General features: G+C 40.5%; 2 long non-coding RNA genes across 2 annotated transcripts; both read right to left on the bottom strand.

The window, feature by feature from the left end:
- Positions 1 to 38,479: 38,479 nt before the first annotated feature.
- Positions 38,480 to 39,281, bottom strand: LOC116723590 (uncharacterized). Its single transcript, XR_004340010.1, has 3 exons — positions 38,839 to 39,281; positions 38,714 to 38,771; positions 38,480 to 38,623 (listed from the first exon to the last, which is right to left on the bottom strand). It is a non-coding gene; the product is annotated as an uncharacterized LOC116723590 (long non-coding RNA).
- Positions 39,282 to 44,451: 5,170 nt separating this feature from the next.
- On the bottom strand, positions 44,452 to 64,870 carry LOC116722571 (uncharacterized). The gene is made up of 3 exons (XR_004339785.1): positions 64,859 to 64,870; positions 52,594 to 52,597; positions 44,452 to 44,800 (listed from the first exon to the last, which is right to left on the bottom strand). It is a non-coding gene; the product is annotated as an uncharacterized LOC116722571 (long non-coding RNA).
- Between the last annotated feature and the right edge of the window lie 7,219 nt (positions 64,871 to 72,089).

Here is a 72,089-nt window from a genome sequence, read left to right as displayed (position 1 = left end):
AAAGACACAAAATAAAAATAAATTATTATATACTGAGTTAAAAAAAAAACATCATACAAGAAGATTTGAACTTTGTCTATGCGTATTATCATTATCACTTCCAGAAACAATTGACATGATGCCGGCTCTGTCCCCAAGCAGATGTGGAGCAATCCTCCCCCAATCATTCCAGGGCATTTGTCAGCACACTGACCAATCGGTGGTCATAATTTGTCAGAAAGTCCATATCGCTTATCTAGATTTTCCAAAGATAGTTGCCTGCCTTCAGATACAACAGACTGAACTCAGTACAACTGGACTCCATTGAAGATGTAGCATTAGCTCAAAAGATGATCAGAGGAACCAGATCAATTTTGAGTTACATGGCAAAAGCTATAAATAATTTCTTGGTTTACCATTTTTAATAAATTTGCAAACATTTAAAAAATGTTCACATTTTCAAAATGGGGTATTTAAGTGAAGAAGTTTGAGGAGAGGTTAATTTAATACTATTTAAAATCTGTCAGTAGCATACCAAAATTTGAAAACTGAAGTGTTGTGAATATTTTCCAGACAAATGTCGATTGAACTTTCAGATTCAATTGACATTTGATCAATTTTCAAGATTTTTTTTTTCATATGATTTATTACAAGACTTTTGTGTAACATTCATACAAAGTAGCAGCACATTTCATTTGTGGTACTTAAAAAAAAAACAGAAAAAATTTATTGTACTATATTCAGAGAAAAATTTTGTAATTGAGAAAATTAAGAATTAAAAGCTTATCTCTTCATCTTCCTATGAATATTAAATAGTGCAAAATGGAATGAGGCTACAATTAGCTGTGGCAAGAAGTGTGAGCCGTACCAGTTATGCTCTGCAAGTGACTGTACATCTGAATGACCTCATTATGTTCTTGCCATTACCATCCTTAGAATATACCGTAGGTTACTTTTTTAGCTTTTAACTGCAATTAGACCACACTATATAGATCACTTGCACATAATGGACTTTTTTGTATGTTGCTTTGCTAAACAAAATAGTTTACAACTGACACACATTAATGACCCTCAGTGAAGAAGAGTTCAATAGTTTGGATTATAAAATATAAATTCAATATTGGTTTTTTTGCTCAGCATAATCACTCAAAGGTGTGTTCTCTCTGTCCCACAGCTTGTAAATTCTGTATCTACTTTATAGTTCCTCTGACACTGCTGCAAATTTACAAGGAGATTGGACTTGTGAGAGCAGAGGACTATCTTCCTCTGTCAGCTCTGTTTCTTAATTGTCCCACAGGAAGCCATTACTGTGAACTCACTATAGTTATAGGGAGAGTCCTGATATGAATGAAGCTCCCTTTGCTGGGAAGCACCATGAAATATAGTTGGGGTGGTCTCTGAAGGTATAGGACTGGTTTTTAAATTCATTGTTTTTATCCCCTAAGGAGCCTACTGATTTACATTGTCTGTCTGCATAATTACTACATGGCTTCAAGGTACAGTAAGGCTAACTCAGACATAAAATAAGTGTTTAAACAAACAGCCAGAGAAAATCTAGGAACTCTGATGATAGGCTGGATTATGGAATAAATTGTACTTAGTTTGTGCAAACAACCCAGAATAACAGATCCAGCCAAGCAGTATAAACTGTCTCACACAACATCAGGCGGCCACCGCCTGATGTTGTTAGACAGACAGGCAGTCTAACAACTGCCTGTCTGTTCCCATCACTGGCATTCTCCAGTCTATTTTTCCAAGTAAAGTGGATGAAGATTCACTTTAGTTGTTCATGTGAACATAGGTTGCCTTTACTGTGAAAACATTTGAGTTTGAGCTGTTATCAAATGAGAGACAGCATGCTCAAATCGTGGCAGTAACAGCTATTGCGGCACTTCCAGTGACAGCTGCCATAGCTGCCATGGCTGCCATGACCTGCGCCAACCTGGCACAGGCTGCCACAGGCGGCAGGTCGTGGCAGCACCTTCTAGCTTCTGTGACTTTTTTCTGTGACAAATGGCTTTTGTGTCAGCCTGAATATGAATTATTTTATTTTGAACCCCCCAAAAAACTGAAATATATACAGTACATCCGTCACTGATTTGGTGACATATTCTGCAGCTTCTGTGTCAGATTGAATATGAATGACTTTATTTAGAAGAAAAAAAAACACAGGTGGATCTGGCACAACCTGCTACAGAACCCCCTATGGGAGATGGAGAAAAATTTTCTTTTGCGCTTCCTCGCAAAAGTATTGCCTTTCCTCTTAATAAATGTTGCATTCCGTTGTAAATGTGTGTCAAATTATGGTGGTAGAGGACCACGTTGGGTTAAACTAGGGGAATCGCATCTGTCCAACACATGTTTCAATCAACTTCAAGTCACTTCTTTGCTCAGTCAATTTTCGGTTTATTCCATTCTAGATTGTCATGCTTCAAACTTTGTAAGGACTGAGACACAGACTGACCAGGCCAAACAATGCACAAGTGCCAACGATCAATAGCACCACAACACGATCAACAGGCTGGTTTGTGCAGCAAAAATTGTGCTTTGGCTTTGAAGATGACACCCATTTCGTCTGATTTGAGGAAGGTGTGGGGGGGTGGTTGACCTTTGATGACCTCTAGAAACATTTCTTTATAACTTTAAAATGATAGCAGCACAAATGAAAATTTTTGCTGCACAAACCAGCACAAACGTAGCACAAATGTTTGACACCAATTTTGTCTGATTTGAAGGTGGGGGATGGGGGGTGGACTTCACTCAAGTTATTTGAGGAGTCAGGTTTTAAGGAGTGCAATACACCATGTCCACCAGTGAGAGGCAACAGTGCACGAACAGGCATGCGGTGTGTTCGTGAAGAAGAAATCTTCCATCTTGTGGGGCCAACCTAACGCAAGTTATAACCAAGTATACCTCGCTGCAGCAAACAGAATGGGGCGGGGACGGACAACTGTCAGTCTCATACCTTATATGGAAATGGTGGGGACAGACCACTGTCAGTCTCATACCTTATATGGAAATAGGACTATTTCATTCCGGAAATGAAGGGGGCGCTAGTGACACTATTTCCTGTACCGATCGTGTTATAATAATTATACTAATAATAACGTATTTTATTTGACAACGCCTTTTAAAACACCCAAGAACACTTTCAACATTAAAAATACAAATTAAATAGTAAAGAAATGGCTACAAAACGTGATATGTCACGTGGTATGTCTGTCACGTGGTAAGTCACTTTTTTATTTCCAAATCTTTATTAAACCTTTATTTAAAATTATATTAGTAACAAACAATCTAGAATAAGCAACAATAAGGAAACATTATGGAGATGTATTTATCTATCCTTACACCCAAGGTTAGGGTTAGGGTAGGGTTACCCTACCCTAACCCTAACCCTACCCTAACCCTGGCCAGAGTCCAAAATAACACAAAACAACCCACCGTTGTGGGCGGAAACACAGGGAGGGCCAAGAGTCCAAAAACAAACAAAAAACTACCCACAGGGTGGGCGGAGGCAAAGGAGGCGGGAACCACGGAGGTGGTCCGGCGGTCGACCGCGGCGCTGGAGGCGGGAACCACAGAGGCGGTCCGGCGGCCGTCCGCGGCGCTGGAGGCGGGAACCCCAGAGGCGGGAACCACGGAGGCGGTCCGGCGGCCGTCCGCGGCGCTGGAGGCGGGAACCACAGAGGCGGTCCGGCGGCCGTCCGCGGCGCTGGAGGCGGGAACCACAGAGGCGGTCCGGCGGCCGTCCGCGGCGCTGGAGGCGGGAACCACGGAGGCGGTCCGGCGGCCGTCCGCGGCACTAGAGGCGGGAACCACGGAGGCGGGACCCCAGGAGGCGGTCCAGCAGCCGTCCGCGGCCCTGGAGGTGGCGATGATGAGCCCCGGGGGCCGCCCACAGACGGCGACGACGAGCCCCCCGATGCAGGGTCTCTGGTGGAACGCTGGGAGTCTCGGTCTCGGGTGGAACGCTGGGGGTCTCGGTCTCGGGTGGAACGCTGGGGGTCTCGGTCTCGGGTGGAACGCAGAAGGTCAGGGTCTCGGGTGGAACACTGGGGGTCTCGGTCTCGGATGGAACGCAGAGGGTCTCTGGAGGAACGCAGGGAGTCAGAGTCGGAACGCAGGGAGTCTGGGTCTCGGAAGGAACGCTGGAGGTCAGGGTCTCGGAAGGAACACTGGGAGTCTCGGAAGGAACACTGGGAGTCTCGGAAGGAACACTGGGAGTCTCGGAAGGTGCGCCGGCTGGAACGCCGGCTGATTCGGCCTCGGGTGCGCCGGCTGGAACGCCGGCTGATTCGGCCTCGGGTGCGCCGGCTGGAACGCCGGCTGATTCGGCCTCGGGTGCGCCGGCTGGAGGTGAGCCTGAGCGGAGCCTCGGGGCCGGCTGCGGGGGCGAGCCGGAGCGGAGCCTGGGAACCGGCTGCGGGGGCGAGCCGCAGCGAAGCCTTGGAACCGGCTGCGGGGGCGAGCCGCAGCGAAGCCTTGGAAACGGCTGCGGGGGCGAGCCGCAGTGAAGCCTTGGAAACGGCTGCGGGGGCGAGCCGGAGCGGAGCCTGGGAACCGGCTGCGGGGGCGAGCCGCAGCGAAGCCTTGGAACCGGCTGCGGGGGCGAGCCGCAGCGAAGCCTTGGAACCGGCTGCGGGGGCGAGCCGCAGCGAAGCCTTGGAAACGGCTGCGGGGGCGAGCCGCAGCGAAGCCTTGGAAACGGCTGCGGGGGCGAGCCGGAGCGGAGCCTGGGAACCGGCAGCGGAGGTGACAGCTCCGGAAGGCGACGAGGGGCCGGGTCCACCGGCGGCTCACGTCGCTGTCTCCGGGCTGACCGTGGAGGTGGCGGCTCCGGAGAGCGACGAGGGGCCGGGTCTGCCGGCGGCTCACGTCGCCGTCTCCGGGCTGACAGCGGAGGTGACGGATCCGGAAGGCGACGAGGGGCCGGGTTCACCGGCGGCTCACGTCGCTGTCTCCCCCGGCGTGAGTAACGGCGGGGGCCGAATCCGGAGGGCTTTGGGGTGGGGACTGGTTGGATCTGGCGTTGGCTAATCGCCAGGGTGTAGTCCGACTCCAGTCCCATCTCTTCCAGCAGCAGCGGAGATGGCAGGATCTGAACGTCCCTGTAGAGATCCCGCTGAGCCAACTCCAACTGCTGCTGGAACCATACCTCCGGGTCGTGCTGGGCCATGAGCTGCTGTCTCCACATCGGTCTGGTCGGGTCCTTCTGTCATGAGGTGTGGTGAGGGTTGGTGAGGCAGACGCAGCGGACCCAGGTATGATGAATATGATGTTTTTTAATGAAAATAAGTCCAGTAACAAGGCAGCTCGCACAGAGACACACCGACGACGAACAGACTAGACATTGACGAAAAATTGACGAGGACCCGACGAGGAACAAGGAACACAGGTGGAGTTAAATACATGGGAGGGTAATCACAGAACGAGACACACCTGGGAACAATCAAGGGGAGGACAGGACAACGAAGAGACTCAAGGACACAAAAAACTCTAACTAAACACGGAAAAACACAGATCCTGACAATTCCATCTTTGTACATGTGTTAATTTTGTAAACCCCCTTGGGTATTGATAGGTATTTTGTGCTTTTTCTTCAAAGAAAGTGCTCTAAGTGAGAGCTTAGTGTCCCCTGAAGAACAGGCTTCTAGGTCAAACTAATTTTGACCCAGTTCTTCACTTTGGATTCTAATTCCGAGGACAGAAGGTTTTACTCTCAGAGAATTAAGCACCATTCATACACACACATATACAAAAATTCAAAACATCCTGCCGGCTCGAAGTTCGTCCTTAAGGGGACCTCTTAAAAAGGGGAGGGGGAAAACTCCGACCTTTTATTTTTATTTTATTTTAAAGATCTTAAATCAAATTGGGACTTAAACCCTCCTTTTATTTATTTCTTATTATAAGGGACGTCAACCCTAAATTGGGACTTCAACCCAAATTAAAAACGCTTATCAACTCACGTTTCTGTCGGTTGTCTTATCTGGTTGAATCTCTTCAATCCGACGCTGCCAGACAAAGTTGGACCTAAGGCGCTGGCCTGGTGAAGAATTTACTTCCCGGGACTTTCTCTCCAGGTCCTCTGACTCTGGCCGTGCACGGTTTTCAGCGTGTCGTTCTTCGTCTGTCAGCAAACGGGTATGTTGAGATCTGGGTCATGGCACCAAGATGATAGGTATTTCTCAAACCTTCATAAAAAGACAACCACAAATAACGTTTTAGTTTTCATTCAAGTCTTTTGCAAAAGGAGAAAGCATAGCAAACCACTTCTCCAAGGAGTCTACCATGCGTTCTGACTCTCTGCATTAGAACAAGTCGTTTAATACAAAAATGGAATGTGGAGGTAATAAATCAAGGGGGGCCTATTCTAAACAAGGTAGAAGGAGAACACAGTAACTAACACACACAAGCCCTTTAAGAAGGATCCCTAGATCAGAAAGCAGCTGCAGCTTCAAGGTGTACAGTTTAACAGAATCTTCCTCTCTGGGGTGTGAGTACTAAACCTATGAATGAAAAACAAACTAGTAAAATTACTAATGTAAGAATGATAACAATACATAATTATTCTAACAGGTATGTGTTAACGTCCTCTGATATGTCCCTCAAATTTGTGAAGGGGTGTCATAAGGATAGGGAATCACGATGTCTAATTCAGAGTTTCTCTGACAGTGTTACTGATCAGTGCTCTCCGCTTGCAAGCGTAATAAAGCTGTTTTTGTTCTCTAACTTTGACTCTTGGTTTTCCAAGAGACTCTTGACAACGTTCTCTATAAATATTCTTTTGTGTTTTTATACATGCATTACTAAACTCACTAGATAAAAAGACAGTGTTAAAACCATGCTTCCTTCCATAAGAAGGCTTTGAGAATTTACCAAAGTTAAAAGAGAAGGGAGAAAGTTTTGATGTTGGCAATATGGCCAAAAATATCAGGTATTCAGAACTAAAAATCTGAGATAATAATGTTTCCCGAAATTGAGTCTTCATACCATATGAAGGTATCAGCACATCCCATAAGCAGATGTGCCACACTTATTTCCAGCTACATATGATATGGTATTATCATATGCAACATTTCTGCATATGATAATACCAGAAACCTCTGATAAGCTGTTATCAAAAACAGTTTGCCAACAGTACACATTCAAGATTAAATATTTCATGTACAATAATTGCTTGTAAACATCTTCCAGACAGCAGATATACTGTATAGACTACTTACAGCTGTTGTCTTGTGCAACCATGGCATTTTTGACGAGATCATCAATTAAACATGCACAACTTCTGTTCTCCAACCAGTGAGGACGCTGCACTCTGAACAGTGTGTTATTTATTGTTCTGAAGAAGATGAAGGGAAGGTAAGCTTGAACAAATGAGGCTACTCTGAAATTAGATACATTGTTCAAAAGCTGACCTTCAGTAGTAATCTGACTTAATGAGGCTAATAAAGCCCTCCGATATCCCCTTTGTCTCAGGCTGCTCTCAGCCCTGCTAATCACATCATCACTAAACATTTTCTCATTTTTTGACAATAAGGCAGATAGACGTACAGGTGATTTATCTTTGCTCTGACTGTCTAATGTTATCAGCGGCTGGCAGCAGGTTTAATCGTCCTCTTATGGATAAAGCTACTGGTACATTACCCAACACTGCATATTTTGCAGAAAAGGAAATGTTATTAAAAAGCTGCAAAGCTGGTATATTGTGAAAATTGGAAAGAGGAGCTCTCGGTTTCAATCTCTGAGGGCTACATATCTCAGATTACAATGAGAAAGGTACTGTATATGATCAAAGCTAAAACTCCAATAACCTCCAAAGCTCTGCAAGCCAGGAAGCTCATATATCATGGTGCAAACAGAACCTGCACAGAGCACTGAAAGGTAAATGACCTGAGCACGCAGAACATAATTGCATTTTAACAAGAAACAATAACATCTAATCTTCCTTGAATGCAGTCAGACAATTTTGTTATTTCTGCATATGAATGGAGGTGTTTTCTCACTGGAACTGTTTTACAGAATGTGAAAAACTTTAAATCCTTTATGGCTCAGAGAAAATGTGTAAATAGCAGTTCTGACTTACAAGAGTTCAAGGAAAAAGAGAAACTGCAAAATACACAGAGCAAACCTTGTTTCATTGTTCTTTCAGAATTCAGCTTTCAAACAAAATGATTAACCAGAAGACACTTGTACTCATGTTTTAGCACTGAAAAACTGAGGTTCCACTGGTAAATGTTTATCCATCCATCCATCCATTTTCTAACACCCTTGTCCCTAGTCCGGTCGGAAGGGGTGCTGGTGCCCATCGCCAGCTAACGTTTCGGGCAAGAGGTGGGGTACACCCTGGACATTTCGCCAGTCTGTCACAGGGTAAATGTTTATATTTGGGTCAAATAAGATAAGGACGCATAGTTACTCAGTCGCTACCCTTTGTTCAGCCTCTATGTTGTCTATGTGCTCGTGTTTCCTCTTTTGTTTCTGAAGACAACTGCTAAACATACCTTGGCCTATAATTTAAAAAAAACACAGCATAATAAAAGTGCTGTGAAAAATGACTTCCACCTGAGTTTTTTGTTATACCAAAATGTTTTAGAACAAACATTTTACTATCAGTGATAACCTAGACAAATATAATAGGCTGTTTATAACTGTATGAATGATGAAAAAACTGAACCAAACTCACTTGTTAAAACATAATTTGATTGTAATATGCAGGTCTATTTACCACCTGATCTGTAGTCAATGCATTTACTACAGAAGAACTCCTAAACAGCATGGAAGTAGGCTAAAAGATTTCAAAAAGCAACACATCATATGTTAATGTAAAAAAAAGAACAGATGCAAAAGAAAATTATTGACATCCATCTATCTGTCTGGAACAGGTTGAAAATCATTTCTGTGACTTTGGGGTTTCAGCAAACCACTGTGGGTGCTGTGCTTCACAAATGTTAAAAACAAATAGAGACTGGGCAAAACTGGCACCCATCGAAGAATTTCAAGTCAAAGGAATTGACTTGAAATTCAATTTCAAATCAACCAAAAATGAACACAAACAACCATCTTACATTTCCTAGAAAATCTTGTGAGAGACCAAATTTTTTTAAGAAAATATTGTTCGCTAATGAAGAAAAAACTATTATAGCAATAATAAAGTCATAACAAAATTAGCAATTATAAGTTGAAATGTTCTGGCATCAATGCGCTGTCCAGAATTTGTTTACCAAGCCAGCTTTCGGTGAAGCAGAGGGTGGCAGATATGCAGATTATCAAGTTTATTGTGCTGAGAAAGAGCAGTCTATTTTGTTTGCCAGGGGGTGGATGTTTGCCAGGATAAATGGGAGCAAATAGCACAGTCCTTACTGGCGCTCCTCAAGCAAGTGTGCTGAAGCGCACCTGAAATTTACCAGAGGGCTTCTTGTCCCCTCTGGTAAATTCCACAGAAAGTTAACACATTTCCAGTGCAGAGTTTTATCTCAGAAAAACTCTCTGCACTGGTGAAAACCAGTGAAAGACTGCTCAGATTACTGCAGGGTTTCCCCCAGTGTACTACAGGCCTGGTGACCTGCCATGTTTACTGGCCCCACCGCCAGGCTAAGCCTTTCTTGTTATGTTTTTAGGAGAAAAAAAAATAAAATCACTATTTTTTCTTCCTTTCTTTTTTTATCTTAGCTGGATTGCAAGAGTCTCTGATTATTCCTAAAAGATAAGCTTATAAAAGATAGGTTTATAGTTTATGCATTTAAAGCCGGACCAATCACACTGCTGGCGCCTCTTGCCGCTGCTTGATGAAGTTTGCCTCATCGCGGATCCCGCATGCCTCTTTTCACTCAAACTGGACACAGGCTGACCTGTATGGATATTTACATCAACCCCCTGTGTGGAATTATGATTCTTTCCAGAGTTTTTGATCAAGGTAAGAGTTTAAACCCACCTTGTTAGCTCTGGTTGCACAGCTCTATGTGAATCGCAGGAATAACTTGTAGTGGGGCTTTCAGATGTGCGCATTGAGCGAGTGGTGAGAATGATTTATATATGTGGGGTGTTTACATCTCAACACACTCTCCAGCGTTTGGCCCTGTCTACTGCTAAGGAAAATGATTATTTAATGCTAAAAATACACTTAATCTTACGACATGTGTAAAGGGATAGCCAACACTTTAATTTGGAATAGTTTCTGTTGAGCAGTTGGGAATTCAGCAAACAAAAGCAGGGCCCTTTTGCCTCCCCCACACACAGAGCAATAAAATTTACAGTCCGAAAAGGGGTCAGAGACTTCTTGGCGCCTCTCGGCCCGGGTCGGATGGAGATGGGCATGAAGTGATCCGCCTTTGCTTAGATAAAAAACAGACACCTTTGCTATAAATCAGGGAGTCTCGGGTTTCTTTGGGGGCTGGGGCAGGTCTCTGAGTGGTCAAAGAACGGAACGCCTTGACTGCATATATTAAATAGGGAAACGCCTCTTTCATTTAAAAATACAGGTCAGCAAGCCAGAAAGAGAGGTTTTTTCCATCTTTTTCCTCCACGTGGGCGCCTTTGTCTGTCTTCTGTGTTTCGTGTTGTCTGTTTTACCCTTGTCTCTATAAAATGTATATCTTTGTACCTCTGCAGCTCTGTTAACGGATTCATCCGGTGCTTAATATGAATTAAACTCTGATCTGTGACGTCATTGTGCCTCGCCTTGTCTTGCAGCCGTCACGACATCCGCTCGCGACCCGGCTAACAGGAGGAGAGGAGAGCCATGCTTTTTCCAAAATTAAGCTAACCTAATTAACTTTCCTTCTTAACAATTTGGGGGCTCGTTCGGTTGCGGATTCTGAGCGGGCGGCTCTGTCACGCGTTGGCCTGGTTCGGCTCGGTGAGGTGAGATACTTTTGATTATTCTTTTGTTGTTTGCACCGCCGTGTGCTGGAAAAAGGGGTGCTGGACTGTTGTGGCTGTATGCAGCCACGTGGAGTTTTCGGAGCTGCAGAGATAGCCAGTGAATTAGTGATTGGATTGAAAATACACAGGAAACAAGAGGATCGTGGCGGTTCCGGACATAGGATTTGCTACCCTATTGTCAAAAAGGCTGGGTTTTTCTTCATTTGTTCTTTTGCCCTGAGGATTTATTCTTGTACCTCTGAAATGAAAGAAATTTGGAAACTGTGTATTAAAATAGTCTGAGGTAGACTGTTACGGTAAAATAACCTGGGGCAGGCCGACAGATAGAATTTGTGGTAAATTCTTATTATAGTTTGTGGTAAACTTTGAGGTGTATTTTGTGTCTGAACTAAACAGGTCTGGGGTAGGCCGACGGATGGAATTTGTGGTAAATTCTTAGTATAGCTTCTGGTGAGCTTGGAGGTAGATTTTAAGAATAATACGGTAAAATGACCTGGGGTAGGTTTGCTGAGTGTGTGGTACATTTTAACATAGTTTGCGGGAAGCTACAATAGCTGCGGGAAGCTTTGTCAGTAGTGTTTGGTACGCTTTTAAAATAGTTTACGGGACGCTTTGGAACATAGTCTGCGGTAGGCTTTAGATTTTGAAAATAGTTAGGGTAAATAGGGTAGACTTTGATTATTTTTTCCCTCTGTCTCGTACGTTCGTCTGAAACTGTTTGTCTCCAGAGTGTGTGTATGTGTATCTGCGTGTGTATCTGTGTGGCCGTGTGTGTGCGCGTGCGCGAGTTCGGGCTGGCTGTGTGTCTGTGCAGAGTGAGAAGCTGTGTTTGAATAGCGCTGTTTGTGTGAATTTGCATTGCTTTTGCTGCGTTTTGTTGTGAAGTTATTATGGACACTGAGTTGACATATGAAGATATAGACCGTCCAAGTAATCTGGCTCCGCGGATTAGTCTGCGGGACCAGATTGCTGACTTAATTAATATGTATGATCAACAGCTTGGTCTGGATTCGCTTAATGTACAGGCCGATGAATTGGAAAATGCGGTCCGCAAACAGGAGGACCGTATCAGTGCTGGTAGTTTTCCTATGGCAGATCAGGACCAGCGTGGAAAACCTTGTGTTTCTCTGCCTCCTTCTGCGGTTTCCCCAGGCATAGCTCAGAGTACACACCGCTTAAGCTTCTCCACACCCACTTCCCCTCAGGCGGAGAAGGAGCAAGTAAATTTTAAGACACAAATATTACAGCTTCAATTAGGTGCAGCTAGACAGAAACTGTATCTTGCAAGACAGAAACAGAGGGAGGCTCAAACTATGCTAACAGATGCTGCTCAATTAATTCCGGTTCTGGCTGGGGTCCCGGTTGCGGTGACGCAATCTGGTCCGCACATCTATGCTGCTCCGACCTGCCAGCCTGGTGTTCTAGGGTGGCGTGGGGGTAGAAAAGGAGCCCCCGCATGGTCGGGGGTCCGTGAAAGAGGTGCACGGGGCGGGAGACGCAGAGATAGGTGTTTTTATTGTGGTGAGGATGGCCACTGGGTTCGGCAGTGTCCTCATTACACACCGGTTGCTGCACAAGAGGGTGCGTTGCCGGACCTGTCGCCACGACAAACTCCGAACGCTGCCTTACTTCCGCAACATCCTAGATAAGGAGTTAAGTACATAAAACTGGTACCAGAAAACAAAATTATTGGTTGTGGTTAAATTTTAACATAATTCTGAGATGTCTCTTTTTAAACGTGCACGCTATTTTTAAATACGTTCCTGAAGACTTGAGTTTAAAAATTAATTGAAATCATGAAAACTGTTAACAAGCCATTGGACAATTCCTGAAGCTTCAGTAAATTTGATAAAATTACAGTAAAATTTTCATAAAATGATGACTGACTGACACTTTCACTGACTATACGACCTGGCCAGATGTGTGTGTTTTGTGTTTTCTGTAATGTGTTGTGTGTTTTTGTTTGTGTTGTCCTTCGTGTTGGTCTGAAAGAGTGTGTTTGGAGATGGGATACCACTTGGTATTTTATCTCATGTGAATATAACGGGATTGTAAACAGCACCTCTGTAAGTGGATGCAATAAGCAAGAATTTCTCGCTTGGATGCCAAGTAGAAGTAGAAATTACCCTGCAGAGTATTTTCGTGCTGTCCCGTGGGGTTAAATTTCCAGTTTTTAGGACACCCTATGTCTTAGACTGGACTAAATTATTAATATTAAGCGAGAACAAATTGGAAAATTATGGGTTCTAATACGGGATGAAGTAAATACATAAAATGAAAATTGTGAGCAAGGAGTAATGTGGAAAATGTTAAATATAAGTTTTTAGCATCAAAACACTGAGTCGACTGTCACACACAGACACTCTTGGTACTGATTTTCTGTTTTCCTCTCATATTACTTTATATATTAAGTAGTGAGTAGTTTAGGATTTTATCTTTACATTTCTTTTCATTAGTCTGACTTTTTATTTGGCTATTTGTGTCAGTTCTTTGTATATTTTGTTAAATATAACGAATTACTTTCTTTCTTTTGAGTTATCAGTTTCTTCTGGACCTGTTCCTGAAAGACACACTGATGAGCTCCAGCTGATCGGTGTCCTTATATGGGTGTCTAGCTTCCTTAGCGGGCCATTCCATTTGTTCACCCAGGGAGGGGGAAATTTAGTTTTTAGTTTAATTTCTTTCATTTGTAGATTTAGTGACATACTGACCAGTATTCGTTAGGGTTTTGTGTGTTTAATTACCCCTTAGTGTGTTAATGGTCTGATCAGCCATTATCTAAGTTCCCCTCATGTCTTGTTAGGTCAGTTTGTACTTGAGTCGTTCTGTTACTACCTGTGTTGTTTTTTGTTATGTTGATTTCAGCATGGGCCCAATTTGTTATTTTTGGATTATTTTTTCTTTTTCAACGTCTCTCTGGCTGGCTTATGCATAACCTTCACTGAGTTTTTAATTGGTAAACACGTTTTGTCAAACACTGCTGAAAATTTTTGAGAAGTTTCTACAACGAATTATTTGATAATCATGAGAGTACAATTGTATACTGAGCTTTAAAACTGTAATGTGAAATGTTTTTTGAAAATAGTAATCTTGAAGGTTTAAAGCATGCTATAATAAATTGTTCTGTTTGTTTTGACAGTTTGCCTGTTAGGACGGGGCAGTATTGGGTGGATTTTCTCAGCTTAAATAATAACCCTGTTTCAGCAATATCGTTAGTTAACATATTAGGTAATGATGATACATTAGCCAGTAATGTATCATACAGAGGGAGAATATGTTATGGGTTATTTTTATATTACTTAATTAGATTACTGAAACACTTATATTACTTAAACAAAACTTTTGAAGAACATGTCTGATATGTGCTTATTTTGAATGGATTTGAGTTGTTCTCCATTAAAAGATGTTCTGATAATGGGCTAACATATTTTGAGAAAATAGATAAATTTATAGTGATAATGAAGCATATTTTGGTTAATTGACTTGGGAAAATAATTATAGAAATTAAAAATATTATTGTGTCAGCCATTTTCAGAGCATTGATTTAATGGAGCATGAATGTTTTAAGAAATGTTTTGAAGAATCTGTTCTTGATTAAAGTTATCACTAATCAGTAAAAGTACACAGGCGGGATTATAATGATTTTTCTAAACTTGATTTTGATTTTTTGATTTACATCCATTTAAAACGATTTTGAATAACACTTTAAATTCGACCAATTTTTTCCATCTTTTTCCTCCACGTGGGCGCCTTTGTCTGTCTTCTGTGTTTCGTGTTGTCTGTTTTACCCTTGTCTCTATAAAATGTATATCTTTGTACCTCTGCAGCTCTGTTAACGGATTCATCCGGTGCTTAGTATGAATTAAACTCTGTGATCTGTGACGTCATTGTGCCTCGCCTTGTCTTGCAGCCGTCACGACATCCGCTCGCGACCCGGCTAACAGGAGGAGAGGAGAGCCATGCTTTTTCCAAAATTAAGCTAACCTAATTAACTTTCCTTCTTAACACTACGCTGTAAAGTTTATGTACAGTATGTATTCCCGGTTGGCCGGTGTGTTAGAGTTGAACGAACACTAACACTAACGCTAACCTCATTATGCAGGTTCAGCCCGGTGAGGAGCTTTCGCGCTTGCCTCGCATCACGCTAGTTTTATATTATTTGTTTATTTTGTTTTGTATTATTTTTTCGGTTACACGATGCATCAAACCATATCAAATGCTTTGTCCACTTAGTCAGAGTTAATCCACGCAGCCGAGCGGAGATCAGAAAATCTCCTCCCATAAACTCGACCAACCAAAATAGTTTTTGTGTCCCCTTGTTAAAAACTCAACAGACACGAAATGGAAGAGCTACTGAAGCCACATTAGCAGCATTTAATTAAATCTCCCGTTTGTAGAGCATCTCTGTGCAGTGCAGCGGATTTATCCAACCCATTTTCACTCCTAACTCGTCATTTATTGACACCCAGGGTACCCCTTTCGCGTCAATATGTGACGCGAGGGGTTTTACCCTATGCCTTACCGTACTTTTTGCCCTAAACCTAACCAAATCGTCGGGTTTTGAAGGTTCGGCAGCGGTTTCTAACAGAGGTGGAGACTCGAGTCACATGACTTGGACTCGAGTCAGACTCGAGTCATTAAAATCACGACTTGAGACTTGACTTGAAAAAATGCTCAAAGACTCGGACTTGACTTTGACTTTCATGCCATTGACTTGGGACTTGACTCGACGTGAAGCTGTTTACTTGAAAAGACTTGATATTTTTTACTCAAAGTCTTAAAATTTAAAACACATTATTTATAAAGTGGCGTCATTAATTAATTTCACTCATTCCGTATCAATATGCGCAGACCGTCACTATGTTTTTCCTCTCTCCTTATGTATGTATGTGTACGTAGCTGCAGCACAACCAATCAAATTAACAGGATTTGGACGTTTAAAAAAACGCGGCAAAGCTACAGAGCTCAGGGAACAAAATACAAAATAACCGCTCGAATATGCTTCCGCGAGTAATTTCTTTTGGCTACGTAGGTTATGAACTTTCGACTAAAAAACGAACTGCAACTTGCAAAACATGCAAGAAGGGAATATCGGATGGAGATGCCACGACGTCCAACTTTGTCCGGCATTTGAAGCTTCACAAAGATCGGTAGGTGGCACTTTTCTTTTGCTGTAAGATAGTTGACTTTAGCTAACTTAGTGTTAGCATGTGTACTCCGGGTTAAATTGGTGATGATTTACCATAAATCCGGTCCTTCAAATGCCTCCACAAATAATGTGCACCGTGTTAGCTCAGGAAGCCGGTGGATAGTGAGCGGGGCTCCGGAACAGAAAGCAGATCCTGGACCTGAACACAGGGAACAGAGTCTCTCTGTCCCATCATGATGATGAGCCGGGTCTAGTATCATCTAAGGATGGTTGGTGTATTTGAAGACATCTACGTTGGGAAATTATATTGACAATATATTGTTTTGACAGGTCAGAGAAAAGAGGAAAAAACTGCTGTTATGGTTCTTTGTATTGTGCTGTGGAAATGTCAGCATTTTTGTCTTTTTTTATTGAATATCAAGTTTAACAGAACTGCGCAATAAAGTGGTCCAATTTAAAAATGTTTTTTATACTTTGTGTTCAGCTACACATGTTCTATCATTTGAGATATATATATATTTTAAAACGAACAAATGGTCTATTATTTGAATTTTATGTATAATTGCAAATTATAAAAAATAAAATAAAAACGACTCGAAATGACTTGAAATTAAAGGTTCCTGACTTGAGACTTGACTCGACTTTTGCCTGTCTTTACTTGAGACTTGACTCGGACTTGAGGACAGAGACTTGAGACTTACTTGAGACTTGCAACACAGTGACTTGGTCACACCTCTGGTTTCTAAAACCATTCGCGTAAATAATCCACGAAAAACATGTGACCTACTCAAATCGTACACCCTCTACACTCATGACTGTGTCTCCAACCACCTCAGCAACAAGATCATAAAGTTTGCAGATAACACGACTGTTGTTGGTCTCATCTCAGGCCGGAAGGGGGAGCTGGAGTACAGGGATGAGGTGAAGCGGCTGTCAGAGTGGTGCAAAGTCAATAACCTGCTCCTCAACATCTCCAAAACAAAGGAGCTGGTGATCAACTTCAGGAAGAACAAAACGGACATCCAGCCTCTCACCATCAGTGGGACCTGTGTGGAGAGGGTCCCAGTGTTCAGGTTTCTGGGCATGGAGTTGGAGGACAAACTAACCTGGAGCACCAACACCAAGGAGCTGTTGAAGAAAGCACAGCAGAGACTGTACTTTCTGAGAATACTCAAGAAGAACTGTCTCCCCTCAGACCTGCTGCAGGCCTTCTATCACTGCTCCATAGAGAGTGTGCTCACGTACAGTCTGTGTGTCTGGTACGGCAGTAACACATCCGCGGACAAGAAGGTGCTCCAGAGGGTTGTTAGGGCAGCAGAGAGAACCATAAGCTGCCCCCTCCCCACTATGGAACAGATTTACACTTCCAGGCTCCACAAGAAAGTTTTGGACATTTTAAATGACTCTTCACACCCTGGCCATGGTCTCTTCCAGCTGCTGCCATCAGGCAAGAGATACAGAGCAATAAAAACCAGGACAAATCGCCTAAAAAACAGTTTTTACCCGATGGCAATCATGGCACTAAATTCAAAGGCATAAGAACTTCTGCTCTTGACACCACTTTGTTAAAAATGTAAATTCTGTTGCGACACCTCCAGGCGCTGCAAACATCTTCTGATGTCTATTTATTTCTCATTTTGTACTATTTATTTCTTTATCTTTTTTATGTATGTATGTATATGTATATTGTATATTATGTATATACACATAACATGTATTTTAACTTGAGTCGAGCAAATCTCAATCTCGTAATCTGTTGATGACAATGACAAATAAATCTTATCTTATCTTATCTTTTGTATTGTTTTTATTGATTACTGACAACAGCTCCAGTAGATGAACTTAGTCTTCTGGTATAATATGCCATCTAGTCCCTTAAGTACACTAAGTGTGCTACACTTACTTTCTCCTTCTTTTGTTCAGGGTCCTCCAGGACTATTATAAATATTAAGTTATTAATTTCCTCTTCCCTTTTGTTACTCGTTTCACTGGGGAGAGGCAAGTTTTATAATACATTGGAATCCTTTCATTTATATTGTTCAAATGTTTATTTTACCATCTGTATTAATGATAGGTGCTTGGATATTTTCATTTGAGTTGCTATTACGCCTTTATAACATTTGATGCATGCTAACACTATTATTTTGTGTAGATCGGTTTGGAGAACTGGAGCACATGCTATGTTCTAATGGTAATATCTCCCTATTGACAGATTAAATACAGTGAACCCTCGCTATATCGCGGTTCACCTTTCGCTGTCTCGCTGCTTCACGGATTTGCATCGTGCATTGTGTTCTGCATTCTGGTTGGCTAAACAGTCTCTCTGCTTCTTCTCTACCTGTGTGTCAACAATGTTGCGGTTTAATATGTACACATACGTAAAATAGTTTGCCAAATTTAACATAATCGATGGTGGCATGTCGGTTTATAAGAATCTTTTTGCCCAGAAGAAAAAAGAGCAACAACAACTACTGATAACTATGTTCTTCTCTTGAAAAAACACACCTGCACCGCAGGCTTTAGAAGAAAAAAACGCTACAGAGCGGAGTCAGGATGCAGCGGCTCAGTCAGAAGAGCAGTGATTTCACTGCTCTTCTGAGACAAATAGTGACTCACGTGTATTTACACGTGAGTCACTATTTGTCCTACTGTACTTTGTTTTGTTTTTTTTCATAATAATTTTTTATTTTCTCCCTTTCTAGTCCAATGACTCAGGTCGCGGTGGGTTGGTTGCTGATCTCCGCAATTCGGGCACGGGAATCCGCCTTCAGTTCATATTAAAATTATTATTTTACAGTACAGTAGTTATTTGTAAAAAAAAAATGTTTATACAGTACTTTTTATTTGTTAAAAAAATGTTTGGGCCTGTAAAAAGGTTTTGTTCTTTGGTTTCAATGTATTATGGAGTATTTTATTGTATAATAAATGTAAAAAAATAAAGGTTACTACTTCGCAGATTTTGCCTATCGAGGGTTCTTTTTGGAACGTAACCACCGCGAAAAACGAGGGTTCACTGTAAAGGGGACCGCAATCCCAGACTTGGTGTTTTGCGGTTTGTACGATCACCACATAACACACGCAATACAGAAGTCCACCGGTCACACATACAAACCTAATTTAAGTAAGAATAGGTATTGCCTTTTAGAGTGTAGACTGTTTTTATGTCATTCAGAGGATGCCTTATACTATCCAGTCAAAGATCAGTGATGTCAATGAGGTCCAGACTCAAGTTTCTGGCTGTTTTTTTTTTTTGTGCGCCTCCAGGGGGTCTTTTTGTGGGCTCTAGTGTCCCTTATATGACAGTAGGCGGGAAGGAGAGGGGGGAAGACATCAATCAATCAATCAATCAAATTTTATTTGTATAGCACATTTCAGCAGCGAGGCATTTCAAAGTGCTTTACATCATTACAAACACAGAAACACAATGCAACATAGAATCAATAATCAAAACACAGCATTAAGTCAAGTTCCATCAATAAATTTGTAATTGATTACGTTTCAAATACAATCCTAAACAGGTGGGTTTTTAGTTGAGATTTAAAAGAAGTCAGTGTTTCAGCTGTTTTACAGTTTTCTGGAAGTTTGTTCCAAATTTGTGGTGCATAGATGCTGAAAGCTGCTTCTCCTCATTTGGTTCTGGTTCTGGGGATGCAGAGCAGACCAGAACCGGAAGACCTGAGAGGTCTGGAAGGTTGATACAACAACAGCAGATCTTTAATGTATTGTGGTGCTAAGCCATTCAGTGATTTATAAACTAACAACAGTCTATTCTTTGAGCTACAGGGAGCCAGTGTAGGGACTTTAAAACTGGTGTTATGTGCTCTATCTTCCTGGTTTTAGTGAGAACGCGAGCAGCAGCATCCTGGATCAGCTGCAGCTGTTTAATTGATTTGTTGGACAGACCTGTGAAGACGCTGTTGCAATAATCAATACGACTGAAGATGAACGCATGGATGAGTTTCTCTAGATCTTGCTGAGACATTAGTCCTTTAATCCTGGAAATGTTCTTCAGGTGATAGAAGGCCGACTTTGTAACTGTCTTTATGTGGCTCTGGAGGTTCAGGTCAGAGTCCATCACTACTCCCAGGTTTCGGGCCTGATCGCTGGTTTTCAGTTGTAATAACTGAAGCTGTGCATTGACTCTAGATCGTTCCTCTTTAGGTCCAAAAATAATAACTTCAGTTTTGTTTCTGTTCAACTGGAGAAAGTTTTGGCACATCCACACATTTATCTGTTCTAAGCATCTGTTCAGTGATTGGATGGGCTCTGAGTCACCTGGTGACATCGTAATGTAGAGCTGTGTGTCATCTGCATAGTTATGGTAGCTAACCCTAACGCAAGAGATTTATTTCTTACTATCCTTGTTTGTTATTTCCTGTTATAACCTGAGCTAGTGGGAGCATATACATATTGAATAAAAGGGGTCCTAGGATTGAACCTTGGGGTACCCCACATGTGACCTTTGACCTCTTTGATGAAAAGTTTTCAATTGAAACAAAGAAATCCCTGTTCTTTATGTAAGATTCAAACCAGTTAAGCACTGGACCGGAGAGTCCGACCCAACTCTCCAGTCGATTCAGTAATATGTCATGGTCAACAGTGTCAAAAGCTGCACTGAGATCCAACAGAACCAGCACTGTGGTTCTCCCACAGTCCGTATTTATATGGATGTCATTGAACACTTTTACGAGGTCGGTCTCTGTGCTGTGGTGAGCACGAAAACCAGACTGGAAGGAGTCAAAGCGGTTGGTTATTGTTAGGAAGCTAGTTAATTGTTTACACACAGCTTTTTCAATAACTTTGCTGATGAATGGGAGGTTGGAGATCGGCCTGTAATTCTGCATTAGTGATTTGTCCAGATTGTTCTTTTTTATAAGTGGTTTGATTACTGCTGTTTTCAAAGCCTGGGGGAAAACGCCTGACGAGAGCGATGAGCTTACTATTTGGATCAGATCAGCAGCAATAACAGGCAGGACTTTCTTAAAGAAATGTGTGGGTAAAACATCCAGACAGCTTAGTTGACTTATAATTTCCTGTAGGGTTTTATAATTAAGTAGTTGAAATTGGGTCATTTTTCCTGTATTTGTTTTGTTTGGGCACAGCATTGGTACTGACTTTATAGTGGATGTACAGATTAATGCTCTGATTTTTTGAATTTTCTCTGAAAAGAAGCTGGAAAACTGGTTGCAGGCGGCAATACATTGGAATTCAGGCGGTAACGTCACAGGAGGGTTTGTTATTCTGTCAACTGTTGCAAATAAAGCTCGAGCATCGTTAATGTTTTTGCTTATGACATCTGCAAAGAAAGCCTCTCTTGCATGTTTTAGTGTTAATTGACAGTTACGTAGTCTTTCTTTATAGATGTCACAATGAACGTGGAGTTGAGTTTTACGCCATTTTCGTTCTGCCCTACGGCAGAATTGTCTTGCAGATCTAACTGTTTGTGCATTTCTCCATGGAGATTTCTTTTTACCAGACACAACCTTCATTTTAATTGGGGCAATGGAATCAATAATATCTGAAACTTTAGACTGAAAATCATTTACCAACTTATCTACATCATTACAGCTTAAGGGTGAGGAAGAAGAGTAGATTTGATTAAAAGTTTCTGCTGTGTTTTCAGTGAGAGAACGTTTTGTGATGGTTGCTGTTTGTGTAAGTGGGTCAAAAGATAAAGAACTTTCAAAGATAACAGCAAAGTGATCCGAAAGGACGACATCAGTTACAGAGACATTGGAAATATTCACACCCTTACTGATAACCAGGTCCAGTGTGTGTCCTTGAGTGTGTGTTGCTTGTATGACATGTTGTGTTAGACCAAAAGTCTCTGAAATATTAGCGAGCTTTTTTGCCCCTCTGGGGGTTGTCAACATGAATGTTGAAATCACCAACAATTATTAAACAATCATAATCAGTACATATAAGAGATAGAAGCTCATTCAAGTCAGTAAAGAAATTTTCCACAAAAGTTGGAGTTACTGTCAAAGTTTGTTTGTGGCCTTTAACCTCAATTCCAAGATACTCAAAAGATGTGAAGTGACCCAAAGAGATTTTACTACAATTTATGGTATTCTTAAATATTGAAGCCACGCCTCCTCCTTTTTTATGTTTTCTATTCTCACTGAAGAAATTGTAGTTAGGAGGCGCAGATTCAATTAGTACGATCGATTCATTATTATCATTCAACCCTGTTTCTGTCAGAAACATAACATCGATATTATGCTCAGTGATGAAATCATTAATTAATAGAGCTTTAGCACAGAGAGATCTTGTATTTAAAAGAGCTAGTTTAAGTGACTTGGGGGCCAAGAAATCTTCAGTCTGAGGTTCCTTTAGGCAGGGGATCAGTCTGAGGTTTGAATTAAAACAGCTGTATTTTATGTTTCTTGTTGGGTAAATTGTATTTTTAGTAATTATCAAATATTCGTTGTATTATGTAGTCTTGTAGTTATATTTAGATATTGTTTGCTTATATGCTTTTACTCTTTATTCTTAGTATAAGTAATGTTTCTGTGTGTTAAATAACTTTGATTCTATCCTGAGACTTCCCTGGGAAATAGAGGTGACAGCTACCCTCGGCAGCTGTTGTCCTGCAGGACTTCCTACAAGACGGAGGTGTTAATTGCTCCCAGCAGAGTTTTGCATGCCTGACAATAAACTCTGCTCTGTGCTTCTTTGTGATACAAAGCCGTTGCTTTGAAGCTATGCAACGTGTCTGGAGAAAGAAAGATTTAGAGTATAGATAACATGTGTCTAGATTAGTGAATGTTATTTAGCGCTGCAACCATGTTTTGACTCCACCCTTTTAGAGTTGCAGCGCCCCGTGTGGCAGGGTTTCCTAAAGATCAATAAAAGAGAGGAACAGACAGATGTGTGGCAGAGCAGGTCGAAGATTTGTAACTGTGAACACATCTCTGTCTGCTCTCCTCGCGAGTATAACAGAATCTAACTCTCTTGTCTTTCCTGTATTTGTTTAAATTGTCTCTAATAGGTATTTAGACCTGACATTTCTGTTTCTTGTAAATTTTCTTGTAGTGATCCGGACAGGTAATGTCCTGTTCTGCAGTGCCGGGGGGCCAGACACATTCTGGAGCAAGAACGGTGTAAAGATAAAGTCTGGACCCCGGCCTCAGACCTCAGAAACGCAGAGTGCTGGATCCTCTGGGAAGTTAGAGTCAGGTGGCTTAAATGAAGTGAGGTCTGCTACGTGAGCGCTAAGGAGAGACGTCCCAAGTACAACCTGTTGATTCATTCCTTCTGTAAATTTAAGAAACTCCGGTCCAGAAGACATTTCTTCATGTGTATCTTGTGAATCCTGTGAACAAGTGGGTGAGCAGAGAGGGAGGGGGGAAGGAGGAAGGGAACCAGTCACTCCGTCTCCAGTCGATGTTGTATCAGCTGCTTTTGAAACTGTTTGTTCCTGATAAGCGAAGGGTTTCTTCCTAGTCAGAAATCCTTGAGCCTGTTCTTCTGAAGCGATGATCACATTGCTGTCCTTGTTGATAAAATGAAAAAGATTTGCAGTGAGTAGCTTTATCCCATGTTTATTAAGATTGCGTCCGCCTCTTCCAAAAAGGTGAAAGCGCTGCCAATAGATCCAGAGGTTATCGATGAAGGTCACTGAGCTGGCAGTTCAGCTTTTAATCAGCCATTTGTTTATCATGTCCAGCCTGGAGTGTTTTTCGTCTCCCCATTGAGGTGATGGAATTGGACCACTGAGAAATAACTTAATTTTTAACTTTCCCATAGTTTTCAGAAGAATATCAAAGTCCTTTTTCAGAATCTCAGATTTCTGCTTTGCCACATCGCTGGCTCCAACATGCACAACTAAGGACTCAATATCTGGCTGATCAGCGGTTAGCGAAAGAACTTTACGAGTTAAATCAGATGCAGTGTCACCAGGAAAAGAAAACACTCTCGTTTTCTTGGGATTGCAAACTTGACTGATTCCATTTACTGCCTCATCTCCAACAATAAGCACTTTTGGCATACCTTTCGTTTTCCTGGTAGCCGTTTTGTCCTTTGGGGCTTTGGGGGGTGGATGTGTTGGTCTTGCCTCATTGTTGATGTTTGAAGGCGAGGTTTCACTCAGAGGCTCAGGCTGGAGTACAGAAAATCTGTTTTTCAGTGGGATTCCCACAGAGTCAGAATGTTTTGAGGCTCGGGCTGGTCGCTCTGTCCTTGGGAGCGGGGTCGGTGGAACCATTTTGGTTGCAGCTACTTGTTTGTTTTTCTTTGGTGGAGCAGGTGTTGAGGTTGAAGGTGGGTTTTGGCTCAGAGCCGGCCACGCTGATTCGTCCAGGTGAGGGGTTCTCCCTGTCAGTCACCTCATCGGATCTGCAGTGTGAGACTTTTGCTTTGGCTTGGCACCCAGAGCGTTCCAGGGTGAGCTGCTTGATGCGAGGCGTACAACCTCTCCGTTGATTTGAGGAAGAGTTGTCTGATTTCCATAGTTAGCGTTGATTTCAAAGTTAACCTCCAGCTGTTTGATCTTCATTTCTATAGACTGAAGTCGTTGTATAATACTGCTAATGTCCTTGGGGTCGGCCGGAGGCATTTTGTCCTGGTTCAACTTGGAGATGAAGAAAAGTAAGGTAAAAATAAAAGTAAGAAAATCAAATCCTCCAGTCCTTAGCTTTGTAGTAATCCAGTTATGATGTTGAAAATGTGAATATAACTACAAAAACTGTCACTTTAAAAATAGCTCAGGCAAAGTTATCAGTAAAAACGGGAGAGAGCAGGACAAGCTGTTCCTCCTTCAGCTGCCACACTCTAATGACATGCGGCAAATATTGTCGGGTCCAGGAGTCGAACCCGCGACGGCCGCGTCGAGGACTGAAGGCCTCCAAATATGGGTCGCGCTAACCCCTACGCCACCATGGCCCGCCAGTTTCTGGCTGTTTACTGTTTCTCCTATTCTGCTGGGCCTTTTCAGGAACATCGTTGCAGTTCTCATTTGGATCTTTCTCACTGCTGTAGCTCTGAGTCAGCCTGATCCTGTCATAGCTAATGTGTATGCTATAGATATTTAATTTTAATATGTAACCTTGTGTGCTAGCATTTATGAATGAGCTCATAAATGGATGTGACCCCAGGGTCACCAGGCATAAAGGGAAGGGCTTCTCTGGCCCCCACCTCCTACACTGACTTTTAATTTAACAGAAGTAACAGCTATAGTTCTTTTTTTATCTATTCTGTGAGTTTTTGTTTTATGATCAGCTTTCTCTAAAACAAGCTGATCATTCAACTTGTTTGATCAGCTATTCAATGATAATGAGACAGAACCACAAGTCCTCAAAGGGACTGAAATAAGGTAGAGAACAAATCTCTACCTTTTTCTTTTCCCCATCATGTCTTCAGGCATGTGATTGCGACCTTATGATCTCTGCATATGTTTTCCTAAGGGAAAAAAATCTTCAAGGAAGTTTCAGCTAGTTTGAAGTTAATTTTCACTTCATATTCTACATGAAACCCTTTTATTCTGACTTGACAGCACCCCACTTACACCCTGCTGGGGATTGACTGCTGGTGATTCCTGTGTCCATTAGTGATCCAGCAGGAGTCCATCATTCTGCAACATCACATGTTGCTTTCACTTCATCTGTCCATTAAATTGTCCTTTGACACATCAGTCTGCTGGTCTAATATCAAAAGTTCATATTGTGCATGTTATTTTCAGGCTTCAATAGCAAATATTTGATTCTATAGAAGTCAAGCTTCTTTAAGTCCAGCAGTTAAAAAAGGGTTACACACACATGTAACCCGGGTGTAAATTTTAACTTTCATTCCCTCATTATCAGGTTTTTCCACTCCCTGTCCCCTTTATCTCGAATCTCACGATAGTTTTAATATGTCAGCAACTATCGCGAGACAGCCAATCGCTGTTGAGTATCAGGGTCACATGTACCATCGCAGCCTATCTGCTAGGTATATTAGCTGGAGCAGGGAAGTATGAAGGATTAGGACACATTGGGAGGAGCAGAGCTGCAGGAGCCAACTACTGTGAGCCAAAAAGGAGGTGAAAAAATCAGTTTGTGTGAAATAAAACTGCGGAATTGGCCAGGTTTGATTACGAGCTAAAAGTCCAGGCCTAGAGCCCAAGGAAAAATTCACTTTTGGTGCTTGAAGACTTCTGCTTCTCCTGCCAGGCTGGTAGGAGGCTCCTTGCAGCCAACGAACAATTTTGTTTCAGCTCTGATCTGATTTTTGCCAGCCCAGGACCTGCACCAATCACTTTAATTACCTTGCTTGGGACCTCTAATCAACCCCAGCTAGGGGTGGATGAACTAAAGGCTGTGGGTTCATTTATGATGGAACTGTGGGATTGATAAATTTTGTTTTTTTTCTCTTTTGCGCAATTTTACATGACCATTTTAATGTTTCCACTGCTGATGTAAATATGTATATAATTTTTCACACTATAAATACAAGGCACTCACAACTGCAAACTTCTAGTCTGTCTGCTCCTTCATGAGTCACATCTACCTTCTGAGAAAACTAGCCATTGACCTTATTGGTCACAATCCATTTACATTGATTGAAAATATAGTATATTATCTTTACAAATATGCTACACACAGTTAGTGACAAAAAACACAGTACTTTATATGTATAAGCTAAATTATGGAAAACCAGTTCATACATTAAATGCTTTTATTAACCATTTTATTGGCAACGTACAGACAGGAGGTACATACTCTCATAGAACGGCAGCCAGCGCAGTTAGCAAGAGGTTGCGCAATCCAAGATGAGGCTCAGCTAGCTGCTGCCTCACCAGCTTCGCTTCCAAGCATTTGAATGGGAAATTGCAAAAATTCTGTGATTTTGAGGAAAAAATAAGCAAAATTGGTTAAGTTAAATAAAAAATAAATACTTTACAGTACAAACCACAGGGTGAATATAGCGATATAAATTATTTTATCATTACAAATTATTTTTCCATGATGACAGGTGAGGCTCTGCCTCACTTGCCTCTCCTGACCGCACGTCACTGATCCATATATACCAATGCTGCTGCCTCACGCTCTGTTTCTCTCGCACTTCCCGCTACTCAGGAGTAGGTGTCAGGTTACATTGTGTTGTATTCGATGTTGTCGGAAAAAAAGAGATTCATGTGCTTAATGTCCGATTTGCCATAGCTATTTATTGAATTCTGAAAACTGCCACCCCCTGCCACTTCAGTAGATCCGCCCCTGCTTACATTCATGATGCAGTGAGCCCCATCAGCTGCTGTGAACAAATTCTGTTGTTGCTACATGGCCAGACTGTTATGAGCAGTGGTGCACTGAGCTGCTGTGTTGTTTAGCCTAAGGAGGAAACTGATGAGGTTTGCTTAAGAGTCATTGGCTGCTCTTTTGTAGAACACAGCTGATCATCATCCTGAAGCAACATTTCTCTGCTCAACAATCAGCAAATCTCTAAAACTATGAGTTGAGGAAAGACAGAAGCTCTTTACTGTACACAGTTGTCGCTTTAGGAGACAGAACAACATATTGATTAGAAGAACCATTAGAAGCTACCTAAGTATCAACCTGTAACATATTAATATTCCAACTCAGCTAAACCGAGACACCTTCCCTTCTAGTAAAGCTGCGCTACGTTTCGATTACAGGATGTTTCTTCAGCTCCCCCCTGAGAATAAATTTATAATATCAGAGAAATGGCCTAAAATGGATATTTCTTCTGAGTAGAAGTCTAAACCTATCGCCAAACCCTTTGGAAAAAAGACCAAATGTTATGGCTAGTGGGTGACAATAAAAAGCAGATAAGGCTTATTAAACTTAAGTCTTTTTAGCTCACTTACAGCAGAGGTGTCAAACTCACCTGATGCAGAGGGAACCTGACCAAGCGTCCATATATGACAAGTAGGGAGTGAAAAATGTGTTGTTTTTTGTGTGGTTTCCAAACTGAAGAGCTAACTCGGTTGGCCAACCTTGACATCTGCTGCACTCTTCCAGAGTGTTGCGCTAAGATTGCAGGAGGGTTAAACAGTTAAATCTAGTCGAAACTTTGCCAAAAAGAGTAGAAATTAAACAAACGTCATCACTTCACCTCCTCCTCCTCTGGAACTTTCAGACCCAACAGTGTGATCCTCCTCCTCCCATGGATCACACTGGTAGGCTTTACCTTTCTTTCTTTATTATTTAGTATAATTTGTAAAAAAGAAAAAAAAGCAGATTAGACCTGCTGTTTTTGAGGGTCATTTTGCCTGTAGACCAGGGGTGGGCAACTCCAGGCCTGGAGGGCCGGTCTCCTGCAACTTTTAGATGTATCTCTACTTCAACACACCTGAGTCAAATAATGAGGTTATTAGCAGGACTCTGGAGGACTTGACTGCACTTAGGAGGTGATTCAACTATTGGATTCAAGTGTGTTGGATCAGGGAGACATCTAAGAGTTGCAGGACACTGGCCCTCGAGGACCAGGATTGCCCACCCCTGCTGTAGACTGTAAATCCAAAAATAACACCTTTCTCTACAACATAACACTGTGTGACTTAAAATGTTCTTAACTGCACAACTTGTATAAAAGTGCTTACTTTGATGTCAATATTCAGCAGGTGTCTTCATATAGAAACGTATTCTCCACATCATCTTCCAGGCTCTAACATGGCTCCAACAGCCTTTTGCCTTTTAGTTCAGAGTTTTGTGTCATACTTCTGTTCATCCACCCTCCTCTTACTTTGACACACAAGTCACACATTCTGTGTTCCAGGTATACAGCAGAGGGCTTCATACAGCCTTACACCTGCTGTCTCTTTTCAAGCATTATCTGTAGGGTTTGTTACATAATGATACTGATGGCTCAGTCCACATTCAGACCATGCTGGGCCCAGTTCTTAAGGCCAGCCTGTGTAGAGCAGAGCTCCTGAAGAGCTGGAAGAACAGCAGGAGGACAAATTGTCCCATCCTTCTACTAGACTATCTGTTATCAGATTTAAAAGATGAAAGTGGTTTTCAAGTACGCCTGAAGATAAATGTGGAAGGTCCAGCAGTAACCAGCAGAGTTCTTCCACTATGTTTTCAAAAGATTTTGTTTTAAACATGCAGCCAAATAAATAGTGAAAGAAAACAGCACTTATCAGATTCTCTTAGGGTCAATTGGTTCTGCACTTCATTTTTATGTTTCAAAATTGACACTTTTGCTAAACATGGAAGAATCGATGCATGTGGAAAAAATAAAAATAAAACAGGAAAAAGCTAAGCATCTTTCATTTAAAATATTTTCATTATTTTTTTTTCATTTTTATATTCTTCCAGATCAAAGTTATAACCTTCAACTTTAATCTCACAGCTTTTTCCAAAACAAAGCAATCTCTTTGAACTATATTTTCCAGGTAAATTTGTGGCATGCCACGTGAAAAGTATAAATAAGTCACTTGAGCACAGAGAAAAAGAAGAAAAACTATTTTTGAGAATATTTTGGGGTTTTTTTCTTTTTTTTAGCAAAATATGCAAAAGTCATGAAGTAATCACTAAGTAGCAGAATCAGACATTTTAAAATGGTAAAACATTTTAAATGGACATCTAAAAGATATAATAATGAGCAGATGGCTCAGACACTGCTGATTGCTCCAGTGAAGCTGATTCTCGTCCTACAAAGAGTGTTATCGGTAAACATTTAGCTCTTGAAATATTAAATTAATTAATAAAGATTTGACCACTTATGTCCGCAGAATCTGAATAGTTTCAACGCACACAACAAGCTTTTATGCTAATTCTTCAAAAGGAATTAATACATTTTCAAAAGGAAAAGGTCTTTCAAAAGGAATTAATACTTCACCTTTGCCAGGTGAGAATGGAGTAGACAATCCCTGGTGGCGTAGCCCAATGAGTATATCTGAATCTGTCAAACTCATCTTGGGACACATAAAGATCACGAATGTTCTCAAAGGGCCAGTTGTTGTATGAATGTATTGTATTGTACTGCATTTGTTCTTTGTAAATTTACAGTGTACATCTTTTAACACTGATCAGTCCCTCTGGATTTCGTACTAATTTTAGAGATTTTTTTGCAATCAAAATCACTGATTTTGTGGTGCTAACGAAGAAAAATTTGCAAGGAATTTTGAGACATTTGCGCTTATTTCTGTAGAAGTGACTTTTTGTTATACGCCACATCGATCTCGGACAATAACTTGACATCAAGTAAGGCTAAGGCAGCAGTGTTGTAAAAGTAAGACACATTGTCAGAAATTGTGCAATAAACTCACAAGAAAATGAGACAATCTGTTGATTTTGAGTGAATTTCCAGAAAAAAAACTGAAGGAACTGATTGATGTAGTTTGGCAGCATACAGATACAAAACAGCTATGATTTGATAAAAAAATACTTGAGCACACAACTGTAGGGCTGTTGTAAACGAATATTTTAGTAATCAAGTAATCTATCAATTATTCTTATGATTAATTGAGTAATCGGATTTAAAAATTTGATAAAATAAAATATTGGTAAATCTGGCATAACACCGGTGTTACTATCGGATATGAATATTGGTACAATTTTTCATATTTGAGCATCCCAACAGTTACTTTTTTGTAGTTTAGAAAACTAACCTGTAATAATAATAGCTCACTTTCTAAGTTAACCAGAAGAAAAGTTATACAAAGATCTGAAATTATATCCAATTTAATAATAAAGAGGCAGGCTCACAAATACGCTTATAAAAATGTCTATACTCCAGCTTTTAGTTTATGTATTCATCTTCTGTCAGTTTAATAAATGAATTCCCCTCCTACCCCAGACCTGTCAAGCTTTGGGTTTGAGAATACGGGAAATGTCTCCTGGAGTGGGGTCTTGGGGTGGTGGTGGATGGGCGTATTTCAAATACGAACTAACAAAACCTAATGTGTGTGGGGGGGGGGAGTGAGCAGAGGGGGTGGGCACGACCGGTAGACCTGGGGAAGAAAGTAAGAACGGGGGGAGCAATACGGGATATTTCCAGCACCTTTGTTCGTCACACTCAGAAACTCATCTACAAGCCATTTATCACCATGATGATTTCTGCCAGCCATTTGTTGAGACCGGGATGATATGAAATTTATTGTGCAGTTCGTCCGTAAAGCTACACTTACACTTTAACCATCAACTACTCAGCTGCTCGCCCTTTTCAGTCTATCCGCTCACCTGTATAAATACTCCCGCAGAGCTCTTCCCGCCGTTCGCTTTGAACCAGCAGCTCCCGGAGGAGAAAGGCTGCCGTACTCCAGGCATCGTGCCAGCCATTTTACGGATGCTTATTGGTCCCCCAAAAACGATGACAACCCGGGCATTATCAATAATCAATAAAATCCCCACGGGCCGAACTTGAAAATTGGACGTTATGCCGCTAACACTTAGCTTTCGTCAACAACTCAGAGGCAGAAGCCAGAGTAAATAATGTCCTGGCCAGAACACGGTGCTCTAAATAATAAAACATAAATTAACGAAGCTTCGAGGCAGGTAAATTTTCCTCGAGGAATTTTAATAATCGAGGTACTCGAATCATTCGAGGAATCGTCTCAGCCCTACACAATTGTGATCTTGAAAGTTCTGCATCTCTCTGGAGTCTAGAGGGGCCTCATGAAAATCTATGCCAGGCCAGATTTAAGTTTGACACATATGCCATAGAGCCACCACGCTTCTGACCAGGTAAAATTATCTGAATAGATGAAAATCAGAGATTTCTCAGGGAGAACTGACTGATGCTTAGGAGTTGCTCACCTGTAAAGGTAACTGTTGTGTATTTTGCAGCTATTCTCCAAATTGAAAAATGCACAAAGTATGAGATAGCATAGTACTAAGGAGGCACCATGCGGCAGCCGCTTAATTGATTTATTTAACTATTTTATGGCTCTACTGGCCTTTATTTGAAAGTGAAATGACAGGGAAGTAGGTTTTGAGAAATGGAGAAGACATGCGGCAAAGTTCATTTTGCTGGGACTCAAACCCATGACAGCTGCGTAGATAACACAGGAATGTGTGGTCTCTAGCCTCCAGGCAAACATCCTACAAATGGTTAATAGTGTTTCACAGAAGAGAAGAAGTCAAGTAACATTAAGCAAAATAATAATATGAAAACATAACCTTTCAAATAAACTCACAAGTAAATGAACTTAGATAATTATTCTAACATTCCCTCCTGTTTTTCATATTATTATTTATGAAGTCTAACACAGACATCAGAAATACATTTCTTGCCGGCACATTTTCAATGTATGGTCACAACGTTAGACATCAGAGTTTCCCTCAGAGATGGAGGCAACAAGTCGATATTGTTACATAACATTTCCAACAGTTTTGGCTATCAGAGATTTTAAACATGGAATTATGCAGACAGTAAAAATACAAAACAAGAAAAGAATAAGAAGAAGAGGCATCATTAATTTCAACAGCAGATGCCACCATAGTCCAGATATGAGCCAAAAAAAACTTCTCCACGTGAGGGAACTGCATCCTGTGACATGGCCTGTTGCAGGTTTTTCAAAACAGACATTGCGTCATCAAAATGAGTTTCATTAGCATCAGAAACATAAGTACAACATTCTCTAGTATCATCTTCATCAGTGTCAGCATAATCAAACAATGGCTTAACTTAAAAAAATAAATTTTGCTTTGTTATTTTCCATCAGGGGAATTACTTTAATCTTTCATCAAAGAACGCAGACTGTAATGACAAAACAGAGATCAGATTTTCCAAAGGCATCATTCATTTGTGTATTCAACACAAATATCTTCAATTCACTATGTGTCCGAGTGAATTCTCCACCGCTCGTCTCCATCTGTAGTTGCTATCGTCGGAATAAATGTGAAACCGCTTCTCCAAGCAGTCGCACTCTTCTTCAGAGACAACAGCTATTGTTGTAGAGTTCAGTCAGGTCTGGAGCTCAGAACTCTAGGCCAGTCTGTGTGTAGAAATTCCATGAGCAACTCATCATGCAAAGCATATCTCCTACTTGTCCAGTTCTGCTCATTAAATGGTGGATGTGATCCATTCAATTTACGTTTCTATTATTATATACTACACCTCCAACAGATGGAAAACACCAAACCCTGTAATCACCTGCTTCAAAAGACAAGGTTCTAAATTAGTGTTTGCCTTGAATGTCAAACATATGCAGAACTTCATTTTAAACTAATCTTGTAATATAAGACTAAACAAAAACAAAACAATAACAAAAGCTTAAAGATGTACTGTAGTTGTATAGCTTACATTTATCATCAAAACAATGAATATCAGTGTGAATTAAACAGTCCAGTTTAAATTACTTTTATAGAACAAACTAGATCTTACTGGTTGTCTAAAACATTCTACATGCTTTCCTTAAACAAAAATTCAAAAGAGTTAGACCTGGAATAATTATAATGTCAATGTATAACTTAGCAAATCCAGACATTTTCAAAATATTCCAAGTTTTTCTCTAGGCCTTTTACTGGTAGTAGAATTTAAAGTTTTATTCAAAGTCATTTTAAATGGATGTAAATCAAAACAAAAATCAAGTTTAGAAAAATCATTATAATCCCACATCTCAGACCCACCTGAATACTTCTACTGATTAGTGATAACTTAATCAATAACAGATTTTTCAAAACATTTCTTAAAACATTCTTAATCCGTTAAATTAATGCTCTGAAAATGGCTAGCACAATAATATTTTAATTTCTATAATTATTTTCCCAAGTTAATTAACCAAAATATGCTACATTATCACTATAAATTTGTCTATTGGTTTCAAAATACTTTAGCCCATTGTCAGAACATCTTTTAATGGAGAACAACTCAAATCCATTTAAAATAAGCATATATTTCACCAGACAATATCTTTCCTTTCACTTTTATGTGTAGCACAGATCAGACATGTTCTTCAAAACTTTGTCTAAGCAATATAAATTTCAGTAATCTAATTAAGTAATATAAAAGATAAACCCATAACATATTCTCCCCCCTGATGATGCATTACCTGCTAATGTATCACAATTTCTACTACTTTAAATAAAGATGTTGATGAAACAGGTTTATTATTTTACCTGAGAAATTCTACCCATATTCAATGCTGCCCTTTTTCCTAAAAGGTAAACTTTCAAAACAAACAGAACAATTTATTTCAGCATGATTTAAACCTTCAAGATGACTCTATTTTCCCAAAACACTTCACATTACAGTTTTAAAGCTCATTATTTCATTTTACTCTTATGATTTTCAAATAATTCATTTTACAAATTTTTCCTCAAGAATTTTAACTAATGTTTGACAAAGCATGCTTACCAATTAAGACTCTGTGAAGGTTTTGCATAAACCAGCCAGAGAGACGTTGAAGAAAATTCAAAATATAGTCTTAATTTATTAACAAAGAAAATCCAAAAATGATAAATTGGGCCCAAACTGAGGTCAACATAACAAAGTACAACTCAGGTGGTAACAGAACAAACTCAAGCACAAACTGACCTAACAAACAAGACATGAGGGGAAGTTAAATAGTGGCTGATCAGACCATTAACACACACTAGGGGGTAATTAAACACACAAAAACCTAACAAATATTGGTCAGAATATTACTAAATCTACAAATGAAAGAAATATCAGAATTTAACTAACTTTCAAAAAGAAGAAACACCAAATAAATGGCAAAACAAACCAAAAACCAAACTTCCCCCTCCACTGGTGAACAAAAGGAACGGCCCGCTAAGGAAGTTTGACACCCATATACGGACATCTATCTGCTGGAGCTCATCTGTATGATTTTCAGGAACAGGTCCATACGAAACTGGTAACTCAAAAGAAAGAAATTAATTTGTTATATTTAACAAAATATACAAAGAACTGACACAAAGTTAACTAAATGGGTGCACAACAAATAGTTAATTAAAGAGTCAGACTAATGAAAACAAATTTAACCCTCCTGTTATGTTCCGGGTCAAATTGACCCGTTTTAAAATTTACAAATTAAAAAAAATTAAATAGAAGCATTTTTTTTGCATGAAACGTTTTCTATTTGTCTTAATAGGTGCACTCTAGACATAAGTTGAAAATTTATTCATTTTACACATTTGTACCAAACCCTACGTCTACTTTTTACATCGATACTGTTCGGGTCAATTTGACCCGGCAGTCAGGTTAAAGTGCAAAAAAAGATTTTAAAATGTCCAATTCTATATGTTTCCTTGCAGTTATGAACCATATTTCACCACACACACACTCACACGCAAACACACGCAACCACACACACACAAGCCCACTTTCTCACTATTCTCTTTACTTCACTAGGAAACTGCGAGAAAGCAGGTGTTCACACAACCTTTGACGGGAATCTTTTCTGTTCCTGTGGACAAACTCCACCCACTCTGAGTGACACTCAGCAGAAGTGGAGAAAAACATAAATACTCTCTGCATGACTCATTTATCTTGATTTTAATCAGCGGGTCAATTTGACCCAGAACAGTATGTGTGTCTCAAGTTCAATTATAAGTTCAATTATAAAGATCACCCTTTGGTAAAAAAAAAGAAGTATAATATAAAATAATTTACCAAAGGTCAACTTCAAGGAAATTATTGTTTTTTTGTGTCTAGGTTTTTTTCAGTGGACATTAAAAATCTAAATTCCATTTTTTATGTCCAAATGAGTAAATGAGCAGGTTGTCGTCATTGATCCTTAATTTCTGAGAAATAATAAAACATCATTGCACAAATATTGATTGAAATGGTTAGTATTGGAGTTAATAATCAGATACAAAAATGTTTTGGAGGAATTTTTTGGTTTCTGACACTATTGCATGATTAAACACTCCCTGGGTCAAATTGACCCACGAACATTTTTGCTGTACCCTAGAAACGAACATAACAGGAGGGTTAAAGATAAAAATCTAAACTACTCACTAATCAATATATAAAGTAATATTAAGGGAAAACAGAAAACCATTACCAATAGTGTCTGTGTGTGACAGTCGGGACAGCTGTCACAGACTCAGTGTTTTGATGCTAAAAACTTAATTTAACATTTTCCACATTATCTCATTGCTCACTATGTATTTGCTTGCTTAAACTATCTACTCTAAAGAGACAATGGTTCTCTGAATTTTAGGAAACTAAACTACATCAAAATCCTGCCTTATGTGATGTGAAGGTTTTGCATAGACCAGCCAGAGAGACGTTGATGAAAATTCAAAATATAATCTTAATTTATTAACAAAAAGAATCCAAAAATGATAAATTGGGCCCAAACTGAGGTCAACATAACAAAGTACAACTCAGGTGGTAACAGAACAAACTCAAGCACAAACTGACCTAACAAACAAGACATGAGGGGAACTTAAATAGTGGCTGATCAGACCATTAACACACACTAGGGGGTAATTAAACACACAAAAACCTAACAAATATTGGTCAGAATATTACTAAATCTATAAATGAAATAAATATCAGAATTTAACTAACTTTCCAAAAGAAGAAACATTAAATAAATGGTCAAATTAAACTAAAGACCAAATTTCCCCCTCCCCTGGTGAACAAATGGAATGGTCCGCTGAGGAAGTTTGACAACCATATATGGACACCAATCAGCTGGAGCTCATCTCTGATTTTCAGCCACAGGTCCAGAGGAAACTGGTAACTCAAAAGAAAAATAATTAATTTGTTGTATTTAACAAAATATACAAAGAACTGACACATAAAGTTAACTAAATGGGTGCACAACAAATAGTTAACTAAAGAGTCAGACTAATGAAAACAAATTTAAAGATAAAAATCTAAACTACTCACTAATCAATATATAAAGTAATATTAAGGGAAAACAGAAAACCATTACCAACAGTGTCTGCTTGTGACAGTCGGGACAGCTGTCACATTCCCCCTTCCTTCAGAAGGGTCACCACACCAACGGGAGAGGTAGTCTGCGGTCACATTCAGCTTACCAGGTATGTGCTGCACTGTAAAGCGGAATGGTTGCATCGCAAGAGACCATCTTGTAATGCGACTATTTGTGTCCCTCATTCGCTGCAGCCACTGGAGAGCTTTGTGATCCGTCTGGAGGATAAACTCTCTTCCAAGCAGGTAATACTTCAGGGAGTCCAGGGCCCATTTTATTGCGAGGGCTTCCTTTTCCACCGTAGAATAACGGACTTCTCTGGGGTGTAGCTTACGGCTTATGAAAGCTACTGGCTGTAAAGACTCATCACCTTGTAGGAGAACCGCTCCAATACCTCTTTCTGAGGCGTCTGTTTGTAGAATAAAACCTTTGTCAAAGTCAGGACACTTCAGAACAGAACTCTGACCCAGCGTTTTTTGAATGTCATGGAATGCTGCAATCGTCTTTTCTGTCCACTGGACTTTACTGGGACATTTAGATCCAGTCATATCTGTCAGAGGGGCAGCTCTGGCTGAAAAGTTTTTTATGAATCTATGATAGAAACCCGCCATCCCTAGAAATGATCTCAATTGCTTTTTGGTTTGAGGTAATGGGCAGGATTCAATAGCATGAATCTTGCGAACCTGTGGCTTGAGTTCACCATTTCCAATTATGAAACCCAGGTACTCTGTCTCAGATTGTGCAAAAACACATTTTGCTGGATTAATGGTCAAACCTGCGTCTTGGAGGTGGCTCAAGATGACTTTTAAATGTTGAAGGTGCTCCTCCCATGAGTTACTATATATCACAATATCATCGAGATAGGCACAGGCATAGTCATCACATCCACGCAGTACCTGATCCATAAGCCTTTGGAAGGTAGCAGGTGCGCCATGCAGTCCAAAGGGCAAAACTGTAAACTGGAAGAGTCCCCAAGGGGTCCGAAAGGCCGTCAACTCTCTGGACTGCCTGGAAAGGGGCACTTGCCAGTAACCTTTGCACAAGTCGATAGTTGTCAGGTATTTAGCCTTGCCCAATCTACTGACCAAATCATCAATGCGAGGAGTAGGGTAGGAGTCGAACTTTGATACAGAATTAAGGTACCTGAAGTCTATACAGAAGCGCATTGTTCCATCTTTCTTCGGCACCAAGACGACAGGATTACACCATTCACTTTTGGAAGATTCAATAGTCCCGAGGGACTGCATCAATTCCATCTCTCTCTTCAGGGAACTGAGAAGGCGTTCTGGAATCCTGTAGCTCAGACGTTTAACTTTAGCATCACTTTTCAACACAATCTCATGTTCAAGAATGTCTGTACGACCTGGATATTCTTTAAATATCTGAGGATTACATAATGCTCTGACCTGAAGTTGTTGTTCACTTGACAGATGTTTCAAGTCAAGCTCTATCGGTGTTGATGAGGGCAGGAACTGATCATCAACAGCTTCCTCCTCTTCCACAGCTCTAATCAGCATGACATCTGCCCCCATTTTAGGCTGCTCTGTCCACTCCTTAAGGAGGTTTACATGCAGCACTTTGGTGGAATGTGGATGTCCCAATTTAACAACACGGTAAGTGTTAGGTCCAAGCTGTTTTGTTACCTCAAATGGCCCCTGCCACTTGGCCAGAAGCTTGCCCTCACTAGATGGTAGCATAACCAGAACCTTCTGGCCTGGGACAAAGGTCCTCTGCCGGGCTGACTTGTCGTACCAAGCCTTCTGGTACTTTTGTGCTTCTGCCATGTGCTGCTGGGCTAGAGCCGTCATCTTTTGTAGTCTCTCTCTCATCTGCATAACATAGGAGATAACATTAACAGGCTCCTCCCTCCCCTCTTCTCCAGCCCAGGTCTCCTTTAATAGCGCCAGAGGTCCCCTCACCTCATGACCGTATAAAAGTTCAAAGGGAGAGAACCCGGTGGAGGCCTGTGGTACTTCTCTGTAGGCGAAGAGGAGATACGGTAACCATTGATCCCAATCGGAGCCGGTTTTGTCCACAAACTTACGTAGCATTTGCTTCAGTGTTTGGTTGAATCTCTCCGTGAGCCCATCCGTCTGTGGATGATAAGGGGTAGTTCGAACACCCTTAATCCCCAGTAGCTGATATACCTGCTTTAGGAGAGCAGACATGAAGTTAGTGCCTTGGTCTGTCACAATTTCACAGGGAAATCCAACCCTTGAAAAATGTTGCACCAAGGAGACAGCCACGGCTCTTGCTTTAATTGTCTTTAAAGGGAACACTTCTGGGTACTTGGTTGCATAATCTGTTATCACCAACATATATCAGTATCCAGATTTGCTTCTTTCAAGTGGACCCACAATGTCCATACCCAAGCGCTCAAAAGGCGTGTCAATTAAGGGAAGAGGCTGCAGTGGTGCTCTTGAAGGGAACTTATTGGAGGTTAATTGGCACTGAGAGCAGGTTCTACAAAACTGGGCAACATCAGTCCGTAATCCAGGCCAGTAGAAGTGGCGCTTGATGCGAGCCAGAGTCTTATGTGTCCCTAGGTGGCCAGCCCAGGGAATTGAGTGGCCCAAAGTAAGCACCATCCCTCTTGCATCCCTAGGGACCACAAGCTGCCTAAATGCCCCCTGTTGGCGATAAAGGATATTTTTCTGTAGAAAAAACTCATCAGGACTACCCCTGTGGTTACCTTTCTGGGGTTCCTTGGCTTTCAGAAAAAGAGCAGCCAGACTGGAGTCATCACGCTGGATTTGAGCCATATTTAAAGGCATCTTAAAACCTTGGGGCAGATCCTGAACCCCTTCTGTAGATGCAACAGGTGTATGCAGAAACTTCTCCCGTCGCTTTTGTCGACGTGATTTTCTAGATTTTCCAGGCTGCACATCTAAGTCTGCATCATAAAAAGGCAGCACACTCAGTATTGGAGGAGACTCTTCTGGCTGTTTTGCTTGAGAACGAGTTACTACATTACAGTTCTGTGGTTTGTGCAGCAAGTCAAACAAAACGGGTAAGTCACTACCCAACACTACTGGAAAAGGGAGATTTTCTGCAACACCAACATTCAACAGGTATAATTGTCCTTGCACTTCAATATACATGTCTGCTGTGGGGTATTGCCTTTCATCACCATGCACACAGCGGATGAGGATGGTGTCTGATGTGCAGATTATATTGGATGGAACCAGCTCTCTATCAACAAGTGTCTGTACACTACCAGTGTCAATTAAGGCCTTTACACTTTTCCCATTGACTTTAACTTCACTCATTTTCACAGACTGTCCAACACTGATGCAATTCTCACTTTTGAATGGAATAACACACAGTTGAGTGAGTTTAGGAGGGTTCTTTGGGCACATGGGTTTTGTATGGCCTTCTTGCCCACACAAATAACAAATAGGCACTTTATTGTATTGCTTGGGTGTTGTGCTTTCTGCCTGGATTTCCCTTAGGGAGGCCTTACCCACAGCAGATACACCCCTTTGATGATGTTGTACAGGTGCAGCCCTGCGTGCATCTTTAGATGTCTTCCAAGAAGAGTAACTCCATGGTTGTCCTTTCCGTCTTGCAGCCACAAACACCTCAGCCAGAGAAGCAGCTTTGGAAGCTGTTGGAGGATCATGTTCCCGGACCCAAACCTGAAGCTCAGGAGACAGCATACGGAGATATTGCTCCAAGACAATAATTTCACCAATAGCCTTCACTGTTTTACCTTTAGGTTGGGTCCACTTTTCATACAACTCTTTTAACCTTACATACAGCTCCTTAGGAGTTTCGCCAGGCTCCACTTCTGTAGAACGAAATCTCTGGCGATAGGTTTCTGGGTTAATGTCATATTTCTTAAGAATTGCATCTTTGACAGATATATAATCATTCACTTCATCAATGTCCATATGCACATAAGCACTTCTAGCTTTTCCTGTGAGCAATGGAACAAGACGAAAGACCCAGTCATTCTCTGGCCAATTACATGAAATTGCAATCCTCTCAAAAGTCATTAAAAAATGTTCAATATCATCAGTTTCTGTTAACTTTTCTAGTTTAGGCTCCAGGAAGGAACAAAACTGACCTGAAGTTAAGATGACTTTACGGTCTCCTGGCAGCAGGTTTTTATCCTGTAGTTCTGGTTCCTCCGAGTCAGAGTTTTCCAGCTTAGCAGGTTCAAATGTTGGAGAAGTACGAGCTTGCACTTCTAACTGCAAAAGACTAAATTGGTGCTGGAGAGTCTTGAACCGTTGATCTTGGCGAGCTGTTTCCTCTCTCATCATTCTATTCTGTGCCTCCTGGTGGCTCATGTGGGCACGAAGAATACTGACAAGATCTGCGTAAGTTGTTTCTTCTCCCCCTTCCTCCTCGGTGCCTACATGTCCTCCAGATGCTCCTGCTTCGGTGCAATCAGTCCGCTCATCAGGGCCTGCTGTTCCTTGAGACTCCACAAAATTGCCTCGTTTACTCCTTCCTCCACGCTGCATGTTGCATCAAGGTTGGTAATGGGAAAAAAAACTTTGTACTCCTGGCTGGTAAGAATCCCACTTCTGACACCAAGTGTGAAGGTTTTGCATAGACCAGCCAGAGAGACGTTGATGAAAATTCAAAATATAATCTTAATTTATTAACAAAAAAAATCCAAAAATGATAAATTGGGCCCAAACTGAGGTCAACATAACAAAGTACAACTCAGGTGGTAACAGAACAAACTCAAGCACAAACTGACCTAACAAACAAGACATGAGGGGAACTTAAATAGTGGCTGATCAGACCATTAACACACACTAGGGGGTAATTAAACACACAAAAACCTAACAAATATTGGTCAGAATATTACTAAATCTATAAATGAAATAAATATCAGAATTTAACTAACTTTCCAAAAGAAGAAACATTAAATAAATGGTCAAATTAAACTAAAGACCAAATTTCCCCCTCCCCTGGTGAACAAATGGAATGGTCCGCTGAGGAAGTTTGACAACCATATATGGACACCAATCAGCTGGAGCTCATCTCTGATTTTCAGCCACAGGTCCAGAGGAAACTGGTAACTCAAAAGAAAAATAATTAATTTGTTGTATTTAACAAAATATACAAAGAACTGACACATAAAGTTAACTAAATGGGTGCACAACAAATAGTTAACTAAAGAGTCAGACTAATGAAAACAAATTTAAAGATAAAAATCTAAACTACTCACTAATCAATATATAAAGTAATATTAAGGGAAAACAAAAAACCATTACCAACAGTGTCTGCTTGTGACAGTCGGGACAGCTGTCACATGTGATGATAATGACTCTCTACAACTTCCTATAATCTACAATGCCAAACAAAACCCTAAGATTTAAACAGCCAATCTCTATGTTCCTTAGGAAAAAAGGTTAATTAAAACCTTTGTATTTTTTTTTTTTAGATTTCACAATTAATGTTTTACAGTCACTACACTAGTCTGAGCAATCTCTATTGTCAGATCACAAAACAAATCTTTAACCCACCATAAAAACCTTCCTTCACCTCTTGGAGGGACTGATTTTATGGAAGGAAATAGAATCAATAAGGATTATAGGAGGAACTCTTAATTCTTCTACTGCTTTATTAGGCTTTGGCACTTAAATCATCAGATATGTTTTAGTTTCTTCTAATTTTAAAATTTGAACTTAAAAACCTTTTTGGGGTACCTTTTGTCGTTCCACTACTAAAATTGTAACATATTCTGATATTTTGTCAGGAGGTACTTTAATTGATGGGAGGTGAAAATGATTTGCATTACAGCTTCCTGTTCTTTCCTGCTGAGCTGCTGTGAGCAGGGGTTGCTTTGTACTTAAAAAAAAACATATACTAGTGGTTTGTAAAGAGGCTTCACATGTTGGTTAGTTGAATCTAGTGGGGGTAGAAGTCACAGCACAACTGTTGCTTGTTCTCCCATGCTGAGCTGCTGAGTGGGGGCTGCAACTCCTCTTACAGTTAGAGCCTATTTCTCTAAAGATCTTTGTTTTTTCTTTATCCTCAACTCATTAAAAAGGTCCTATTGTAGCTCATTGTATTTTATTCTATTTTTACTACTACCTTCTCAACCTAGAAGGAATAATTAACATTTTTATCTAATATTTTAGTTTTCAATTCTATATACTTTTTTTAATTATTATTTATCTACCTAATCATTTATGTATTTATCTATTTATTTATTTACTTTATTTTTCATTTAGTCATCTATTAATTTGCCAATACATCATTTCCACAATCCTCTGTGACCTCATTTTTTTTGGCTTATTCTTTCTTTATTTATTTATTTAACCTTAGAACCCATATTTTTTTTCAATTTGTTCAGATGTTTTATTTGATCAGGATTCTATCTTTCAACAACCTTCCAACCTTTTACACTGCAGGTCACACTTACTGCTGTTATTGCTTAATTTTAATAATTTAGTCCAGTTTAACACATAGGGTGTTCTAAAAACTGGAAATTTTGCACCACGAGACAGCACTAAAAAAAAAAGCTCTGTATTTATATGACATAAAATACCAAGTGGTATTTTATCTCCAATCACACACTTTCACACCAATATGAATTGCAACACAATACAAAAACACAAAGCACATTACAAAAACACAAAACACAAAACATCTGGTCAAATTTGTAGTCAGTCAAAGTTTTCATCAGTCACCAATTTTCAGTCTGTCCTCATTATTTTATCAAATTTTACTGAAGCTTCAGGAATTTTCCAATGTTTTATTAACATTTTTCATGTTTTAATTTAATTAATTTTTAAACTCTAGTCTTCAGGAACCTGTTTTAAAAACCCGTGCACATTTAAAAAGAGACATCTCAAACTTATGTTAGAATCTAACAACAACCAATAACTTCCCGTTTTCTGGTACCAGTTTTTTACTTAACCCTTATTTTAAAACCAAAACACCACGTTTTTTCTTTGTTTTACTTTCAACACGCCATTTACACCGTACTTCTTTTCCCCATTTAAGACTTTTCTCCTTCCCGTGTGAAAAACCCATTTTTTACAGTGTGTTCTTCCCGTTCCTTACAACAACCAACACAGAACCAACAGAACCGGGAATAGGAAAATTGAGGTGGCGGCCAAGTTATTGTCGCCGTAATTCTCGCTTTAACTTAATTCAATAAATGATTTGAGTGGAGAATTCTTGACAATCATCCAACAAGCTGACCACGTGCTTTTTCCCACTGTTTTCTTAAGGTATCACATTTATTGCCTTTCCCTACGTGTGTTTTTTATACTTTCCCTTTTTTTTTTTTTTACTTGACGTCAAACGGGGGACTTGAAAACTGCCCGTACAATCCCATTTACTTACTTGGCTGAATCCTGCTCTGTCTCGGTTCTGAGTCCCGTCAATCCACCGTTGGCAGAAGGAGGTTGACCTAAGACACTGGCCCAAAGAGGAAATTGCCCCCCGGGACTTTTCAGAACACTGCCGGCAGATTTCAGCGCACTCCTTCCGTCAGCGGCGGGTATGTTGGGAATCCCGGACGAGCCCCCAAAATGATAGGTTTATTTTAATTCCTATCTAGCAAAGATTCAGACCAGAGACAGGGATTGTCTTTTCTTTTCTTTCCTGCAGACTAGGAGGGAAGATCCAAGACGCGACGAATCGCTGTAAAACACTGTCTGGGATCAACTCTTCCAGATCTTTCTCTGCATTTGGTTTTATTAGAAAATACAAGGAAGGAGGTTGGGCCTTCTCACATAGTCACACAAAGAATTTGACCAATGACCTTTTTCTACAGGGTGCTCTTGGAACCGTCTGTGGGCATGCCCTTAAAAGGGCATGGCTGACCACAACTAATCAATTACATATGGAGCAGATAACACAGGAATGTGTGGTCTCTAGCCTCCAGGCAAACATCCTACAAATGGTTAATAGTGTTTCACAGAAGAGAAGAAGTCAAGTAACATTAAGCAAAATAATAATATGAAAACATAACCTTTCAAATAAACTCACAAGTAAATGAACTTAGATAATTATTCTAACAGCAACCGATTCTTTATACCACCCATTTTGTTCAAGGCAGTAATACTACAACTGCTAGGATCTTGGGTTGATTTGGAGTTTTGATTATTTCATTCTAGTTTGACTATTCTGTTTGTTAGTCTTTGTGGTTAGATCAGTCTTGTTTCTGTTTTTCTTTAGTTCAGTCCTTCTTAGTGCTTCTAGTTATGTTTGTTTCTTATCTATAGTTATTCCCTGTGACTCTAGTTTAATTGTTTCTTAGCTCTAGTTACTCTTTTAGTGTTAGATTAATTTTCTTGTCTCTTGTGTACTCTCCCTCACCTGCTGTGCCATTCTGTCTCTATCCTCAGCCTGCAACCCTGGGCTGAAGACCTGGCTCATCAGCCTAGGTCTTTTTTTCCAGCGTTCCCCCTCACTGCTCATACTCATTGCTGGTTCCCTCTGTTAAATTCCATTATATCTCGGTTACTTGCCAATTGATTTTCAACTTGCTTTTTGTTCTTGGTTCCTGTTTTTGTTCTGCTCTTGCTCCCTGCATTCCTGTGATTTTTGTAAGTTTTTAGTTTTTTCATAAAAGAACAATCAATATGGTCCATGCATATAACAAACATCTCATGAGAACACTACTGAAAGAGCCCCACACCATGATTCTACCACTGTGATGTTTGGCATTGTAACAAAACCCTTTGGCGCCTAACATACTTCTTGTCATTTTGGTCAAATAGTCTAATCTTTTTCTGATCTGTCCATTTAACCTGAAAAAAACTAATCCCCCATTTATATCTTAGTTTTCAGTGCTTCAAAAAATGATGCCTTAAAAATTTCTAAACAATGACTAAAGTTCATGAATTGAACTTTAGTCATTGTTAAGGTCATTACCATAAACAAACCAAATGGGTTTGTGAATGTGCAAGTGGTGATGGGACAGACATGGTGAGGCTGCCAGTCACACACTATGTAATTGTATTTTAAAAAGGGCAGGCTATCTAGAAATGAAGGGCACAGGCCTCCTTGAAGCCCACAGAGTGGTCGACTCAAGTGGTCCCTCAGGCCTTCTCCTATAAACTGTGAAGGTGTCCCATATGCTGAGGGAAGCATTAGTACACCACAGTTATGACCTTGCTTAAAACTGGAGCCGTCCTTGAAATCATCTGATTGTTCTACATCCTTCCTTACATTCTCTGTAAATTTGCTCCTGATTTCTCGTACTGTTAATGTTGAAATGTTTGTAACTGAACATTTGTGTATTCACTGTAATATCTATGCCGTAGCTGTAGAATAACATATTACCACATATGTCCTTCTCCTGTCAGACGGTAGATTTACCAGTAATAAAATAAAAAGAATGATCTAATCGACATCAAGACAATTGACAGGATTGACCATGAGAGAAAAGAGCAGCTTTTGACTGCAGTTTGGTTGGGAAATCTAAAGGCTCAAAATTTCTGCAAATTCTGATAGCACACAAAGATGTTTATATTATGAGATTCTGTGAGCACGTGTTGCAGAAACAGATAGTCTCTCTCTGTAAATACTCTATCTGTTAATAACTTGTTTTGTGGTTGTCAGATTGATTAATTTATTTCACAGAGACCTTGCTGCAGCAAGAGGATTATGTTAGTGTAAATAATTATTTCTAAATAATTCAATTTTTACATTTCTTGAAATTCTGGATGAAGAAGAGGAGTATTAACTATCTTTCAGTTAGATTATTGAGTAACCTAAGGCTGTTGAAGTAAAAAGTTACAATTCAATAGAATTGTAACAATCCCATCAAAATTGAGGCACTTGGGGCGTCATGTGGTACACTGGTTAGAGTGGGCATCCTGTACACAGAGGCTACAGAGCTCAACATGGCCATCCTGAGTTCTACTCCTCAGTTCCTCTGCTGCATGGAACTGCAGCAGAGGACCCCTTCTCTCTGTCCCCTTCCCATTAGATTATTGTGAATTAAAGGTCACTAGTGCCAAAAGGAATGCTTAAAATAAATTGTAAAGTACTAAAGCCACTTGTTTTAGTGCTTTGGAATTTGTAGTTATGTGCCATCTACCAAGCCCTTACTTTGACTGCAATGACTCACATGCTGCAAGATGACCAGCAGCTCCTGTGTCAGGTTGTTCTTCTTAGTTCTTCTTAAGTTGTCACAGGAAGTACAACCTGTTGGAATGAAAGTAAAGAATGAAAATTAATTATTATGTGTTTATTTAATACATTAGTGCTAAAATGGAATTTGGTTTGAAATCTTAACTTAATGACCTAGATGTCATGGATTTAATATAAACGTTTTTATTTCAGTCATTACAGCCTTTATTCTGGATTATGGTAAAAAAAACAAGGCTTGTCTTTCACCGTAAAGACAAGTCTCTTGTCAGATCTCCTCAAAGATGTGAGATCTGACTTGGAAAAAAATACCTATGAACATTTCTGAGTCAGATATGAACAATCTAAATTGTTTCAATAGAATTGTTGTTATAAACTAAACTGGTTTGAGAACACAGAGGCAATTTCCTCAGTTTAGATCTAAAAAAGTCTTTTTAAAAGATTGTTATTCTTTTTAAATCTGATCTAGAGCCATAAAACACTCACTGTTCTTTGCCTTTGACTGTATAAGGCAGCACAGTACTGGGTCTACTGAGCATAAAATACAACAACAATACATCACATTAAAAAAGGGACACTAAGAACCACACAATAGCTGAATAAATGCATTGCTTTTAAATTCACAAATAATGCATGAATACATGAGAGAAAGTGTAACTGAAAGCTGTAATCTGGAACGTTTCAGGCTGTCTAAACTTATTGTTGTGAATTAATAATGCAGTAAAATAAACTGTTGTGGATTACTGCTACCATCAGCCTAGTAGGACTTTTCAGCCATTTTTTCAGTTGTTAGCGGGTACATGCTGTATAGAAACCTTTCCTTCCAAGATTCTGTCTTGTCACCGGCCTTCTTTTTTCCCTTCATTTCTTGACAACATTTTGTTTCCAATTTTATCCACCTAATTTAGCATCAAGAAGAAATGACTTGAGTAGGTTTTGCAAAAATGGCATGGATGTTGGCTTTCAGTAATTTTGGATTTTGGCTGAGTGTGCATGTTGAATTAAAACAGTGTTAAGAATCATCAAATCACTCTCACACCAACCATCAGTTCTCCTGCACAATCAACACCAAAGTCATGCATTTTTAAAATGTAGCATGTAAATTAGTTTGATATCATACACAGAGACTGGGACCAGAAGCAGCAAAAGCAATGTTTTCATACAAAGCATGAAAACGAGGATTATTCACTGTAAATTACCTTTGAATTATTCACTGTCTCACACGTCAGTACTGTGCCATATTCTGGGACAGCATCAATCAAGAAGATCTATTAAAGAAGTTCAAAACAAGCAACTTAATTCTGAAAATGAAATAAGTGGTTTTCCATTATTAAACAGGCCACATGCTTCAGTAAGCACTGTCCATTCATCCATCCATCTATTTTCTTCCACTTATCCAGGGTCGGGTCGCGGGAGTAGCAGCTTAAGAAGAGAGGCCCAGACTTCCCTCTCCCCAGCCACTTGTTCCAGCTCTTACGGGGCAATCCCAAGGCGTTCCCAGGCCAGCCGAGAAACATAGTCCCTCCAACATGTTCTGGGTCTTCCCCAGGGCCTCATCCTGGTGGGACATGCCCTGAAAACCTCACCAGGGAGGCGTCCAGGAAGCACCTTGACCAGATGCCTGAGCCACCTCAACTGGCTCCTCTCGATGTGAAGGAGCAGCGACTCTACTCTGACTCCCTCCCGGATGACCGAGCCTCTCACCTTATCTCTAAGGGAGAACCCAGACACCCTACGGAGAAAACCCATTTCGGCCACTTGTATCCGTGATCTCTTTCTTTAAGGCCTTGACCCTAAAGCTCATGATCATAGATGAGGGTAGGAACGTAGATCAGCTGGTAAACTGAGAGCTTTGTTTTTTGACTCTGTTCTCTCTTCACCATGACGGACTGGTACAGTGCCCGCTTCACTTAAACTCCTCCACTTGGGGCAGGACACCCCTCCCTCACTCCCCCTGACCCGGAGAAGGCACTCTACCCTTTTCCAGCTGGAAAAGGGTTGAGCTCAAGACCATGGCCTCGGATTTGGATGCACTGATCCTCATCCCGGCCGCTTCACACTCGGTTGCGATCCGCTCCAGCGAGAGCTGCAGATCACGACCTGATGAAGCCACATCATCCACAAAAAGCAGAGATGCGATCCCAAGACCACCAAAACAGATCCCCTCAACACCTCGTCTATGCCTAGAAATTCTGTCCATGAAAGTAATGAACAGAATCGGTGACAAAGGGCAGCCCTGGTGGAGTCCAACTCTCACCGGAAATGAGCCCGATTTACTGCCAGCAATGTGGACCAGACTCTGACACCAGTCATACAGGGACTCGACAGCCCGTATCAAAGGGCCCAGTACCCCATACTCCCAGAGAACCCCTCACAGGGTTCCCCGAGAGACACGGTCGAACGCCTTCTCCTAGTCCACAAAACGCAGGTAGACCGGTTGGGCAAACTCCCACACACCCTCCAGGACCCTGCTGAGGGTGTAGAGCTGGTCTTCCTGAATTCGAGGTTCGACTGTCCGATGGACCCTCCTCTTCAGGACCCCTGAAAAGACCTTGCCAAGGAGGATTAAGAGTGTGACCCCCCCTATAAATGGAGCACCCCCCCACCCCGCACTCGGTCCCCCTTTTTGAACAGGGGGACCACCACCCCAGTCTGCCAATCCAGGGGAACTGCCTCCGATGTCCATGCAATATTGCAGAGTCGTGTCAGCAAACACAACCCTACAACATTCAGAGCCTTAAGGAACCCAAGATGAATCTCATCCACCCCCAGGGCCTTGCCATTGAGGAGCTTTTTAATGACCTCAGCAACCTCGTCCCCAGAAATTGGAGAGCCCGACCCAGAATCCCCAGGCTCAGCTTCCTCAACGGAAGGCATGTTGGTGGGATTGAGGAGGTCTTCGAAGTATTCTACCCACCGGCCCACAACGTCCCGAGTTGAGGTCAGCAGCACACCATCCCTACTATAAACAGTGTTGTTGCTGCACTGCTTCCCCCTCCTGAGATGCCGGATGGTGGACCAGAATCGTCTCGACGCCGTTTGGAAGTCTTTCTCCATGGCTTTTCCAAACTCCTCCCATGCCCGAGATTTTGCCTCAGCAACCACCCGAGCCGCATGCCACTTTGCCTGCCAGTACCCTTGAGTCCCACAGGCCAAAAATGCCTGACTGGACTCCTTCTTCAGCTTGACAGTATCCCTCACCGAAAGTGTCCACCAACGGGTTCGAAGGTTTCCGCCGCAACAGGCACCGACCACCTTGCAGCCACAGCTCCAATAAGCCGCCTTGACAATGGAGGCACGGAACATGGTCCACTCAGACTCAATGTCCCCTACCTCCCATGGAACGTGTTCAAGGTTCTACCGGAGATGGAAGTTAAAGCTCTGTCTTACAGGGGACTCCGCCAGACGTTCCCAGCAGACCCTCACAACACATTTGGGCCTGCCAGGTCTGACTGGCATCCTCTCCCACCACCGGAGCTGACTCACCACCAGGTAGTGATTTGGCTCACTACCGGGTGTCCAAGACACTCGAGGGTCTTGGACACAATGAGTGAAATTGTGAAACAATGACAAAGTCATTGTGACAAATGACAAAGTCGGTAATCGAACTGCGGCCTAGAGTGTCCTGGAGCCAAGTGCACATATGGACACCCTTATGCCTGAACGTGGTGTTCATTATGGACAATCCAGGACGAGTACAGAAGTCCAACAATAGAACACCTCTTGAGTTCAGGTCGGGGGGGTGTTCCTTCCAACCACGCCCCTCCAGGTCTCACTATCATTGCCCACGTGAGCATTGAAGTCCCCCAGCAGAACAAGGGAGTCCCCAGGAGGGGCAGTCTCCAGTACCCCCTCCAAGGACTCCAAGAAGGGTGCCAAGGACTCCAAGAAGGGTGGGTAATCTGAACTGTCATTTGACCCGTAAGCACAAACAACATTCAGAACCTGGCCCCCACCCGTAGGTGGAGAAAGGCTACCCTCTCGTTCACTGGGGTAAACCCCAATGTACAGGCACCGAGATGGGGAGCAACAAGTAAGCCCACTCCAGCCTGCCACCTCTCACTGTGGGCAACTCCAGAGTGGAAGTATGTCCAGCCCCTCTCAAGGAGACTGGTTCCAGAGCCATGCGTCGAGGTGAGACCGACTATTTCTAGCCGGAACCTCTCGACCTCACACACTAGCTTCTGCTCCTTCCCCACCAGAGAGGTGACATTCCACATCCCAACTGAGGATAAGATCGCCAGGGCCCCCTCCCTCGGCCACCACCCATCCCACACTGCAGCCGACCCCTTTGGCCCCTCTCACTGGTGGTGGGCCCATGGAAGGGGGGACCCATGTCTCCTCTTCGGGATGAGCCCAGCCGAGCTCCATGGGTAAAAGCCCGGCCACCAGGTGCTCGCCATTGTGCCCCCTCTCTAGGCCTGGCTCCAGAGTGGGGCCCTGGTGACCCACGTCCGGGCGAGAGAACACCAAATCCAAAGTTATCATCCATCAAAGGGGTCTTCAGGCTTGCTCTTTATCTGGTCCCTCACTTAGGACCTGTCTGCCTTGGGTGACCCTACCAGGGGCATAAAGTTCCAGACAGCATAGCTCCTAGGATCATTGGGACATTCAAACCCCTCCACCACGATAAGGTGGCAGCCCAAGGAGAGGTGAGCACTGTCATACATGGCAAACAAACCAAAAAGAAATAAAACACTAAAACAAGAAGAGTATTTGGAGCCCTAAAAGTAGCACCTGTCTAACTGTAAGTAGAAAGAATTGTTTTTTCTTTTTTTTTGGTTTACATAGTTTATTTATAATTCATGTCAGTTAAAGGTTTACTTTCCTGAATACTGTCATGCTGTCTGGGTGTTTTGTCATGTATACTATTATTCAGTCTTGTAGTGTCTTGTGTTCATAGTCTTTGCTGTATTAGTCTTGTCTGTTCTGTTGTCATCCATGTACTATTTCTTCAAGTCATTTTCTGCAGATTTTGTTCATACTTAATTTACTTTAGAATTCTTGTTTGGTTTAAGTTCAAATCACTATCCGAATTAGGTTTTGCTATGTATCTTGCATTCGTGTTTTATTGTCCAGCTAGTTGGATTTCAGCTCAGCTTTTACTTCAAATTTTTACTTCAATATTACAATTATTAAAAATATTGAGTATGACTTAAAAATTCACTAGAGAACAGTGCGTCTCGTGTAACAGCATGAATTTTGTGTCAGTTGGTCACAAGGCAAGATATCTATTTACATTTGTTTCTTAGGAGTGTTTGGTTTGGAAATTTGTTGACAGTCCGTAAGTGAACCACCGAGCACTTGAGGAGGGAGCGATAGAGAAAGGCTGGCCGAAATTAGTGTTCCTAAATCGGATGAACCTTGAGCTAGGCGCCACTCTCTCCACTGATATTGGAATATCCAATATCCAACTTGAAAACAACTTTGCTGTGGTAGTTTTAACGGCACAAACCTTCACTAATGGAGCACTAAGGAAGTAGCCCACCTTGGTTTGTTTTGGAGCAAGATGGCGGGCTAGTGACGACATCAGCCAAAATTATAACTTTTAACATCTCAAAAACAAAAGCTGCAGAAACCTGCAGAAACGGAGCATTAACGAAGTAGCCCACTTTGGTTTGTTTTGGAGCAATATGGGGGATGGTGAACTCTGGATGACCTAAAAAATAATTTTAAATATCTCAGAAATTTAAAATTTCTGCACAAACAAAAATTTTAACGGCACAAACCTGAACAAACAGAGCACTAACCACTCAGACTATTTGGTGGATTTTTTGACGTGGGTGGGGTGTCAGCTTCACTCAGCTCGATCATCTTAATGAATGTTCTCCTCCAGTTACGTAACTTCCAATGAAAGCGAGAATTTTTTTCGAGTGGAATGGCACAGGAAGGCCATGGCCAGGCTACTCATGCCCCAATCTTATAATAAACTCATATAAATATATTGATGCTTTGGGAAGGTTGCCTCAGCATCACATGTTGACGCGTCGGGTACCCCCTTTGCGTCAATAATTGATGAGAAATCTCTCATTGAATGCTGTACCGCTCCCTAAGCGTCCAAAACCCACGATCTAGGAACAAATAAGTGGTTAGGGTTACGCTTAGGGTTACCCCCCTGGCGTCAATTATTGACGCGAGGGGTTACCCGACGCGTCAACATGTGACGCTAGGGGAACCTGCCAAAGCGTCAATATATGACGAGTCGGGAGTGAGAATCGATTGTCCTTTCACTCAAACTTGATTAGCCTAATATTTTATTAGTAGGCTCATTATGCTATTCTATTTCTTGGATGTGATATTTGAAATGAACAATATCACCTTATTTTATATTTTTTAAGGGCCAAAGCATTTTTTAATATAATTATGCTTTAATCCAGGTAGGAAGGGGTTTAGAATTTCTTGTTTAGAAACACCAATTGAAATTGAAATTCCTCCAGGATTCAAGTTTTTCTGTTCCAGTCTTCTGTTTGCTTATATTGTGGGATAAAAGGGTTTACAGTGAACCCTCATTTTTCGCGGGGGTTACGTTCTGAAAAGAACCCATGATAGATGAAATCTGCGAAGTAGTAACTTTTATTTTTTTACAATTATTATACAATGAAATACTCCATAATACATTGCAACCAAAGAACAAAACCTTTTTACAGGCCCAAACATTTGTTTAACAAATAAAAAGTACTGTATATTTTATATATATATATATATATATATATATATATATATATATATATATAAATAAATACTGTACTGTAAAATAATAATTTTAATACTAACTGAAGGTGGATTTCCGTGCCCGAATTGCGGAGATCAGCAACCCCCCACCCCACCGCGACCTGAGTCATTGGAGTAGAACGGGTGAAAATAAAAAATTATTATGAAAAAAAACAAAACAAAGTACAGTAGGACAAATTGTGACTCGCGTGTATTTCACTGCTCTTCTGACTGAGCCGCTGCATCCTGACTTCGCTCTGTAACGGTTTTTTTCTTCTAAAGCCCGCGGTGCAGGTGTGTTTTTTCGAGAGAAGAACATAGTTGTTGTCGCTCTTTTTTCTTCTGGGCAAAAAGATTCTTATAAACCAACATGCCACCATCGATTATGTTAAATTTGGCAAGCTGTTTTACGTACGTGTACATATTAAACCGCAACGTTGTTGACACACAGGTAGAGAAGAAGCAGAGAGACTGTTTAGCCAATCAGAATGCAGAACACAATGCACGATGCAAATCCGTGAAGCAGCGAGACCGTGAAAGGTGAACCGCGATATAGCAAGGGTTCACTGTAGAGGTTATGACATTCTAGATAGTTCTACAGGAGAGTAAGAAATCCCAGATCTAACATTTAGATTTAATTTTACTCATTCCCAAGGGAGAAAGCTGTTTGACTTTTTTCTGTATTATACAGCACAACCCCCAGGACAAGTAGTACAAAAATAGTACAATCTTTTCGATGTCATCGGTGACATGGATAACCCTAATCAGGCCATGTGGAAGTCCTTTGTGGTTGACAATAATAAAACATTAGAGCCACATCCAGGAACAGCAGCTCTATTTCATGCCTGATATCCCACGTCTTGGAGAAAATCTACAGAGTGCCCTTCTCTGTGGAGAAGTGTTCATAATTCCTAAAGATAATGTGGGAAAAAGAAATGAGGTTTCAGTTGTGCCTTTCACTAAGACCTCTTAGTGACCTTTTAGGATGAGATGCATTAAAAATAGCTTCCTCTCTGTCCATTGCAAGCACCGGGCAGAAGCTGTTAAAATATCAGGAAGCCTGATGCAACTTCTGTGTATTCAGCAAAGGACACATGCTTGGGTGATCTAAAATGCAACAAGCAAACTACCTCCTCTAGGAGCTTCTTAGCTCTGATCTTGTGTCCTTCTAACCTAAAGTACATTTATTAGATTGCACAACATAAAGTGGTTACACATGGTCTTCTACATTTTACTCCTCCGCAGCTGCCAGGATTTTCACCAGCATTTGGTGCGTACCAGAACTTTTCTGGTTGCTACGCCAGTCTGTGTACATACATCTTTGCACTGCACCAGAGTAAGAAGAAAACAAAAGAGTGCACAGACATCAAGAACTCAGCATGGAGATTGGATAATTCTCCACACTGCCCATTTCCAGTAAACACCATCTAAATCCAACTCACTGGCCTCAGAGTGTGTATGACGGGACGGGTACACAAAACTGTCACACACACACACACACATAGTAGTCCGTGTATATGTAACCAGAGTGAAGCCAACAAAACAATATTCTCTAGATACTCTATCTACCTCACTAAATGAAGAGCAAACATGTTTTAGCTGAATAAGAGCACACAGACACACAGCTACAGTTTATGTTAAAGAAAGAATTATTGTTTGAACACAAGCTTTGTTCTGATGTTATTTCTATCTACTGACATTTGAAGACCAAAAATATCGGAAAATATTAATACTGTACATACTTTATCCTGTTCTAATATCCATATACATTAGCATCTTCATTAATTTATTACATTTTATATGGAAAAAATATTTGGAAAAGTGTTTTTTTGCCTTTAATTGTTGTTTTGTATGTTATTTGTAATTTTTACACCTTCATCTTGATACAAACGTCCATGTAACTATAGTTTTTACCTGGCTGACATTTTTAAATATTAAAGCAGCTGTGGTCTGACCTTTTTACTCTTATTTAATTTCTTGCATGGCTACATCTTTACTGGAGTAAAAACATGTTGAGATAGTGCTTCTCTTACTTGAGTACACCAAAAATGATGTGCACCAAAAAACTTTGTTGTATGTTTATTTAAACATACATTACTAACCTCTTCTTTGGGAGGTTTGTTACACAGTCTTCCTCTCGCCAAGGTGCAACCAAGATATAAACAGCTCTATTCATGTGATAATTTACTCTAAATTTACTCTGCACAATGTTTCACATACCCTCCAAAGTAAAAGCCTTCACATTTTTTCACAGCAGATAATTGGTGTTTTGGGCATTACATTGACTGGTTTAACCCAACCACTGTTACACATGGGATTAGTCTGGCCATTTAATATGAAGCTTACTGAAAATTTCTAAATAAAAGCCTCAATATACCGCTTAGGTTAGTTCACCGCCTTAGCCATAAATAAAACAATTGTTAAAACAATGAACAATTGTTAAAATTGCAGATGTTTTGCAATTTTAACAAATATGCAAAAAAATATATAAAAGTTACATTGTGCAGCTTTAAATAACTGACCTTCAAAGCTATCTGTAACTTGACTTTGTAACTAAATTTACAAAATGTATAAAATCAGATGCATTTTACATATATTGTAAAATATTGAAAGCACTTTTATTAATTTAACTGACTTGCTTTCGCTGTGATATTGTGAGATTGATTTAATTCAAATTTGGAACAGGCAATATAAAATAGTTTTCTTCCTTTAGAATCTGAAACAACTTATGTCTTTGTTCTTAGTCATTTTGGTGTGCTTATTAGGCCCGAGCAGCAAAACTCTGCGAAGGCCTATTGTTTTCATACTGTTCCTTATTATTACTATTCTTCCACCCAAAAGAAGGGGCTTTTTGGGGGCTTTATCATATTCACAAACTCACCAAACTTGGCCTGTTTAAAATTTATGTATTTTAAGGTCGTCGCAAAAATCGCAAAAGAAACGGCTCAACGGCGCCACCTAGCATCTTTCAAAAGACCCTCTGATATTCTCTTACTTCATCGTAGAGACATGAAATTTGGTACACTTGTAGAGCTCACCCAGACGCTCAAAAATTACAATTAATGTCATAGTGCAAGTATCACAGGAAGTTGGCCATTTTGGATTGAAGTTCCGATTTTGTCCCCATTTAATACTTTTACAGCCTTCGTATTTGATCGAACTCCTCCTAGGGATTTCGATTGATCGGCTTCAAACTTGGTCAGTCAATTCATTAGGCATGTCCGATTAAAAGTTATCAAAACGGTGAGTTTTTGAGCATGCTGAAGGGGCATTACCAGGGGTCAAAGTTCACCTACTCGCCAGGAAAAAATAAACTGTTGTATCTCCTACACAAAAACTCACTGAGGCACCAAACTTTCAGTGATTGATCATCATCGGGTGTCCTACAATACCCAATGGTCAAATGATGACAGCACTTAGGCCACGCCCCCTGAGAACAGGAAGTGTCATGTTTTACTGTGAACAGTCGCTATCTTACCCCTTTGACCTAATCAACATGAAACTGTGTCCAGAGACAGAAGACATGTTGGTATGTTGTGGATTCCAACCCCGACCGGCTTTGACAGAGCAGGTGGGCGTGGCGAAGTGACCTGTAACGCCGTTGCCATACGTTTGCCTCTAGATTCTACATGTTTTGACCAAACTTGGCATGAGTGATCCTGGTGGGATGCCTGACAATCCTATATTGTCATAGTTTGACGTCATCTAAGCCCCGCCCACTTCCAAGAGGAAGTCACCTGTTTTTCCTGCTGTATGTCTTACTTTTACTGTTGTTTTTTATATGGATTTAATGTAGTGCAAACTGACATAAATAATAATATGATGAACTCTGTCAATGCTCGCTGCTGGTTGAACTGTGTGGGCGTGGCCAAATGGCAAATATCAGTCCCTCCCCGTTTTTATACGATTGTCGTTAAATCACACATGGATGATCCGATTGGCACCAAACTTGATTTGTAAGATCTTTGTTCACCTTTAAAGAGCCCAACAGTATTGAAATATAATTTGACTCCACTGCGCCCCCTAGGTTAATACATCTCCTATATCTCCTCGCTGCATCAACCAATCTGCACCAGATTTTTTGTGAGTCGTCGAACGCAGTCATGTATATCGCCCAGTGGAAGGGCGGGGAAAATGCGTGACAGCTTCTGCGGTGGCTGGCGGGCGGCGGTGTGGGAACCCCCATGGAGGCCAATAGGCCGGAGCGGCGCTCGGCTGCGCACGAGGTTGCTCGCAACTTTAATTGTATTATTTCCATTTATCTGTTCAGCTTTCCTTGTCCTGGACAAGGTTGTTTGATTAAAAAAAAAAGTAATGCTATTACTGATTTTACAAATGTATAATTTTTAAATAGTGAAATGTACATATTATAATAATAATTATCATCATCATCATCAAAGGGCTGCATAGTGGCGCAGTTGGTAGCACTGTTGCCTTGCAGCAAGAAGGTCCTGGGTTTGATTCCCAGCCCGGGGTCCTTCTGCACGGAGTTTGCATGTTCTCCCTGTGCATGCGTGGGTTCTCTCCGGGTACTCCAGATTCCACAGTCCAAAAACATGACTGTCAGGTTAATTGGTCTCCCTAAATTCTCCCTAGGTGTGAGTGTGTGTGTGCATGGTTGTTTGTCCTGTTTGTCTCTGTGTTGCCCTGCGACAGACTGGCAACCTGTCCAGGGTGTATCCTGCCTCTCGCCCGGAACGTTAGCTGGAGATAGGCACCAGCACTAGGAACAAGGGTGTTAGAAAATGGACGGATGGATGGATGGATAATAATCAACATCATCATATTAATAACAATAAAAGGGCGAGGGTTAGAACTTTTCTCTGTATAATGGCACAACTGATTTAAATGAGTGGTGGCCAATAATAGATTGTGTTATGGTGACTGTTTGCCAGGAAAGAAAGTGGAATGAAGGACTAAATGAAAAACTGTAGAGATTTATGTAAGAAGCAAAATGCATGTGTTGTTGATGAAACCTTTTTACATGTTGTGATTTACAACAGATATCAGGATAGCCTTGTTAGTGACTGTTAGTAGTACACCTCTGAGTGGGCCTGTTCAGGAGAAAGTGCAGAGCTGTTTTTCTTGAGGTTGGGTTGGTTCTGTTTCCCTCACACCATAAGTTTTGCAAGCTCTGCAGACTGTCCCCAACTATTGCAAAATGGTGCAGACTGGATCCCAGTGGGAGTCCAATTGTGGATAAAGTCTGGCAAAATATCATGTAGTTATGTCTTCTGATGAGGAATTAATTAACTTAACGAAAGAAAGGTGCTACTGCTGCCAAATAATTTTCTGCAAAGATGTAAACCATAAGACATTTCTCTCAGTGCAAACTAAAGAAAAAAGACAAATTTATTTTTCAATCAAAGCTTAAAAATGTGAAAAATGGTAAATTAGCTGGTTTAAAAAACAAATAACTATTTCTCACAATTTGTGAACAAACCAAGGAATATGTCAGTGTTTACTTGAAGTTGTGGAAATAATGTCATTGCTGTTAACTACAGATATTGACAGTCTATAAATTAATTGCATCCGTGTTGCCAACTTTAATGAAGTGAGTTGCTTTCACACCCACAAGCTAAACAAACACTATTGAGTTCTGCTTATAATGTCAGAAGCCATTACTTTACTGCCAATTTTGTATTGAATGTGTTATCAGACACCTGGCAAGTGAAGGAGAGAAGATGAAATAAGCCATGTTAATAGTGTTTCATAAAAGAAGTCACACTACAGTCCTGTTTGTTTTTGTTGTCAGACCAGAAATCTTAGAAATGAATGTGTTCTTCCGCATTCTGTGGGGGCGTTTGCACCTGTGCGAAAATATGATCTACAGAGCCTCTATTAGTGCACCATGATGCAGAACTGCTTTGAGTATTGGATAATTTTCTGCTTTCTGACAAGGAAACTCATTGTCTGGTAATATTTGGCAACTATAAACAAGCACGGTATCAGCTTCACAGCCACATGCACTCTTTTCATTCATTATGAGTAGAAGCAAAAGGGAGGTAGTTATTCACATGAGTGATCTGCAATAATCTACATGTTGCATTTTGATACTGTTTCTCGTTTATGTATGCAAAGCATTTATGTGGTGTTTTAACTCAGCAGGCTTCACAGATTAGGCGCCAATCAGAGAAGGTGGTTAATTAACAGCCTTTTCATGGATGAACAACCTTTCTCTCTCGGATATTTTTTTCTGGCACTTCAAAGGATTTTCAACCCAGGGGACTGGATTTCTACCAGCCTACTATTCAATCAGTTTGGAAAGCTGAGAAACAAAAATCTACAGTATAAAACCATTTTGTTCTATAACATGCAAAATTCTCTGGTGAGTATTCATTTTACCATGTTCACGAGTTTCAGAGGAGAATTCATTTTGCACAATGTTTAGTTCTGTGTTTATTTATAGTGTTTGATACTTGTCAATATACAGGTTGAATTATATCCTCTGAGAAATTAGAATTAATATACAAATAAACAGGATGTTTTAAACTGTTTCAGATACTGGTTCACATAGGAACACAGATCACAACATTTCCTATGTGCAAACACTTACCAGTTTCAAGCATTTTTCAGTTTTTTGTCATGTTTGTGTGAAGATTTTTCTGTTTTTTGCTGGGGGTCAGAGGTATCAAAGAGTTTCCATGGAACTTATATACATAAGTTGTTAGTTGGATTCATCTGGCCAACAAGCGTCTTACAATGCAGTTGACATGTTTGTTATCAGCTATGTCAGGTGACTAATTTATATACAGTGGCACAGTTGGTAGCAAGAAGGTCCCGGGAATTGATCTCTTGAGGGGATTGTGGAATGAAATAATTATTCACACTGTTATTTCTTTCTATTAATAAATTAATCAGTTTATTCATTCATTTATCATATGTGTTTTTCTTGTACAAGTTAAAGTGTCTTTCTACTCAGAGCTGCATGTTCCGGTTACAGGAAATCGCTGACAGAAAACGCCAACCACAAAGCCTACGAGCTTCTCCTAAATCAGCTTGAGGTGTCAAAGCTTGTTCCATTTTGAATGTATTTCTGCCCAGCAACTGATTTTGAAAAGGGGCACCTGGCTGCTGACGAAGATAAAATAGTATTTGCACCTGCTCTGTCTAAACTATTGAACTCTAGGGGTGTGAAGTGAGTAAAGCAGTTATTGGAAACCACACTTTACCCTGTGCATAGGTCGATTTGTCATGATGTTTGTTTCTTCTAAGAGGTGTTGTTTTTTTAGTTTCCAGGAATTGTTTTGCACCACCTAGGTGTCTATAGATGTGTATAAAAACTGACATTCTGTGTAATGTATTGAGAAAGTTTGTCTGATAGCATCTGGCTGCACATTCTCTCCCCTGCGCAGGTTTTTCTTTAATAAAGCTGTGTTTTTGTTCTGCCTTTGAATCCTGGTTATAGATCATTTTTTGGGGTTAATAGGATCTTTCTGTATAGAGTTTGCATGTTCTCTCCAAGTTTTACAGCTACCTCCAACACTCCTAAAACATGATGAATCTCTCTAAATTCTCCTTAGGTGTAAGTGTGTGCTATTATTTATCTTGTTTGTCTCTGTGTTGCCCTGCAATGGACTGGTGACCTATCCAGGTTGTACCTTGCTTCTTGGCTGTTGACCCCTTGCAGCCCTACAAGGGATAAGCATGTTGGATAATGAATGGAGTGGTTGACATTGCCAGTCAGGAGCTCAGTGTATTTGCCACTTGCACAACTTGAGTTTTGAAATTTCATTAAAAATACTAGCAGAGTTGATTATGTTTGGGGCTGTTTTTTGGAAGTTGGGCTCAGCCCATAAGTTCCAGGATGAAAGTATTATTTTGCCATAAAGATATTTTTGAGTCAGCAGGAACAGCTTGGAGATGGCTCCTTTATTTTAATCCACAAAGCAAGGTTTATGAAGGCATACATACAAGGATGTTACTGGAACAATGGTGACCCCTCAATCGGAGGTGGCCAGTTCGAGCACCGTTCTGCCCATCATTATTGTTGGATCCTCAAGCAACACTTTGACATTTCACCCACCTTACCTGCTGGTGGTGGTCAGAGGGCCCGGTAGCACTGGTGCACGGAGGACTCGCTCATATCAAACTGCCTCAGGTCAGCTGTGGCTACTATGTAGTTTGCCACCAATAAATGGATGTGGGAATGGATGACTGAATGTAGCATGAAGCACTACAAGTACAAGCCATTTAGCATTTGGTATAAATAAACTTGATTGACCTACTCACTGACCTCCCCCATCTGATAACTGACCTTTGAAATGAGTTAGGGCAGAGACTGTGAGCCATGTTGTCTTATCTAACGTCATGAATGAGAATCTAGAGAGATGGTCAAAAATTCCCATTTCAGTTTTTTAGTTGCTTCTGTGCATTTCTCACAACAGAATTGAAATTCTCAAAACTACTTGTTCAGTCTTCAAATCATTGTGTTGCTAGAACCCATCAAAAAAACATTTTCTTATTTCTTTCAACAAGTTGTGAATGTATTGTACATCATGTTAGTGGTTATGTACAATTCTCTGCTATTTCCTATATTTTCAGTTGATTCTGTGATGTTGACTAAAATGTACTATAATAGGTCTCTGTTGAATTGCCTCAATGTCCACAACATTTAAGCATGATTTTGTCGTATGAGTCGTAACATGAAAAATGCTTGAATAGGTTGTCATAATATGTCCAACATATTTCCATACATTTACATCAGACTTTTTCTGTACTGAATTGGTAAAGCGTTCCCAGATAAATTCTGAGTTGAGTTATCCAATATAGGTAAATAATAATTATTATTAAAATAATAATAGATTTTATTCATAATGCCCTTTATATCTATAGATTTCAAAGAGCAAAAACAAGACAAGCAATTACAACAATTAAATAAATTAATAAATAAAAGAGATTTAAAAAAATATCTAACAACAAAAACCGAAAATTTTGCTAAAAAGAAATGTCAGTGGATTGTGGTTCCCTTAGAGTGCCAGGGAAGGCATTCTATAGACGTGGAGCCACAGCGGAGAAGGCCCTATCCCTTTAGTCCTCAGTTTGGTTTTGGGTATGTAGAGAAAGTTTGAGCAGAGTGAGAGAGTTGGGTTTTATAGATTTTTGAAATAGTTGGGAGAATTTCCATGGATGTATTGTGTTTGAGGGAGGATATCTTGAATTCAATTCTGGTGAAAATGGGAAGCCAGTGGAGAAAGTGGAGGACGGAAGTAATATGGTTACATTTGCACATTCTCATCAGGATATTGTTAGGAATCCAATGTGAAGTGCTTTGAAGTAGTCCATTCTGGAGGAGGCAAAGGCATGGACCAGTTTTTCAGCGTCTGAAAGGGAGAGAATACGACAGATTTAGGAAATGTTTCGTAGGTAGTACACTGTAAAAAGAAATTAGTTGAACCAACTTAACTGAATTGCTTAAATTGGTAACAAGCAATTCAATCAAGTTTATTCCACTTAATTTATTAAGTTTAACCAACTCAAATTATGTCTATCCAACTCAATTTATTAAGTTGTTTTTTAACTGAATTCATTGTGTTTAAAATGACAAATTCAGTCAGTCTTACTCAAATCATTTAGTTTACATCAAATAAAGAAGTAAACTAATAAAGGATCTCTTGTTTACCAGGGATTTTAGAGTCAAACAGTCTTTATTTGAGAGTAGTTAGACAGTACTGTCATTATCCTGTCTGGGTAATGACAGACAGGAAAGACACGCAGCAAAGGTCAACAGGCTGGAATCAAACATGCGACGGCCACATCGAGGACTAAGGCAGAGCTCGCACTATACTTTTTTGTTATACCTTCATCACTTTTTTTTATCTTTGATTAAAAAAAATGGGTCATATACTATTTTTACCCTTCAAATTATAATCATATTAACTTAGCCGCATTTTTATGAGGTTTAGTTAATATTCACTTAGATGTGTTCATCTGCTTTATGTGTGATGGGATCTGGATTCATGTTTCAACTAACTTTTTCTCCAGTGTGACAAAAACCACTGACTGTAACCCCAATAACTTATAATAAATTTAATTAAATGACTCCACTTAAATTACCAGTACTTCCCTTGCACAATGACTCACAAATTCCTCCTGGTCCACATCTGCAGAGAAATCTGCCCTAGTTCATCAGTCAGTTGGATTTGTCTGATAAAAACCGATCAACTGTGCGCAGTCCGGGCGTGCTCTTTCACGAGTACTCTTTTTGTGTAGTTTTGCTTCCTGTAACGGACTGACCTTAAACCTGCCGCATTCCTGAGAGCCGTTTTCCTTCTGGGCTTGGGAGGGTAATGTCTTCCAGCTCCATTTGTTAAAACCGCAGGGTGAGTTAAGTTTAATTCTTTGCAACAACCGCATTGGTTGTGCAGCGCTCTGCGCATGTTACTGTCTAACTAACTTCTGCACCTTTATTTATTTCTTCAAGAGAAACTGCTGGCTCCTCTGTTTAGACTATAACTGGATTAACACAACTATTTTTGTCTGTTCTGTATGTACTGGAGACTAGAATTAAACGCGTCATTTCGACCAAAGGTTAGGAATGCGCTTCTGAACCAAACGCTCTCCAAAGTGTCCAGTCCATAATTCTTGAACACGCTGTCAGTTCCCCGCCAGAAAGACACATTTAGTTCAGAGTCCATGAGATGATATTCAGAATGGATTTTTTTTTATAGATTGATTTTAGTTGCCTCTGCGATGAACTCTTTGCGTAAAGTCTATTATGTCTGCCCACGAGCACCAGTCAAGGGTGTTAATTATAACCTGTGGACTTCAAATTTTTCGGTCATTTAAAATAATAACAATAATAATAATAAATAAAATGGTCAAATACGGAAAATATTCCTTAAACGCGACCTCTGGACTAAGGCCTCCTTATGTGAGTTGTGCTCTACACATGCGCCACCACAGCACCCTGGTGAGTGATGGCATCAGATGTCGGATACGAAAGCGGCATTGAACTTAATTGTTTCAAAATCACTTTTGAGAGTGCACTCTAAGAAGTGTACTCTAAAAATACACTTTTTAGAGAAGACTCTGAAAAGTGTATATGAAACCATTAAGTTCAATGTCATGTTCGTATCCGACATCTGACGTCATGACACGATGCTTCACAAGAGACAGATCCTGTACTGTGGTGGCACAGTTCACAAAATAAACATCAGCGACAATACTGTAATAATAATTAGAAGCGCAGCATAAAGCCAAACATGCCACAATTAAATCGGCGGACTGACATATGGGCTACTGGGGGATTCCAGGTAGATTCCAGAGATGCGCATCACAGCGGCTCTTCATTCAGGGCCGGCCCAAGGTAATATGGGGCCTTAGACAATCCCCCTCCCCCAACTCCCGAAACCCTTCCTACTAAGAACCTCAGCATCACTAACATGTTTAAATATAGATAAGGTGAAGTCTGTGACAGGGAGACCAGGTTTATTGGCCGAGTTTAAAATCAGTCATTAATTATTGGTTATTTGCTGTGATGTATTTGTGAACAAACCCAACTCAAACACAAAGATTACACCATATTGTAGCCATGGTAACACAACAATCAAATTATCAAGACAATTCTTTAAACTTTTACAAAGTAAACTTCCTAATTAAATCCTAAATGTACAATTTTTTTCTCAGCTGAATGCATTAAATAAAATTTAATAACATTGTCATTCTCTATAAATGAATGCTACAGGTTTAAATCTATGATCTGTGTTACAATTAGACCATTTCTAGGAGCCCCTGAATGTCTGAATGGCCCCTACCAGTAGCTACTGAGTTTTCTTTGCCTTGATATCCCAATCTTACAATTCTAGATCTCAGAGGTGCTAACATCAAACAATTATATAGAGTTTGAGCTTTTTTGATCTATAAAGCAGTTTGCAGCCAAGTTGTTGTAGAGGTTAAATAGATATTATTAGGGCTTAATTAGTAAAATGGCAGCAAATTTGCTTATTTCATAACCAGCGACTTTCTCTCCTCTGGTCTGTTTAACAGCTACAGTCTCAGATCAACTCAGACCTCCAGGACTGTCAGCAGCAGAAACAGCAACATTATACCTGTTGGGGAAAATATACTACATTTTCTTTGCATTGTCCCCACATGATGGCAATTATATAGTATGATCCAATTAGATTCTTGATTACTATGGGTTGTTGCTATGTTGTTGTATGGTCTTGTTCAGTGTTCCCTTTTTTAACTTTGAGCCCCTGCCCCTCCAAAGATCTCTGCACGGCCCTGCTGTCAAAATACGTACATGTACTGTACATGTGGTAGCCTAATATTGCTTTTTTTTTTTTTTTTTTTTTTTTTTTTTTTTTTAACCCCTCCAGGGGGTCTTTTTGTGGGCTCTAGTGTCCCTTTTCATGAAGTAGGCTGACAGGAAAGGGGGAGGGAGAGGGGGGAAGACATGCGGTAAATGTCGCCGGGTCCGGGAGTCGAACCCGCGACAGCCGCGTCGAGGACTTGAGGCCTCCAAATGTGGGTCGCGCTAACCCCTACGCCACCACGGCACGCCCAATATTGCTTTTATTTAGTTGATTTTGCAGTAAAATGGTCACAAGGTGCTGCGCGGTCAGTTGCACAAACAGACAAGGGTCACAACCAAGCTTGTCATTTTATTTTAATGAGAAAAGATGTGGCGATGGATAGCAGCAGTCAATCATAGTGACTGGCAGCTCTCGGTGTAACTGCGGATTTACAGCGAATACTTTATACAAGGTTAGAAGATTAACGTTCATATACTGTATAAGTAAGTATGATTAGAAAGATGTCAAATATCGCATTATGGAGAAGATGCTCCAGTTTAAGGGGAAACGCTGTTTATGACATAGTGACATAAATCATGTGGTGTGAATTCAGGCAAAGTCGGTAATATAACAATACTAATGCATGTGTGTTGATAACTATAGGGAAAAAAAGATCTGTCATAGCATCCTCAGTAAAATGCTTAGTTCCCTCTTAGCACCTGCAGAAAAAAAATTCTGGAGCCGCCACTGGTCCAGGGTGACCCCGTCTCTCACCTGTTGACCGCTGGAGAAAGACACCAGCACCCCTCATGACCCCACTAAGGATAAGAGTGTACGATGATGGATGGATGGGTGTGATTGAATTAAAATTATAACTTATTTCTTTGTAAAGTGCCTCAAGAGGACATTGGTTGTGAATTGACACTACATAAATAAATTGTACTGAACTGAAGTAAAGAAATAAAGTATAAAAAGATAAATTAGAGAAACAAAAACAAGCTTTAGTTTCCTTTATTATGCTACTGGGTTGATGTCATGCACACCAAGGTTTAATGTTTCAAGTATTACCACCAATAACCATTGTTGTCTCAGGTAGGTTTCACTAAGTCACAGTGAGAGTGAGGAAACGGAAGGACCCAGCAACAAGTAAAATGTTTGTGATGTGGTGACAATAATAGATGAAAAAGCAAAACAGATGCAGTAGAAAAATGAAACATTGGATGTGAGACAGTGTTTTCCTTCTTTCTTTCTTAGTTTCTTTTTTTCCTTCTTTTGATTTTTAATTTCTTCTTTCCATGCATAGAATTCAGAGGACAAAATGTGTGGCTTTTGAGGCAATGACATGCATTGAGGGAAATTTTGAGCATGTGTTTCTCACAAAAGGAAGGATTGGGCCGGATGAGATCCTCTCTCTAACCACCACTTATTGGGTCAGTGGTGAACTGACTCCAACAGCTGAACAGTTTAACTGTTCAGCTGTTGGAACTAGAGCGCCTCCCAGTGGACAGGATTATGTATTGCAGTTCCTATAGACATGCAGCAACTCAGAAGACAAGGGGCTGCTTGAAAGACACGTTTACCATATAATATGCCTGTATTAGTATGTAAAACTGTTACTTTTTAAGGAATATGCATAAGTGTGCTCAGCTCAGAGTGCAATTCTGTTGCATTCAACATAAATCCCAATGTGCTGACCAAATTCGGATTTTTCTCAGTCCGAGTGGATATCAGTAGGATCTGGAATCACAATGGGTTTCTTGTATGGCATCCACTTAGGCTTAAAGCTGTTTGAAAGATTTACAAAAATTTGTTTTTCCATATTTGTTAAAACTGTCAACATGATGTGATAGTTTGGTATGAGGTAGATACCGTGTGAATAAATCGAGCTCCTCCACCTCCACCCAGTACTACTATTGCAAAAAGAAAAAGCACTAAAAATGCACCAGTCAGAACCAGGAGGAGGATCTGATTGGCTGTTTCTGAAAACCAGTTTAACTTGAAACATATCCAGGTTAACGGATCCCAATTTGTACACTGAATTTTCTTGCATCAGACCTGAAAAGGCATGTAGCAAGGCGCTTACATGCAATGTTCCTCTAATTTTTCATGTGTCTGGGTATACACACAAACTCCCCGAGTACACCTAGGACCACTGTGAGCAACATCAGATGTGCGCACTGTGGCCACACACCACTATTACACTTGTTATAAATCTGGGTTCATAGCAAGTTGCATGGCTTATTAAAAGAATCAGATTATATCAGCAATTTCCATTAGTTTGCTTTTAATATAAGTGATTTGTCCCACTTAAAATGAAAAAACAAAAACATTGCTGTTCATGAGATGCATAGTATGTTTTATGTAAGAGTCCTGCTTTGGCAAGGAGGAGGGTCCTGCTCTGGAAGAAATGAGACATTACACCTTTCAGACACAACTTTTTGTTCACATTAAAACATTCGCATTTTGCACAATGAAACGTGTGCTGTAGCTTGTGATATAGTATGAATTCTTCAGTCTTCGTCTGTAAAATATTTAATTACAAATTCTTTTCATGTCTGTCCTCACTACTCCAGGTTGATGGCGCAGTCTGCTTCTTGCTTTGACTTTATGCGCATCAGCTGGTCCAAATGTGCCACTTCAAGACGATTTCTGGATGCTGTTTTGATATGATTCATTAAACTAAATCCTCTTTCACAATCAGCAATGGATGCTTGGAATGTAACACAAATATCCACGAGCTGCGAGATCTCCTTTAGCGCCTCACATTTAAGTGCTGCAGGTGCCATATCTGAGAATGTGCTGAATGACCCCTGTTTAAGTTTGCTTCATTATGTATTTGAATTCAACATATTGACTGTTAATGGCCTCCATAGACTGTGGGTGGGGGAGAATGGCCTCCTACTTCTTTGCCAGTGTAGAAATGTCTGCTGTTACATAGTCAAAACTGATGTCTGAACTCAGAGCTTACTAATAACAAAAGTAATCTCACTAGTATTTCTGCCATCACCTGGTGAAGTCCCCATTGTCTCTTTGACATGGTCACTCCACTGTACATCCTTCTCCTTCAAGTATTGGGAATGCAACTTCTAGATCTTTGCTCTTGCAAAGAAGTGTCCTTCCATCACAGTCAGGTTGCGTCTTTGAATAGAAAGGCAAAGTTGTGCCAGCTCACCTAAAACATCTCCCAGAGCATTGAGAGTAACCTTGAACTTGGAATCACTCAGCTTTTTGTAACAGTATTTTGCCACTGGATCTTTGTTATCAGTGAATTTTCTTTTGCAATATTCTTCAAGCACAGTGTAGTTCCTCAGAACAGCATTCACGGTGTAGTGCCGTGACAGCCATCGCACTTTGTTCAGAGGCCTGAACGACAATGTACCTTCATCAAGAATCCTTGCTAGATCCTCCATTTTGCCCCTCTTCACAGTTAACCGAGAGAAAGTGGAATACACAGTTCTAAGAAGAGTTAGAACTCATCAAAGGCATATCTTTCCAGGCATCATCAATGCCCAAGTCCTCTCTATGGGCCACACAATGTTGGTCAGTTAGGTGTGGTATTAGGCGCTTTAACAAAGCTGCAACTCCATTGTGTTTTTCCAGCATTAATAAAGCACCATCGGAGGTCAGCATCACCATTCTCTGCATGTCCAGCCCATGTTTGAAATAAAATTGAGTTATTGCCTCCGTGATAACCTGAGCAGTTGTATGATGCCACCAAACACAGTTTTATAGTTGACATAATTTTCCTCCCTGTATTTAATGTATATGACTAGCATTTTGTGTACTGTCATGTCTGTGCTCTCATCTACTATGAGGGTATGCCAGGTTGCATTTTTAACATTGCACATATTCTCATTCTACTCTAGGGCTGAAGTGATTCAAGTGATTCGAGTACCTCGATTATTAAAATTCCTCGAGGAAAATTTAACTGCCTCGAAGCTTGGAGTACAGCAGCTTTCTCCTCCCGCAGCTGATGGTTCCGAGCGAACGGTGGGGATGAGCATGGCGGGATTATTTAATACAGGTGAGCGGATAGACTGAACATTGCGGGCGGCTGTGCTTTCTATGCACAGCTTTACTGACTAACAGGAAAATAATTTTCATATCATCCCGTTCATAACAAATGGGTGGCGGAGTGCATGGTGACGGTACATAGTTGGTAGAGTTTCTATGTGTGATGAATGCAGGTGTCAAATCCTGTTGCTAACACGGGCACAAAACTATAAATGGCTGGACAAGGTGAAAGTTAATGTATTTAATTGACTGAAGATGAATACATAAACCAAAAGTTGGAGTATAGAAATTTTTTATAAGCATATTTGTGAGCCTGCCTCTTTATTATTAAATTGAATATAATTTCAGATTTTTGTACAACTTTTCTTCAGGTTAACTTAGAAAGTGAGCTGTTATTTCTAAGTTAACAATAATTTTATTATTGATAACAACAACTGTGTTAACAATAACAAAGTTATTGTTAGAGAAGCTCAAATGTAAAAAATTAGACTGATGTTGATATCTGATACTTTACTTACTGTATAAGTATTATAGTAATCTGCTGTTATGTTAGATTTACCAATGTTTTACTTTATCTTTTTTTATTCGATTACTCAATGATTGAGTTCACAATTCAAAGGCATAGTTTTTGCTTCACCAGCTTTCTGATATACTCATACTTTGCCATGTGATTGTGGATTTGTTGAACTGACGGCATTGACGCATTCATTTTGATGGTAAGTAAAATATTGTCAATGAGTACTTTAACTTGTTCAGGATCAGATTTTCTTTTTTGGCGTGACAGTTCATTCCTTTTCTCTCTGTCTTTTGTGCTCTCCTGCAATAATGTAACTATCCAGTTTCCCATCGTTAGTCACGAAGCTGAAGTTGGTTTCCGATGGTGTTGTAGTTTTGGAGCTAGAGCACTTCTAGTGTGATCAAGAAGCAAAAAAATTATGAAATTGCCCTTTATGGTAGTTTCACAAATCACAAAAAGGTTTCACAAATCCCAAACATGGTTCTAAAAATTCTGCTATTAGAGCAGAATAATCCAGTCCAAGTTTGAAGTGTCTTGGTGTTGTAGTTTTATAACTAAAGTAGATTAAAGATGCGGTTGATAGTGAAAATTTAGGTAGAATCGCCCTTTAGCCATTCCGAATCGGAAGCTGGAATCAGAAACCAACTTCAGCTTCATTCTTTAGTCTTCATACAATTCCAACAGTATTCAAATGACTTTTCTGCTGAACGTGAGGCTTGAGGTAGTCCAACTTCCATTGAGTCCACATTTTTCCCTCTAAAAACTCACTTGCTTCTTTGGCTTCGCTGCATGTTTTGCAGAGCAAACCTTTCTCCATCTTAAAAGAAGTGCATTTCTTTTTTACTTTGGCTTGATGAGTGGATATCCCACTGCCCGTTCGCTTAGCCATGATAAGGTGGTAGCTTTCATGTCTCTTAACTCTGCCACACTGTATTCCTACCTAGCAAACCTTGACAGTGCCACAGTGCATATGGATAAGGCACATACACAATAGCATGCGATGATTGGTTGCGGTAGCATAAGTGAACCGTATCGTATCATTGGCTGGACACCTGTGACTCACTGAGTTAGATCGCAAAATAGTACAGAAAAATCATTATTGTTGTTATTGGTCATAATCAAAACTGATGTATGAGCTCAATATTCAGTTTATGTTGGATTTTATTTTATGTGCTACATAATTTTACTGTGCGTTGAAAATGTGTGAGAAGTGCGCAATTTCGCAAACGCGCAGCTTAGAGGGAACATTGCTTACATGCTATCTGTGCAGAGTTCCATTTTCTCAGCCCATTTCCTACCAGTGAGGACTGCAAATGCAAACATAACATTCCCTAGTTAACATTCCCTCACTTGTGAGGACAACTCATCTTGTTTTCAGAAGAAATAAATAAGAAAAGTCTCTTGCCACTCGTGTGCGTATTGCCTTGACACTTACTATGTCTAGAAACCTTTTTTTAGACAAATGATACACAATATTTTCTCTATAAAGGACAGCCATACATGAACACATGTCATTGCATATGAACAGCCCCCTGTCTTACACCAAGATGACTTTCTGTTGGCACTATATTGAGCAACAACTATTGAAAATGATCAGGTTTGTTGTGTAGGAATTGTTTATTAAGACTATAATCACATTTGATCATGAACAAATGTTGAAATCAATTGTGTAGTTATTTAGACATATGGACAAACCAGCATGCAGATTATTGCGCTATAGAGGCACACTGTGATAGACTC

This window comes from Xiphophorus hellerii, chromosome 7 (assembly GCF_003331165.1).
Source record: "Xiphophorus hellerii strain 12219 chromosome 7, Xiphophorus_hellerii-4.1, whole genome shotgun sequence".
NCBI classification, from domain to species: Eukaryota; Metazoa; Chordata; class Actinopteri; order Cyprinodontiformes; family Poeciliidae; genus Xiphophorus; species Xiphophorus hellerii.
This window is presented reverse-complemented; position numbering and strand designations above follow the sequence as displayed.